A 72,089-nucleotide genomic window follows, 5' to 3' on the forward strand; every position below is an offset into this window, starting at 1 on the left:
TAATTGAAAAGGCAGTTACAGAAAAAGAAAAACAAAGAGACAAGTCAGTTTCATGAATAAAGGAAACGTAAATGCTTAAAATGGGCAGTTAAATTCAAATAAAGGAGCAGGGTACGAGATAAACATGCTTGGACTAATTTGTAAAAGACAAGTTTGTTATGGTAAGAGCCTAAAAATATCCCCAGCAGAGTCGCCATGCTGTCGCGCCCCCTTTTTCCATCCCCTTTTTGACGGGGGAAGAGGTCCGGGTTTCGACATTCACGGGGTGTAATGACTCATTTCCTTTTGGGAATTGGGTATTTGAAGAGTCGCTACCTAACGTATTATGGTGCATTAGGGCACCTAGAGCGATTAACTCTTGGGTTGGTTTGCATTACTAGAGATTAGAGCAAGGGCTCGAAGTAACCTCGAGGGGAAGGTGTTAGGAACCCCTCTTGGTCCACAACTGTGGGTCCCAACCGAACTTATATTCACAAATTAGTCCATATAAACAGTTGAATCAAATAAGTTGTAAGTAAAGCACATTGGACAACTCAAGTAGTAAGATAAAGGTTCAAACAAGTTGTAAAACAAAGGTTTAAAGGGAGTTTTGGTAAAGAGGGGTCCTAGGTTGGTTATCCTATAGGATCACCCCACGCAATGTCCGATAAACACTCCTCAATGAGGGGTTACACGTGACATTAACGCGTAGCAATCATATCCCATGTCTACCCTTCCCATCCCCTTATTGGTCATGCAAAGCGAATGTTTGGTCAATGATTCCTATTGCATGCTGCTACCCGTCCCTTCTTAATGGTCCTAGAGGGAGTTAGGAACCCTAAGGTTTAGAAAGTCAAAAATTCTAAGGCGATAGTCAAAACATTTAGGACTCTCACACATAATAGGAGCAATTAAGAGGCTCAGAGTTTCCTCCTCAAACAAACACACAAGCAGCACAACTCAAACACAGTTAAGGCGTTTTATTAATCGATGTCTTAAAGCAGGATATCTAAATGAATATGCAAAAACAAACAAAACTTTTTAGACTCAGAAGTTACACCCTAGTAGTTGCCTAGGGACTCTTTTTAAAAGCCTGTTAGGATCAGAAACGTTAAGCGACAGAGATAGTTTCAGAGAAATGCAATTTTTGAAAACGCCCTAAAGGCTTGCCTATATGCAAAATACTGGTGTCTGTATTAATGCAGAAACAAACAGATTTTGAAATAGACTCCTTTAATACCTATAGGCATGATATCTAATGAGATTGCGGCTGTTTGAAAGAACTTGTTTCAGAAAATGCTTAATGCTTAATAAGACTAGCTCAGAAATGAACTAGGCATGATTAAACTGATTATTAGACTAAATTAGATAGAATTACGAGTAAAGATCCTTATAGGCATGATATCTAGGCGTATTACTGATGGTTAACGATTTGCAGGCATAAAAAACATATATAAATATTCGTTATAACTGAAATTTGAATTAAGTCCTATAAGCATGGTGTCTATTATTAAACTGATTTAAGACCTAATTGTTTGGAACCTATATGCATGGTTTCTACACATGACAGAATGTAAAACCTTATAGACATGGTTTTTACTTGATGAGCAAAAGAATTTAAAAGTGAAATCCTATTGGCATGATTTCTATTAGGTAAAACAACCAGATTCAAAAGAGTAAAGTCCTATGAACATGTTTTCTATTGAGTAGAGCAGATAGACTTAAAAGTAAGGTCCTAAGAACATGATTTCTACCCGTATTACCCCATAAAGTATGCATCTACCCTCCCCCCCCCCTTTTACTAAATACTCCAAATATCTGTTTACAAATTATTACATGCCAATGAGTGAATTACATAAGTGAAATAGAAAATCAAGAAGCTATTCTATAGGGAGCCTTCAATTAGGTCCAGGTTTCCCAAAGCCTCCAATGGCTTCATATGCCTCAGTTCCATAGACAAAATCAGAGTCTAGGTGCATCAAAGTTCCCTAAGGATCTCAAGGATCCCGGGCAGTGCTTACACCTAGACTTAGCAACTAAGAGTTGAACAAGTGCAGTGTGGAAAGGCTAGCCTCAGTATGCCAGAGTTCATAGGGTTCTCAAAAGGATCCCAAGGCATACACATACTAGAGGGGGTAGAACTTATTAACTAAAAGTAGAGTAAGAAATGAAGGACACAAGTTGAAAAGGTTTTAGTAAGACTGTACTTAACAAAAGTCCCTTTTGAAAGTAATTCAGTAAAGCAACAAAGATTGTTTGAAAAGAGATTAGAGTAGTTAACAAAGTTCAAACACTTTAGGATAGGATCATACACAACTAGTTCACAGAACCAAGTGAATTCAGTAGTTACACATAGGGGTCAAGGGTTTGGGACACACAGAACATTTGGTTGCAAACGCATAACCCAGCAAAGGTCTTAGGACTGGTTTAGACATGCTCAGAAACAGCTGACACTGGCATAGTCACAGAACCAGTCATGAAGAATACAAACACATAGAGGGGTGATAGGGATTTGGGGATCCATGGGATATAGGATGATAAGTACACAATAAGTAAGAGACAATTGGTAAGGCATGCTCAGAATCACACATAATGGGAATGTGCTAATCTAAAGGAAGGGGAAGACATAATAACATGCTGATAATGTAACTCTTAACTACAAATTTCACAACAGAACCACAAATAGAAGCAAACCAGAAACAAGAGAAACTGAAAAAGTAGGAGAAGCATGTTGTTGTTGGAACTTTAAATTTAAACTAGGACATACCAGTAAAGAGGAGAATAAGCAGAATGCAGCCGACTAACTTAGACAGTAGCAAATAGCACAAGAGAGAGTAGAGATATTTTAGTAAGAAAGATAGTTTTTGAAATAAAGTGTTAGTCTATGTTAATGAAAGACTGGAGTATTTATAGTTTGAAAACAGGTAGTAAAATAAGGTAAGAATCATAGTAGCATGGTAATTAAGGGACTCAGAATCAGTCAGTCAGAAATCTAGGCAAGTACTCCTTAAGTTAAGGGAATCAAATCAAACGGTAAGAACCAGTATCATATAAGTCAAGAAAAATCAGTACAAGACTAATAAGGAAAGAATCAAGATTCAATATGCATAGGGTAGCCAATTAGTACTAAGTTCAGCAAATTCCAATTAAGGAAAGGATTCAGTCAGAATAAAATACCACAACAAATAAGGTAGGGAATCAGTCAATTTAAACAGATGAGGTAGAATTTTAGGATTTTAAAAGAAAATCTTTTAATCAAACCATCAATTAAGGAAATCAGAATCAAATCAAGAGAGGGTTATGATTCTATACTTCAACATATAAATAGAGAAGGACCAACAGACGTAGCAAGCAGGCAAGAGATGAACAAATCAAGATGAATACAATCACACAGAGGTGATACAAGTAGGCTAAAAACTCAATAAAAACCCATTTGAGGCATGGTAACCACAGAAACTTAACAAAGTCGAGTAGTCATGCTAACACACAGAACCAAAGCAAAGAAGATCTAAAAAAAATTAGGGCTTTTAACATAGGCGAGTTGAAAAAGCAGTAAGAACATAGAATCAGTCAAGATATGCAAGGAAAGAGGTTTAAACATAAAGAAAAATTGGTTTAAACAAGTGTAGAAGAAACTCCGATAAACCCTAACTTTAAAGAAAGTAAAAACGGCTTAAAGTTGACGATTTTTCAAAAAAAGTTGGAGAATAGTGTAAAACATAGAAAGAAACATACTTAAATCGTTAAAAAGAGCACAGATCTGAGAGATACAAACGAAAGTTAGGGTTTCAAAGAAACCCAAATAGAAACGGAAGAACCTGCTATAAACTTCAAAGATCATAACAAATGGAGCGTCATTTTGCTCAAAATCATACCGGAGAAGCCATGAACAACCAAAACAGAAACCCTAGATACAAATTGGCATGGTCCAGGGCCCTTGAAGGCCTCAGAGATGATGAGCAAGGTGATGGAGGACCCTCCCAAAAGCGCCTTTTAATCGATGAGTAGGCTTGGAAGAGGAGATTAAAAGGCATTTTTGGGAGAGGTTGGACGACATCGTTCGTAGTATTCCGCCTTCTGAGAGGTTATTCATAGGAGGAGATTTTAATGGTCATATTGGGTCGTCTGCAGGTGGTTATACTGAGGTACATAGAGGCTTTGGTTTCGGGGAGCGAAATGGAGGGGGCACTTTGCTGTTGGACTTTGCCAAGGCATTCGATCTAGCAATTGCGAACTCAAGTTTTCCAAAGCGGGAGGAGCATTTGGTTACTTACCAAAGCTCGGTAGCGAAGACTCAGATTGACTATCTCCTCCTTAGAAGAGGCGATAGAAGGTGGTGCGTGGATTGCAAAGTTATCCCGGGTGAGACCCTTGCAACACAACATAGGCTTTTGGTGATGGACTTTGGCATTATGATAAGGAGGAAGAAGAGGTCAATACGAGGTCGCCCGAGGATTAGGTGGGGTGCCTTGACTAAGGATAAAGCTCAGGAGTTGGAAGGAAAGTTATCAGAAATGGGAGCCTGGAGAAGTAGTGGGGACGCAAACACTATATGGTCAACGACGGTAGACTGTATAAGGAAGGCGGCGAGAGATGTATTGGGGTTAGCTTCTGGCCGCGCCGGTGGCCATAAAGGAGACTGGTGGTGGAATGCAATTGTCCAAGGTAAAGTGGAAGCGAATAAGGTAGCTTACCTGCGGTTAGTAGGGAGCACTGGCGAGGAGGAGAAGAGAGCGAATAGGGAGAGATATAAGATAGCTAGGAAGGAGGCGAAGATGGCAGTAACGGAGGCTAAGACGGTAGCGTTTGCTCGTCTGTATGAGGAACTAGGAAACAAAGGCGGGGAGAAGAAGTTATTCCGACTCGCTAAGCTGAGAGAGAGGGCGGCACGGGATCTGGACCAGGTGAGGTGCATAAAAGATGAGGACGGAAAAGTTTTGATGAGGGATGACTAGATTAAGAGGAGATGGGAGACCTACTTTCATAAACTTCTAAATGAAGAAGGGGATCAGGATATTGTACTAGGAGGATTGAGGAACGCCAACATCCACCATGAATTAAGCTACTGCAGGGACATTGAGGTCGATGAGGTCATCGAGGCAATGCGTAAGATGAGGGGGGCAGAGCTACCGGGCCAAACAAAATTCCGGTTGAAATTTGGAGGTGTGTGGGTAGAGCAGGATTAGAATGGCTTACTGGGTTGTATAATGTGATACTCAAGACTAATAGGATGCCTGAAGAGTGGAGGTGGAGTACAATGGTTCTGTTGTATAAGAACAAAGGCGATATCTAGAGCTGTAACAACTATAGAGGTATCAAATTACTGAGTCATACCATGAAAGTCTGGGAGAGAGTGGTAGAGATGAGAGTGCGAAGGACGGTGTCTATCTCAGACAACCAGTTCGGGTTTATGCCGAGGCGATCTACCACAGAAGCTATCCATCTTATTAGGAGGATGGCAGAACAGTATAGGGATAAGAAGAAGGATCTCCACACGGTGTTTATTGATCTAGAGAAAGCATACGACAGGGTTCCTAGGGAGGTCTTATGGAGCTGCTTAGAGGCTAAAGGGGTTTCGGTAGCCTACATTAGGGTGATTAGAGACATGTATGAAGGAGCTAAGACTCGGGTTAGGACAGTAGGAGGCGATTCTGAGCATTTTCCAGTTGTTACGGGGTTGCACCAAGGGTCTGCACTCAGCCCTTTCCTATTTGCCCTGGTGATGGATGCCATAACGCATCATATCCAAGGGGAGGTGCCATGGTGCATGCTATTTGCTGATGATATAGTCCTAATTGATGAGACACGTCGCGGCGTCAATGAAAGGCTAGAGGTTTGGAGACATGCCCTTGAGTCTAAAGGTTTCAGGTTGAGCAGGACGAAGACGGAATACCTCGAGTGCAAATTTGGGGCTGAGCCGACGGAAGCGGGTGTGGAAGTGAGGCTTGACTCTCAAATCATCCCTAAGAGGAGTAGTTTCAAGTACCTTGGGTCAGTTATTCAGGGGATCGGGGAGATCGATGAGGATGTCACACACCGTATAGGGGTGGGTTGGATGAAGTGGAGGTTAGCGACGGGGGTCCTGTGTGACAAGAAATTTCCACCGTTACTAAAAGGTAAGTTTTATAAAGCAGTGGTTCGGCTTGCAATGTTGTATGGGACCGAGTGTTGGCCGGTTAAGAACTCACACACCCAGAAGATGAAAGTAGCAGAGATGAGGATGTTGAGGTGGATGTGCGGGCATACAAGGATGAATAAGATTAGGAATGAAGATATTCGAGAGAAGGTGGGTGTGGACCCCATAGAGGACAAGATGCGGGAAGCAAGACTCAGATGGTTCGGGCACATTTAGAGGAGGAGCACTGATGCACCGGTGAGAAGGTGTGAGCGACTGGCTGTGGTGGGCATGAGGAGAGGTAGAGGGAGACCTAAGAAGTATTGGGAGAGGTGATAAGGCAGGACTTAGCACATCTTAGGATTACTGAGGTTAGGGGGAAGCTGTGGATGTTTCTACAACGCACTAGAGTGTGACTAGCTAGTTATGAGGTAATTTTAGAATGTTACTGATCAGCTACCGATACAGGGAGTTATTTGTTGGATATTAGTATACCTTTCATCTATTTCGTATTTCCTATATTTCTTATATTACTGCTATTTTGTTATTTTATGTTATGTTGTGCACTGTATGTTATTTTTAGTATGAGTCTATTGATAGTACTAACTTATCGTCTCTTGTTGATGTCTTGAGCCGAGGGTCTCTTGGAAACAGCCTCTCTGCTCCCCGAGGTACGGGTAAGGTCTCCCGTACATATTACCCTCCCCAGACCCCACTTGTGGGATTATACTGGGTTGTTGTTGTTGTTGTTGTAAATTATAATTATACATTAAAAGGGGCTAACATTGCAATTATATGCAATTTAGCTTAATAATACTAAATGTAATTATAAAAATGAATAAAAACTATATAGCCATATTTTGGCATAAGTTATAGAAATTAAATGAATAATCATCATAACAATAATTTTGGAAAAAATTATTGGGGATTTTATGACTAAAAGGGGGATAAAATAAATCAATTTAAACCCTTAAAATTATGGAAACAATTATAAAAACCTTGTGTATGCTTATATATGCATATATATGCTATTTTGAAGTATTTATGCATATTTAAAATATATAGGAAAAAATTGGTTATCAACAGGATACATTCAGATTAAGGAAAGGAACACTTAACAAACAGATCTCACATGAGAATGGTGGCACATAAGAATCACATTAGGGTACATGGATAGGGATAAAGGAAACATATACTCACAAACTGCATACAACACTTTGGATCTTGGGGACTTTAACAGGTTAGTCATGCTAGACAAAGAAATAAGCAGGAAAGAGTGCATACATTGAACAGGCAGAAATTTAGACATGCTAGGCAAGGAAGTAAGCAAGAAAGAGTGCAGAATGTAAAGAATACATTGAACAGGCAGATTTTAGACATGCTGAGCAAAGAAATAGGCAGGAAATTGAACTCACAGCTGATGAACTATTGCCAGAATGAAGACACATAGGGTTGGAATCTCAAAACTTAATTAGAGACATACCAGTTGAAGAAAGGTGCAAAATATGAAGAAAATAAAGTTTCAATATCTAACCTTGGCTTTCAGCATCAGCAAGTATCACAAATAGCAGAAGAGAAAGAGAACTTTTAACGTGTAAGTGTGCTTTGTGTGAACTCAATGTTCTGTCTAATGAGAGTAGAAAAAAGCATATAAATAGTAGTTTGAAAGCTAGATAAATAAGGTAAGAATTAAATTGTTCAGTAATTGAAGAATCTCGAAATTAATTAAAGTAAAATCAGTCCAAGTCTTTCCTTAATTAAGGGAGTCATTTCAAACGGTAAAGAACATGTGCCAAATAAGGAAAGGGTTCAAAGACCCAGGTACAAAATAGGCAATTAGGGGTAGATACATAAAGTTCTAATTAAGGAAATAACAGTAAGAATCAAGTAATAATGTAGACAAGGTAAGGGAAAATTAATCAATGCAAGCAAATCAATCAAATCGAGTAGAAAGGTAAGAATCAAAAGTTTAAGGGAAAGTGTTCAAATCAACCCAAGAAATAAGGAATTCAGAATATTCAATGCTTCAATCAAAGAGAGTCATGAAAAGAGTCAGCATGTTTAGCATATAAATAAGGTAAAACATGGATAGTCAGAAATCGACATATAACTTTAACAAAACAAAAGTTAAACAATACTGATTCAATAAGAAAGATATATATATTGATGTGAATAGTCAAGATGAACACAAGCATATAGAATTAGTGGAAGATCAAACTAACAAGCTTAGTAGAAGCATATTAAGGCAAGAAATTTACGAGAAATTACAAGAACTCAAAGCAAGAACCAGTCAGATATACTAATACTCAGAAACCAAACGAAGAACCCTAAAAATTAGGGCTTTCAGCACAGGCGAGTTAAGGTTGTAGTAGACTCATATAATCAGTCAAAATATGTGAGAAGCAGAAGTTTAAACACAAAAAATCATCAAACAAATTTTTAAAAGAAATTCCAGAAACCCTAGTTTTAGGAAAAGATGAAATCACTTGAAATCATATGATTCTTGTAAAGAATCTCAAGGCTATTGTAAAACACACAAGAAACAAATTCAAATCATCTTAGATCTGTACAGATCTAGGAGGTTTATAAAAGAAATTAGGGTTTCGAAGAGGACCATACATAGATGAAGAAACATACTGAAAAACCCTTAGATCGTAGCTACTACAGGACGATCTCACTCGAAATCACACTGGAATGGCCGGAACAAGCGAGAGATGAACCCTAGATGTAATTCGACATAGCCCTGGTCCCTTGAGGGCCTTAGAAATGGCAAGAATGACATATAGAGGCCATTGGAGGCTTGAGAGATGGTGAGAGGTCACCGGAGATAGCCATAGATGGCTGACAGTGAGATTGGAGATTAGGGTTTAGGTTGAGAGCAGAGAGGATTTCACGGCGGCGGAGTAGGTTGTGAAATGAATTAGGTTTGGGGGGGGGGTATATGTTAGTTTAATTAGGAAAGGGAAAACCTGGACCGTTGATCAAAATAATCAACAACCAAGATTTGGTCGGTATTTGGGTTAGGTAGATGGGTATTGGGCTTGGGTAGATTTAGATTTAAAAATTGGGTTGATTTTGGGGTTGGGTTTGGGCTAAAATTGAAATAAAATTAGGCTAGATTTTAAATAGCCACTTTCAGTACTATATAATTTATAAAAATAATAAAATGATTTCCAAAAAAATATTTCGTGTACTAAAATGATTAAAACAGTTGTTTAACATTTTAAAATATAAAAGACTATTTTATGTATTAATAACGTAATTATGCACTAATAGGGCTAGTATTGCAAATATATGCAATATTAACTAAAAAAATATAAATGCAATTATAAAAAATGTACTAAAAATATTTAAGCAGTATTTTGGCATAAATATAGAATTTAGATGGCTAAATTACCACAAAATAATTTGAAGGATAATTATTGGAAATTTTATGATTAAAAGTGGAAGAAATAAATCAATTTAAAGCCTTTAAAATTATAAAAATGCTTATGCATGCTTATATATACATATATGCTATTTTGAAAGTATATATATGTATTAAAAATATATAGGGAAATTTGGGTATCAACATGAGTCACAAGCTACAAAAGTAGATAGTGTTTCTAAACTCCAGAAACTGTCAACGAAAAAAAATATAGGAAGTCATTAACTTAAGGGAGAGTAGAGAGGGACTTTTAGGCTTATGGACGCGACAGATATAACTCGAAGTTTCTAAGTTCTCCTCGCCTTAGTGGAAATATGGCTGGGAAGAGGAACCCAGATCTGCACATGAAAAACATGTGTAGAAAAGGGCATGAGTACACCACAACGATACCTTGTAAGTGCAAGCCTAACCTTGGTCGAGTAGTGACGAGGTCAGGTCAGGTCCCTACTGGTTTATATATATAATAAGATAAAAACAATATGAAATATTGCAGTGGAATAAATGCCGACAGTCAACAAAAATGAAATCACAGAAAAATAACAACTTGGTACACAGAGATAGCAACAGGGGATCTCCCAGGATACTGTCCCGTAGTCCCAAACATAAATGTATAGAGGATCTCCTGGGATACCGTCCCGTAGTCCCAAATGTAAATGTGCAGGGGAATCTCTCGGAATACTGTTCCGTAGTCCCAAAGTAAATATCCAGTACAGGGGGATCTCCTAGGATACCGTCTCGTAGTACCAAACATAAACGTGCAGGGGGATCCCCCAGAATACTATCCCGTAGTCCCAAAGTAAATACACAGCTCATTCAATATGATAACAACTCAGTAAGGAAAATCCAAAGTTCTAATTAAGTTTGTATCAAAGAAGATAGGAAATTCTTACTCTAAATATGTTGCACAGAGTCTAGGTAGGCAGTTAAGACAGTTAAGAAAGTTATGGCATGTAAGCATGCTTTCCTAGATAAACAGGTGTCACGATCTAGATTTTTCACCGTCGGGATCGTGATAACGCCTAACCTACGATTGCTAGGCAAACCAACATATAAAAATTAAATATGCTACCTCTTAAAGAAATTCGCTACATGACAATCATTTAAAACATATCAATTTAATGAAATGCGGAAGTTTATAATTACCGAATATCTCAACACCAATACCCAAAATCGGGTGTCACAATTCACGAACTTCTAAGAGTCACTACAAACACTGACTGAAAGAAAAATACAACTGTCTTTGAATTAAAGTAAAAAATAGTGAGCTGGAATAACTGGAAGGAGACTCCAGGGTCTGTGTATGCGGGCAGATCTACCTTAGGTCTCTTGTAGGACTAAAAGCAGCACCTCAACTCGGATCAACACGGTCCAGTACCGAAATCTGCACAGAAAGTGCATAGTGCAGTATCAGTACAATTGAACCCATGTACTGGTAAGTGCCAAACTTAACCTCGGCGAAGTAGTGACGAGGCTAGTACACGACAATAACATGAACCTATGCAGTTAAATCATATACGAAAAAATAACAACAAATGGAAATTAAGCAGATAATAACGGGAAGGGGGAAAACATGCTGAGGGAATATCAAATCCTGAAAATAGTACAGTAAAGAAATGCAGTAAATAACATGCTTTGCACCAACGAAAGTAATAACATAGCAAACAAGTGCACGGCATCACCCTTCATGCTTTTACTATCGTCCTCACCATAAAAAATAATAGAAATGGCGCGGCATCACCCTTCGTGCATTAACTCTCTCATAACATGGCACGGCATCACCCTTTGTGCATTAACTCTCTCATAATATGGCACAGCATCACCCTTCATGGATTATCACTCACAGAATATGGCATGGCATCACCCTTCGTGCATTATCACTCACTCATAAAACATTGCACGGCATAACCCTTCGTGCTTTAACACTCTCCCTCACCAAGACAATGAACAATAACAATAGGGATATAGAATTATTAAGAACCAGTCTTACTTCAACATTTAATTCCACAATACCAGTCTCCACTTTGAGTTAATACTCAATAGGTACCAAATTTCGTAGAACATGATAAGAGTTTCTCAACACATGGAATAACAAGTCTAAACATGAAATATATGATCAAAGAGTACGACAATTACAAGAATATGACTAACTCGCATGCTATGACTCAACATCAACGCATAGATACTCGTCACCTTACCTATACGTTGTACTCAATATCAAAACACGTAGCAAATAGGCAAGTAATACCCAATCCCTCAAGCCAGGTTTAGACCCAATACTTACCTCGCTACCACGGCCAAACTCAAAGCTCAATCACAGATTTTCCCTTTACACAAGCCTCTGGACCAATGGAATCTAGCAAATTATCAACCAAATAATTCAATTTAAGCCTTAGGAACTACCCACGATTGCAAGGAATTCAATTTAGGTCATCATTTAAAAAGTCAACACCTATGCCCACTTGGTCCTAACCCAAAATTTGGACCAAAACCCAATTACCAATTCACCCCCGAGCCCGGATATACGATTAGTTTTGGAATCAGACCTGAATTTGAGGTTTAAGTTCCCAAATTTTAAAAATCCTAAGTTCTACCCAAATTTCCCCAATTCCATCATGAAAACCTTAGATTCTAGGATGAAATCTTGTAAAAAAAGTAAAAGAGTTAAATAAATGAGTTGAGAATCATTTACTTATGATTTGGGAAAGAAGAAGGGTTTGGAAAATCGCCTCTTATGTTTTAAGGTTCGAAAAATTGAAGAATGAATGAAAAATAGCGTTTATATAACATCCTCTGATTCTCACTATGCGGTCCACAAAATCTCCAGCGCGGCTGCAAAATCTCCACCGCGGTCCGCGAAGATCCCACTGTGGCCACGGTCCGCGAATTTCCCACCGCGGCCGCACTTCCAAGATCCGAGATCTGCAACTATCCAATACCAGATTTTCTAAGTCTAAACATCCCGTAGCTTATTGGAAACTCACTCGAGCACTCGGGGATCCAAACCAAACATGCACACAGGTCTTAATACATCATATGAACTTGCTCGGGCAATCTAATCGCCAAAATAACATCTAGAACTACGAATTTAACACCAAATTGCATGAAATCTTTTAGAGAGTTTTAAAACTACTAACTTTTCAACTAAAGGTATGAATTACGTCAAATCAGTCCCGTTTTTCACCATATTTCACAAATAAGGTATAAATATCATAACGGACCTATACCGGGCTCCGAAACCAAAATACGGTCCCGATACCAACAAGATCAAATTCTTTAAATTATTATATTTTTAGCTTTTTCAATTTTCTTCAAAAATTTATTTCTCGGGCTAGGGACCTCGAAATTCGATTCCGGGCAAATGCCCTGGTTCCATATTTTTCTATGGACCCACTGGGACTGTCAAAACACAGGTCCGAGTCCGTTTACACAAAACATTGAACGAAGTCAACTAAAATCAACTTTTTAAGCCAAATATTATTATATTTCTCAATTTCCGCATAAAGGCTTTCCGGAAACGTGCCCGTACTACGTACGCAAATCGAGGAGAAATACAATAAGGTTCTAAAGGCCTTGAAACACCGAATTGGGTTCTAAAACACAATATGACCTTTCGGGTCATCATATTCTCCACCTCTAAAATAACCGTTTGTCCTCGAACGAACATAGAAAAGTACCTGAGCCGGAAAAAAATGGGGATATCTACTCTACATATCGGACTTAGAATCCTAGGTACCTACCTCAACATGCTGACCTCTCCACTGCACACGAATCGAAGGATAACTCTTCAATCTCAACTGACGAATCTGCCGGTCTAAAATGGCTACTGGCTCTTCCTTGTAGGTCAAATCCTTGTCCAACTGGATAGTGCTAAAGTCTAACTTGTGGGATGGATCGCCGTGATACTTCCGAAGCATGGACACATGAAGCATAAGATGTACCGCTGATAATCCTGGTGGCAACGCAAGTCTTTAAGCCACCTCTCCCACTCGATCAAGAATCTCAAAAGGCCCGATGAACCTAGGGCTTAACTTGCCCTTCTTCCCAAATCGCATCATACCCTTCATTGGTAACACCCGAAGCAACACTCTCTCTCCGACCATGAATGCCACATCACAAACCTTACGGTCGGCATAACTCTTTTGCCTGGACTAAGTTGTACGAATGTCTATCCTGAATGATATTAACCTTATCCAAGGCATCCTGCACTAAATCTGTACCTAATAACCGAGCCTCCCCCGGCTCAAACCACCCAATCGGCGATCGACACTGTCTACCATACAACGCCTCATATGGAGCCATCTGGAAGCTCAACTGATAACTATTGTTGTAGGCAAACTCCGCTAACGGCAAGAACTAATACCAAGAACCTCCAAAGTCAATAACACATGCGTAGAGCATATCCTCAAAAATCTGAATAGTACGCTCAGACTGTCCGTTTATCTAAGGATGAAATGTTGTGCTCAACTTGACCCGCGTATCGAACTCACGTTGTACTGCCCTCGAGAAATGTGAGGTAAACTTCATGCCCCAATTGGAAATGATAGACACGGGAACACCATGAAGACGAACGATCTCACGGATATAAATCTCTGCCAACCGCTCCAAAGAATGGGAAACTGCCATAGGAATGAAATGCGCTGACTTAGTCAGCCTATCCACAATAACCCATACTGCGTCAAACTTCCTCTGAGTCCGTGGGAGTCCAACAACGAAATCCATAGTGATACACTCCTACTTCTACTCAGGAATTTCAATCTTCTGAAGCAAACCACCAAGTCTCTAATGCTCGTACTTTACTTGCTGACAATTTAAACACCGAGCTACATACGCAACAATATCCTTCTTCATCCTCCTCCACCAATAATGTTTCCGCATGTCCTGATACATCTTAGTGGCGCCCGGATGAATAGAACACTGGGAATTATAAGCCTCCTCTAGGATCAACTCAGGAAGCCCATCTACATTAGGCACGGAAGCACGACCTTGCATCCTCAAACCTCCATCATCTCCAACCGTAACATGCTTGGCATATCCGTGGTGCACAATATCCCTAAGGATAAGAAAATGAGGATCATCATATTGCCACTCCCTGATATGCTCAAACAAGGAAGACCGAGTGACTGTATAAGTTAGAACACATCTAGGCTCAGAAACATCCAACCTCATAAACTGATTGGCCAAAGCCTGAACATCTAATGCAAGCGGCCTCTCACCGACTAGAATATACGCAAGGCTGCCCATACTAGCTGACTTCCTACTCAAAGCATCGGTCACCACATTTGCCTTGCCAGGATGATGCAAGATGGTGATATCATAGTCTTTCAATTGCTCCAACCACATTCTCTGCCTCAAATTAAGCTCCTTTTGTTTGAACAAATACTGCAAACTCTTATGATCCGTGAACACCTCACACAACACGCCATATAAATAATACCTCCAAATCTTTGGCGCATAAACAATGGCTGCCAACTCTAAGTCATGAACTGGATAATTCTTCTCGTGAATCTTCAGCTACCACGAAGCATATGCAATAACTTTGCCACCCTGCATCAATACCGCACCAAGTCCAATACGAGATGTATCACAATATACTGTATAGGGTCCTGAGCCTGTGGGCAACACGAACGCTGGCGCCATAGTCAAAGTAGCCTTGAGCTTCTGGAAGCTCGCCTCACATTCATTCGACCATCTGAACGGGGCACCCATTGGGTCAACCTGGTCATCGGGGCTGCTATAGATGAAAACCCCTTCACAAAACGATGGTAATAGCCCGCCAATCCCAAGAAACTCCGGATCTCAGTAGCTGATGTGGGTCTGGGCCAGTCCTTGACTGCCTCAATCTTCTTTGGATCTACTTGGATACCCTCTACCGATACAACATGACCCAATAAATCAAATGAACTCAACCAAAACTCACATTTTGAAAACTTAGCATATAACTAGTTGTCTCTCAAAGTCTGAAGAACGGTCTGAAGATGCTACTCATGTTCCTCTCGGCTACGGGAGTATATCAAGATATCATAAATGAAGACAATCACAAAGGAATCCAAATAGGCTATGAACACTCGGTTCATCAAATCCATGAATGTTGCTGGGGCATTTGTTAGCCCAAATGACATCACTAAAAACTCATAATGCTCATACTGAGTCTGAAAAACCATCTTAGGGACATCGGATGCCCTAATCCTCAACTGATGGTAACCAGATCTCAAATAAATCTTCGAAAACACTTTGGCATCCTGAAGCTGATCAAATAAATCATCAATCATCGACGATGGATACTTGTTCTTGATGGTGACTTTGTTCAACTACCGATAATATATGCACATCCTCATCGATCCATCCTTCTTCTTTAAAAATAACATCAGCGCACCCCAGGGCGAGACACTAGGTCTAATGAAGCCCTTATCAAGCAAACCTTGAAACTACTCCCTCAATTTTTTCAACTCTAGTGGGCCATACATTATGGCAGAATAGAAACCGGCTGAATGCCCGCAGCCAAATCAATGCAAAAGTCAATATCTCTGTCGAGTGGCATCCCCAGCAGGTCTGCAGGAAATACCCCTAGGAACTCCCGAACAACTGGTACAAAATCCATGGAAGGAACCTCCACACTAGAATGACAAACATAAGCCAAGTAAGCCAAACACCCCTTCTCGACTATTTGCTGAGCCTTCATATAAGAAACGACCCTGCTGGTACAATGGCCAGGAGTCCCTTTCCACTCTAGTCGAGGCAACCCCGACAAGGCTAAGGTCATTGTCTTGGTGTGACAGTCCAATATAGCATGATAAGGTGACAGCTAATCCATCCCTAAAATGACATCAAAATCAACCATATCGAGAAGTAGAAGATCTACGTGAGTCTTAAGACCCCCTATGACAACCACACACGAATGATAGACACGATATACAACGATAAAATCTCCCACAGGCATGGATACATACACGTGATCACTCAAAGAATCACGAGGCACAACCAAATATGAAGCAAAGTAAGATGACACATACGAATAAGTAGATCCCAGGTCAAATAATACTGAGGCATCCCTACTGCAAACTAAAACCGTACCTATGATAACAGCGTCGGATGACTCAGCCTCATGCCTAGCTGGAAAAGCATAACATCGGGGCTGGGCTCCACCACTCTGAACTACATCTCGAGGATGGGCCCTATCTGGCTGGCCTCCTCCTCTAGCGGCCTGACCTCCACCTCTAATGCCTCGACCTCCACCTCTAATAGTCTGACCCCTACCTCTACCTGGCTGAGCGGGCGATGGAACACCAGGTGCCAAGACAATGGCACGAGAACCCTGATGCTGAGAATTGCTCGATGCTCGAGGGTAATACCTAGCAATGTACCTCGAATCGCCACAAGTATAATAAGACCTTGACTGCTGAGACCGCTGACCCTGAAACTGACCCTGTCAGCCTGGGTAACCACCCTAAAAACTCTGGAGAGGAGGTGCACTGATAGGAGCTGGTAGTGCACTATAGGCTAGCTGATCGGAATACTACATATGAGAGCCACGACCACGTGAAGCATCGCGAGAAGCCTGAAGTGCTGAATTCAACGGCCTGGGAGGATTCCCTCTACCAAAAGAACCCCTGCCTCCAGTTGAGGCACCACTGAACCCACCATAATAGAGAGGCTTCTTGTCAGACCCCTGACCACTCCCCTGAGATAAAACCATATCAACTCGCCAGGCCACATTAGCTGCATCTTGGAAAGAAATCTCGCTCCCTATCTCCTTAGCCATCTGCAACTTGATAGGTTGAGCTAGTCCCTCAATGAACCTCTTCACTCTCTCTCTCTCTCTCTCTCTCTCTAGGAAGTATAAGAAGAGCATGATGGGCCAAATCAACAAACCTAATCTCGTACTAAGTGACAGTCATAGAACCCTGCTAAAGATGCTCGAACCGCCTGTGATAGTCCTCTCTCTGAGTAATAGGAAGGAACTTCTCGAGAAATAGCTGAGAGAATCAGTCCCCAAGTCAAGGCAGGCAACCCAACTGGCCTAGTTAACACAAAATCATTCCACCATCTCTTGGCGGACCCTATCATCTAGAATACAGCAAAGTCGACCCCATTTGTCTCTACTATCCCCATGTTCTGCAACACCTCATGGTAGTGGTCAAGATAATCCTGTGGGTCCTTAGAAGTTTCCCCACTGTAATGAATCGGGAAAAGCTTGGTGAACTTGTGCAACTTTAACAAACCCTTAGAAGATATAATCGATCCACTAGCGGTCTATGCCGTAATAATTGTCTAAGCTACTCCCACTGGCTAATCTACTGGAGTCTGAAACTAAGGAGCCATCTGCTCCGGAGTGTGGGTAGCAGGAGTTTGGGCTCCTACCCTAGCCCGAGAAACAGTTGGTGCTACAGGAAATGTGCCAACCTGAGTTACACTCACCATAAGGCCCACTAGATGGACCAAAGCATCCTGAAGCACTGGGGTGGCTATGAACCCCTCTAGGACCTGAGCTGGCCCTACTGATCAGAGCCAACCCTGCACTACTACAAAGTAGCAAGAGCGGTCAAAGCAGCTTTTACCCAAGATGGTCGGGATCGAATCCTTAGGGATCTAGAAGTGGAATTGGATTCCTATCTAAACTAGAGATGCGTATTGCTCTTAATTACTCTTCCAATCATCTTTTGGTTGGTTTTTACTTCTAATATTTATGCTAATAGTATGCGAAATTAAACTACGAATGATTGCTTGTAGGGTGTTCTAAATAGTTAAAGAGGCGCTAGGGAAGTGACTTTCTCCTACGTGAATACTTGACGGGTTCTAGAATCTAAGGCAAGGTTGTCATGTTGGGGATTACGATATAACCAATGCACTAAACTTCTCACTCTATACCTCTCGATAGTTTGAGTGATTTTGCCCTAATTGACTTTTTAAAGACTAATTGGGTATGATAATTTGTGCAAATAATTTAGGTTCAAGTCGGGTATTACTATCTCTAGGTTTAACCCTTTAATTGGGGTTATCAATCTCTTGAATACGCCCTAATTCCTTGTTGGACTAATTTTCCTCGATTCAAACTCTCTTTCTCAAGAAGAGCCCAAGTAAAAAGGCACAAATTAGTGTTTGTAACCACTAATTCAACATGAAAAACACAAATTATTCCAAATATCAAACACCCATAGACATTAAAGCCTTAAAACTCAAGATCCATCAAATACCCACACTAGGGTTGAGCCACAACCCTACCTAATTGGTCTAGCTACTCATAATAATGAAAGAAAACAAATAAATAGATGAAGAGCAACCTATAAGATTTAATTACAAACTAAGATAAAGAAACTTCAGTGTTAAAGTAGCTATAAATTACTCAAATTGGTCAAAAACCACCGTTTATGAGCGCAGTTCAAAGTTAGATTACAAGTGATGACCTAAAAATGGGAAAAGAAAGTATTTATACTAGGCCGAATTTTCTGGAAAAAAATACCCCTACGGGGGTAGCGCGGTCCTCACAAAATTGAGTGCGACCGCGGTGAGTCTTCTTGGCTTTAGATTTCTGCTCTTTGAACTTGGCCACCGCGGGCCGAATAAAATGCATCGCGTCCGCAGTGGCTTCTTCTGTGGTCCGCACAAAAAGGATCGTGGACCACATTAGCTATGTCCTCAAAACTCCCAACTCTCTAAACCTCATCTTTGCGGACTGCACAAACTCGATTGCGGCCGCAATGAGACCATTGCGGTCCACACAAAATGCTTTGCGGCCGCAATGCTTGAGTTTCCAAAATATGCACCTCTCTGAATCTCCTCACTGCGGACCACACTAAATGGAATGCGGCCGCAGTGGATCTGTTGCACTGTGCTTGGACTTGTTCTTGGTACGTGTGCATGTTTCACTCCTTTTTGAGCTGGTTTTGACTAATTGTCTCCTTTTTGACCAAACCCTGCAAACAAGTACAATATGTAAGCCTTTGGGGCTATTTTGTATACATTTTTAATCAAAACTCAAGTAAGAAAGAGTGTAAAATGAACCATAATCCCTAGTTATCACCTGCTGGAATGGTCTGGGCTAGGAACTCATCATCAAATTCCACCTGAGGCTCTACTACTGGTGTTGCAGCTCGAGATCTAGGCTGAGCCCTACCCTTGCCTCGGCCTCTAGCACGGCCTCGGCCTCTGCCCCTCGTAGGAACTGCTGCTGGGGGCTCGGGCTACTACTTGGCTGAAGATGTTGTACGTGTCCTCACCATCTGTGAGAAAACAAGAGTAGGAGTGTTTAATTAGCAATGAGAGAACAACATCGCACGACAAAGAAGAATAGAAGTGAATTTGTTCCTAAACTCTGTAGCCTCTGGGGATAAGCACATACATCTCTGTACCGTTCCCTGAGACACTACCTTGCTTGTTCGTAAATTGTGAGACCTAGGCAACCTAGTGCTCTGATACAAACTCTTCATGACCGGGATTTCCCACCATTGGGATTGTGATGGCGCCTAACCTACGATTGCTAGGCAAGCTAACATATAAAAATTAAATACACTACCTCTTAAAGAAATTCGCTAAACCAAAATCATTTAAAACATATCATTTTAATGAAATGCGGAAGTTTATAATTACCTAATATCTCAACACCACTACCCAAAATCTGGTGTTGTAATTCATGAACTTCTAAGAGTCACTACAAACACTTACTAAAAGAAAAATACAACTGTCTTTAAATTAAAATAAAAATAGTGAGCTGGAATAACTGGAAGGAGACTTCAGGGTCTTCGAACGCCGGTAGATATACCTTAGGTCTCCTGTAGGACTGAAGGCAGCACCTCAACTCGAATCAATATGGTCTAGTATCGAAATCTGCACAGAAAGTGCAGAGTGCAGTATCAGTACAACCGACCCCATGTACTAGTAAGTGCTGAGCCTAACCTCGACGAAGTAGTGACTATGCTAGTACACAACAATAACATGAACTTGTGCAGTTAAATTATATACAAGAAAATAACAACAACTAGAAATTAACCTAATAATAACGGGAAGGGGGAAACATGCTGAGGGGAATATCAAATCCTGAAAATAGTATAGTAAAGAAACGCAGTAAATAACATGCTTTGCACCAACGGAAGTAATGACATAGCAAACAAGTGCAATACATCAACCTTCGTGCTTTTACTCTTTTCCTCACTATGAGAAATAATAGAAACGGCACGGCATCACCCTTCGTGATTTAACTCTATCGTAACATGGCACGACATCACCCTTTGTGCATTAACTCTCTCATAACATGACATGGCATCACCCTTCGTGCATTAATTCTCTCATAACATGGCATGGCATCACCCTTCGTGCATTATCACTTATAGAATATGGCAGTGCATCACCCTTCGTGCATTATCACTCACTCATAAAACATTGCACGGCATCACCCTACGTGCTTTAGCACTCTCCCTCACCAAGACAATGAACAATAACAATAGGGAGATAGAAATATAAAGAACCAGTCTTACTTCAACATAATTCCACATTACCAGCCTCCACTCTGAGTTAATACTCAATCAGTACCAAATTTCGTAAAACATGATAAGAGTTACACATGGAATAACAAGTCTAAACATGAAATATATGATCAAAGAGTACGACAGTTACAAGAATAATACTAACTCGCATGCTATGACTCGACATCAATGCATAGGTACTCCTCACCTTACCTATACGTTGTACTCAATATCAAAACACGTAGCAAATAGGTAAGCAATACCTAATCCCTCAAGTAAGGGTTAAACCAACACTTACCTCGCTACCACGGCCAAACTCAAAGCTCAATCACAACTTTTCCCTTCACACAAGCCTCCGGACCAATGGAATCGAGCAAATTATCAACCAAACGATTCAATTTAAGCCTTAGGAACTAACCACGATTGCAAGGAATTCAATTTAGGTCATTATTGAAAAAGTCAACAAAAGTCAACACCCGGGGCCGCTTGGTCCAAAGCCAAAATTTGGAGAAAAACCCGATTACTCATTCACCCCTGAGCTTGGATATATGATTGGTCTTGGAATCCGACCTCAATTTGAGTTCTAAATCCCTAAATTTCGAAATTCCTAAGTTCTACCCAAAATCCCCAATTCCATCATGAAAACCTTAGATTCTAGGATGAAATCTTGTAAAAAGAAGTAAAAGAGTGAAAGAAATGAGTTAAGAATCACTTACATATGAGTTGGGGAAGAAGAAGGGTTTGGAAAATCGCCTCTTATGTTTTAGGGATTGAAAAATTGAAGAATGAATGAGAAATCCCATTAATATAGCACTCTCTGATCCTTACAACGCGGTTCGCGAAATCCCCAGCACGGCCGAGAAATCTCCACCATGGTCCGCGAAGTTCCCACCGTGGCCGCATGATAACTAGGGATTATGATGCATTTTACTCTCCTTCTTACTTGAGTTTTGATTAGAAATATGTACAAAATAGTCTAAAAGGCTTACATGTTGTACTTGATTGCAAGGTTTGGTCAACAAGGTGACAATTCGTCAAAACCAGCTCAAAAAGGAGTGAAACATGCACAAGTACTAAGAACAAGTCCAAGCACAGTGTAACAGGACCAATGCGGCCGCACTCCATTCTGTGCGGTCCGCAAAGAGGAAGTTCAGAGAGGTGCTATTTCAGAGACTCAAGCATTGCGGCCGTAAAGAAATTTGTGTGGACAGCAATGGACTCAATGCGGCCGTACTCGATATTGTGCGGTCTGCAAAGACAGAGTTCAGAGAGTTCCCAATTCGGGGAATCACTGCTAATGCGGTCCGCGGTCCTTTTTGTGCGGACCGCAATAGAAGCCACCGTGGCCGCGGTGAATTTTGTGTGGCCCGTTGTTACAACCTATATCCAGACATGTTAGTTCATTCCATATATTAGTTAACATTAGTCTAAGAAGGAATTACCTTTGAGATGATAAGAAGTTAATCCTATTGGTCTTAAGTGATACAAGGGTGATTAAAAAGTATTAGAAGTTAAACGAATCAAGGATGTTGTAACTCGTATTTTCAGGTAAACCTATAAGTTCTTAATACACTCAAGAGGTCATATATTAAGGTTTTTGAATCATATAATATCCGTATAATAAGTCTTGAAGTCAAACGAGTTATGAAACAAAAGTCGACAAACGTTGTCGCAACTTAGGTTCATAATTTTACTTAAGCATTAGGTCAAATGTTTCTAAGCTTTTTTCCTAATTTACAAGGAACTACGGGGTGATCTACCCACCCAATTAAATATCTATGTGTGTAGTTTCCAACGCATTAAATCGTTTGTCAATACAATCTCGGAGTATAGAGATATTCATATTTTCGCAAGCCTGCGCAGATTGGTAGATGACAAGTAGGTGCATCACCTACTTGCCAAAATGATAGGACAAAATTAAAAGACCTAAGTCGGCCTAGAGAGGAATTTTAAGGGGTTATGAACTCAGTTATTTCATCCATATTTCAGACCCTCAAAACCAAAGTTAATCCCTGCAACCCCTCCCCAAAAATCCCACACAAACCCTAATCGATTTTTCCTCTCTTTCAAGTTCTATTTGAAGGTAAAACCTAGAGTTTGAAGAACCAAGGGAAGGGCTGAGTTATCCAACAAGTAAGGTAAGTTACTGCCATATTTCATACATTTTTCTCTGCTGTTAATTCATGGTAATTCGTTCTATACATGTAAGAACTCACGGGACGGTTATCGGAAGCCGTGAGTTCGAGTTATTCACTTGTAGCGGACTGTTTTGTGGACTGTTTTGTGTTGTTGTTGAGCTGCGTGTTTTACTACTATTTTGTGGAGTTTTGGAGGTGGAAGGGTGTGGATAAACACCATATATATTAAGTGTTGTGGGCTGATAGTTATTCGTAACATTTCTGGGTCGTTTGACACGACTACGGTGGCCGGGTACGTTTTTTTACCGAGCCTATTACGGCTGGGTACGATATGATGATGATGATGCCCATAGAGGCGTATGTTTTAAAAGTTTATGTGTACATACATATGTATCATGCATTTCATGTCAGTAGCTCTTAGAGGTACTCAGATGTTCTAGGTTGTATATTCTCTATCCCTGCTTACATTACTGTTCGTATTTATGGTTCCCTGCCTTACATACTCAGTACTTTATTCGTACTGACGTCCTTTTGTTTGTGGACGCTGCATGTCGTGCTGCAGGCCCTGATAGACAAGCTGGTGCAGCTCCCCCACCACAGTAGGTTGTCCAGTTCAGCAGTGATTGGCGAGATCCCTTCTCCAGACTTGTCGTGGTCTTGGTATGCATTTTGTTATAGACATTATGGGTATGTCGGGGCCCTGTTCCGGCTATGTTGCAGCACTTATGTTCATTTAGAGGCTCATAGACAGGTGTTGACTCATGTATAGTTTGGTATGTCTTGTTGGCTGGTTTTTGTTTTATAGTCTTTCATGGTAGCATGGTAGCTCGTACCATATATGTAGTTTCTTGATAGTCTGGTCATCCCATGTTATGTATGTTCATGCTATCATATTTTATTGTTAGTTGTCCATAATCCATGTCTACCATTTATATTGATCTCGTCAACCCTAAAAGATAATAAAAAAAAGGTTAGATAAAATGTACGTTGGTGCTCGGCAAGTATGGTCGGGTCCCAGTCATGGCCCTCCAGTTTGGATCGTGACACCCGCGGTGGCCAAGTTCAGAGAGCAAAAGTTTAAAGAAAAAAGCCTCAGTGCGGCCGCACTCGATTTTGTGCGGACCGCACTACCCCTGTAGGGGTATTTTTATCCAAAAAATTCGGCCTAGTATAAATAGTTTATTTTCCCATTTTTAGGTCATCAGTTGTATTTTAACTTCTAGTTGCGCTCGTGAACAGTGTTCCTTATCTATTTTGAGTAATTTTAGAGTAGTTTTATCATTGAATCTTCAAGTATTAGCTTGTAGTTAAATATTATGGGATTTTCTTCATCTATTTATTAGTTTTCTTCTATATTCATGAGTAGCTAGACCCATTAGCTAGGGTTGTGGCTCAACCCTAGTGTGGGTATTTGATGGGTCTAGTGTTTTAAGGTTTGAATGTCTATGGGTGTTTGATATTTGGACTAATTTATGGTTTTAATGTTGAATTAGTGGTTGCAAACAGTAATTTGTGCCTATTTGACTTGGGTTCTTCTTGAGAAAGAGAACTTGAGTCTAGGAAAATTAGTCCAACAAGGAATTGGGGCGTATTCAAGAGATTGATAGCCTCAATTAAAGGGTTAAACCTAGATATAGTAATACCCGACTTGAACCTAAATTGCTTGCACAAATTATCATACCCAATTGGTCTTGAGAAAGTCAATTAGGGCAAAATCACTCAAACTACCGAGAGGTATAGAGTGAGAAGTATCGTGCAATAGTTATATCGTAATCCCCAAATATGACAACCTAGCCTTAGACTCGAGAACCCGTCAAGTATCCACCTAGGAGAAAGTCACTTCCCTAGTACCTTTTTAACTATTTAGACAACCCTTCAAGTATCTTACTCTTAGCTTAACTTAGCTTAATTTAGCATCTTATTAGTATAAATTTAGAGGTATATCAAAACCAACTATGATTAGAAGTGCAATTAGGAGCAATCACGCATCTCTAATTTAGATAGAAACTCAATTCCCATTTCTATCTCCCTGTGGAAATCTATCCCGACCTTTTCGGGTAAAAGATGCTTCGACCACTCCTGTTACTTTGTAGTAGTGCAGGGTTAGCCTCGAACACTTTTTGGCGCCGTTGCCGGGGAAGCTTAAGTCAAAATGAAGTGGACCTTTTGAAGTGGTGTTTGTTACTCCATTTGGTGCACATGACTTGAAGAACAAAAATGGGGAGGTATTCAGAGTTAATGGGCACAGGGTCAAGCACTACCTTGGCAAGATTGATGATAACCATGTGTCTTTCTTTGATTCTCTTTGTAGTGTAGGATATATTTTTGGATTGGCTTGTTGTGAGATGTTGTAGGATTATTTTGATGCAATGCAAGACCAAGTTGAAAAATGATCACTCTCTGAAGTTTGCAATGCGGGTTGCACTTCATTTTGTGCGGCCGCAAAGGCCTTTGTGCGGGGGCAAGAAATCAATGCGGACCGCAGAGTGATTTGTCAAAAGTGAGGAGTCTCTGAAGTTTTCCACCGTGGCCGCATTGCATTTTGTGAGGTCCGCGGTGGACAACCGTGGCCGCACTGGATTTCTTGTGGACCGCAGTGGCCAACCTCCCAGTGCTTCATGTTTCTGAGCACCGCGTATCGCGGTGCCATTTTGTGCGGTCCGCAGTGAGTAGGTGAGATGGGCCCCAGGTCCTTTTTCTATTAATAGGACCCGAGGCCCTCAATTTGAAATTTTCGACCTTTTTACTCTCAGAGCTTAAAAAATTACTGTTCATCACTCTAATTGCACGAATTCAACTGTGTGCATCTCATTTCTGTTAACTTTAATCCCTCCTTTGTAGTTTAATTTTGCTATTTTCTTTTGACTTTCATTTTGTCTTAGTTTTTCTTCTTTTCTTCCCATTTTTCTTTTAATTCTGTAGCATAGTTTAGTTTAATCCTGTTTTAATTAGAAATAATTAGTTACAACATTGATGCAACACCTAGGGTATCATTAATAGGTAACAATTTGGACTAAAAATGTGAAAAACTTGAACCCTAGGTTGGTATTACTATTGGGCACTCACCGCGGATCGCGGTGGATTTTGTGTGGTCCGTAGAGCTCCTGTGTGGTCCGCAAAGCTATTTTGTGTGGACCGCTGTGGAAAAAGTTTAGAAAGCTGACAGTTGAGGACCACGGCCGCAATGGATTTTGTGCGGTCCGCGGTGCCTCAATGCGGACAACAATGCATTTTGTGCAGTCCGCGGTGCCTTTAATCAGAGAGTGGGTAGTCTAAACTCCAACTCAGTGCGTTCCATAGTGGATTTTGTGCGGTCTGCGGTAGCCTCTTTGCGGCCGCACTTCATTTTTTGCGCTCCGCATTCTGCAATATTCACTGTTTGCAATAATTTTCCTGCAACTCTGAATTTCACTGATTCTGCTAATACTAACAAGGCTCAACTGAATGTTGCTTGCAGATAATGGTTCAATCATGAGGCGGTGGTAGAAAGAACAGGGCAAAGGCGAATCCTCCCGGGGTAGAGGAAAGGGTATGATCAAATTGACCCCGCAAGCCCGACAAAACATCAAAAACACTAGAAAGCTCATAAAGGCTGCTGACAAAGCCATTGACCAATTGGGGAGTGAGTATAAGCCTTCCCGGGAGACATCATTAGACTCCGTGCCAGAGTTTTTCCTGACTGGCCGGAGAGAAACAAGTTGAGGAATACACCTTCAGTCTCTCCCACTGCCCAAGCATCCGTGTGCATATCTTCTGAGTCGTCTGAGGGCTCAGCTACAGGCAATGACTATTCCACCTCTCCTACAGCTTCACTATCCAGGGAGGGGCCCGTAGAAGAAGAAGGGGGTGAGCCCCAAGTAGGAAGGGTAGAGAGAACCAGAAATCTGGAGGCATGGCAGGACAGATTTGTGAGCAAGGTTGCCTACCACAAGTTCAGAGAATGGTGGCCCGAGAGGAAATTGATACCTGAGCGTAAATTCATCACCCGTGACCTTTTGCCTCATAACCCCAATGTGTTGAGGCAGTTTAGAGAGAGAGATAGATGGGATTATTTCATAGGCCATGTGGAGGATTCTAATGAGCACCTAGTCAAGGAGTTCTACACCAATGTTGCCAACATCAAAAAGGGCACTACACTGACTAAGGTACGGAACATAAAGGTGAAATTTGATGGCAAAACAATAAATGATTATTTGGGCTTCCCGGAGGTGGATGAGTCATTGTATTTGGAGAAGGTGGCATTGGGTGAGGCTACTCGTCCTTGGTTGGTAGAGTACTTGGCAATCCCAGGTACCACCCAGATTGGTTGACGGTGGGAGTGATGATTCTGAGGAGAACACTGAACTTTGAAGCTAAAGGGTGGGAAACATTTGTGTGTAGCAAGCTAGACCCCACCACCCACGACAACTCACTTCCTATCCACCGAGCTATATTGGTGGCATCGATCATGGCAGGGTACACGATTAACATCGGGAATGTGATGTCCCGGGTAATTACCCGGGTGGTGAACGAAAGTGACAGATCCTATCCCCTCCCCAACTTCCTGACTATGTACTTGGAGGACTTAGATGTGGAGAAGCGGAGATTCGATGTCAAAGTGAAAATGAAGGCACCATTTTCCTGGTACAGCCTACAGAGTGATGACAACCCTAAAGTCAAGAACTACAAGGGCAAATCCACTGCTTCTACTGGCCAGTCTAAAGAGCCAGTAGTAGTAGTGGCTCCTACTCAGCCTCCTTCCACCACAGCAGACATGGCCCCAGGACCCTCTACCTCTTCAGCTCCAGAGATTCCATCATCCACTAAATACCCCTTGACTGCCCACCGCTTGAGCCAGATCCTCGCCAGCATCAACAACTGGATGCAGACAACTACTTCTAAGCTGTCTGTATTATCTACTACGGTGGCAGCCCAGTCAGCACCTCCTCCACCGCAGGTCCCACAGTCCGTTGAGGACACTCTAAAGGAGATTCTAGACAACCAAAAAAAGCTCATAGATGCTATTGAATCTCATGGAAAGGCGTTGATGGATCTTGCTAGGGAGGCGAAGAAAATGAGAAAGACTCGGGCTTCAAAACAGTCAGTGAAGGAGCTAAGGGTAGAGTTAGAGAGGTTGTAGGCGGATCACTTGCCTTTGGATCTGTTATTGCATGACCCGGCGCCAACAGCCCAGCCCCAGCTAGAGCAGGAGTCAGAGAGGCCACCCAAGAGGAAGAGTGTGATTCCCTGTACTGACGATGCAGTCATAGAGTTGGAGGACCCGCATGGAGGTTCTTTCAGCTAGCCCCAGATTCCAGTACAGGCCCAGGACTCAGTCCAGGTCCAAGCCCAGGTCCTAGTGGAGCTACAGATCACAGGGAGCCATTCACAGGTTCCCAAGCAGACAGAGGACCCAGGGACCCAAACTCAGGATTCTATGCAGACGGAGGGCCCATAGGGAGTTTCTTTTTCCTCTCTTCTTTATTTTGTTCTTATTTTGGTTAGTTGGCATTGACCTCAATGCCAACTTTCATTTGAAGGGGTAACCCTATTTGGTTGACTGTATATATGACAGTATTTTTTCTTTATGCTTTCTTTTTTATCTTTGGTATGTATATAACTTTATCATTTCATTGCACTTTTCGTAATTTTTACCTTTGGGTCTAAAGTTACGTTCTTATGTGTATATTCATTCTCCCTGTTGTATATTCAACTAATTCCCCTCTTGTATATATTCATTTTTACTTTTCATGTTTTTCCTTTCATAACTTCTTATTTTATTTTAGTAGCTTCTTGTTTTGCATTTTTGCGTGCAATAAGCCGTTGGTTTTCTTAATGCCACGGTTCTTTCCAAAGGTGGAGTTTGTGTGAACTGGGTGGCTCTTCCCGATGATGGATGGCATGACAACCTTCTTAAGGGTTTGAGTCTGTTTTCTTTCTGCTTTTCAGTAGTTAGTTGGTAAGGGTGCCTCAAGCAAAGCTTCACTTGGGCCTAACACATTTGCCTTTGATCCTATGGTCAAAAACAAATCGTTGTGTATAGGATGGTGAAAGATGTGACCTTGAGACTCTTGTGTTGACCGATAATCATCAAGTGGTTTTTCGGGACTATTGTGTTGCTCAAATCTTAGCTAAGGTTATTGTGGGCCCCCGACTCTATTTCTTTAGCAATACCATAACTTGTGTGGTGAGAATTTGAATTGCAAGTCCAAGTCCCGAGCCATTGGTCTAGAACTTGTCATAAATGTTTGTCTAGGCGAAATCCTAAGTGTAAATTGACTTGAGATGTGATTATAGGCTCTCCTTGATCCAAATGATATCTTGAACACTTTCCTAAGCCTACCAATGATAATATCCCTAGTCAACCTTTTTGAGCCATAGACCTTTTTCTTTCAAGAACCACGATACAAGCCTTTACCCGTTCTAAGAATACCATATCTTGGCACCCGATGTTTCCTTAGAACATGGCAAAAGCATAAGTTTGGGGGGGGGAGAGACGAGAAATGCAACAAAGTGGTAAAAGGTACAAAATAAAGAAAAGGAAAGGCAATGAAAAAGAAAGAAAATCAAAAAGACAAAAAGAATGATCAATGTAGAAAAGAATGAAGGGATTCAATAAAAGTAAAAAGATGAAAGGTGTGAAAAGTTGAGAAAGGAGAAAAAGTTTGAAATGAACAAGAAAGAGTGACAGTGTGTCTCTCTAACCCCTTAGAAAGAAGTTAAAGGACTTAAAAAGTCGAGAGAATATGTGCCAAAATGAAGCAAAAGAAGTGCTAAAGGGAATATGGAACCTACTTAGACCAAACATTTCCTACCCTGAACCAAAAGCCTTCACTATGTCTCACCAAAGCCCTATATGATCTTGAGTTGAATGAAGCTTACATTAGTGGTGACTCGCATAAGGGACAAGCATATGGTACTTAGAGCCGGACTTGTGACTTTGCTTTGAGAGAGATGGGTGTATTTCCATTAACCTCGTTCTGAGTGCTACAATCCTAAAGGTGAGGTTTGCTTAGGGAGAGTTAAGGATATGTGAGTTTGGGTTCCACAATGACCAAAGTAATAGAAAGAGTTTCTTTGATGTGTTGAGTCAACTCTTGATGCTCTTGTGTCGCACTGGATCCATGGTGCTTAAAAGAGTGAATGTTGTTAATGATTCATTTGAATTGAGGGAAATTGTTAGTCCCAATTGATTCTAGATGAGGTCACTTTAGGTCAGCTGAATTTTCTTGGATTTACTCTTAAGGGGTGAGTCTTATTTTGTTTGCTTGAAGACAAGCACAAGCTTAATTTTGGGAGAGTTGATAACTAGGGATTATGATGCATTTTACACTCCTTCTTACTTGAGTTTTGATTAGAAATGTGTACAAAATAGTCCCAAAGGCTTACATGTTGTGCTTGATTGAAGGGTTTGGTAAACAAGGTGACAATTCGTCAAAACCAGCTCAAAAAGGAGTGAAACATGCACAAGTACCAAGAACACGTGCAAGCACAGTGTAACAGGACCAATGCGGCCGCACTCCATTCTGTACGGTCCGCAAAGAGGAAGTTCAGGGAGGTGCTATTTCGGAGACTCAAGCATTATGGCCGCAAAGCAATTTGTACGGACCGCAATGGACTCAATGCGGTCGCACTCGATATTGTGCGGTTCACAAAGACAGAGTTCAGAGAGTTGCCAATTTGGGGAATCACTGCCAATGCGATCCGCGGTTCTTTTTATGCGGACCGCAATAGAAGCCACCGCGGCCGCGATGCATTTGTACGGCCCGCGATGGCCATGTTCAGAGAGCAGAAGTTTAAAGCCAAAAGCCTCAATGCGGCCGCACTCGATTTTGTGCGGACTGCACTACCCCCGCAGGGGTATTTTTGTCTAGAAAATTCGGCCTAGTATAAATAGTTTCTTTTCCCATTTTTAGGTCATCAGTTGTATTTTAACTTCCAGCTGCACTCGTGAACAGTGTTCCTTATCTATTTTGAGTAATTTTATAGTAGTTTTATCATTGAATCTTCAAGTATTAGCTTGTAATTAAATATTATGGGATTTTCTTCATCTATTTATCAGTTTTCTTTTATATTCATGAGTAGCTAGACCCATTAGTTAGGGTTGTGGCTCAATCCTAGTATGAGTATTTGATGGGTCTTGTGTTTTAAGGTTTGAATGTCTATGGGTATTTGATATTTGGACTAATTTATGGTTTTAATGTTGAATTAGTGGTTGCGAACAGTAATTTGTGCCTATTTGACTTGGGTTCTTCTTGAGAAAGAGAACTTGAGTCTAGGAAAATTAGTCCAACAAGGAATTGGGGCATAGTCAAGAGATTGACAGCCCCAATTAAAGGGTTAAACCTAGAGATAGTAATACTCGACTTGAACCTAAATTGCTTGCACAAATTATCATACCCAAATGGCCTTGAGAAAGTCAATTAGTGCAAAATCACTCAAACTACCGAGAGGTATAGAGTGAGAAGTATCGTGCAATAGTTATATCGTAATCCCCAAATATGACAACTTAGCCTTAGACTCTAGAACCCGTCAAGTATCCACCTAGGAGAAAGTCACTTCCCTAGTGCCTTTTTAACTATTTAGACAACCCTTCAAGTATCTTACTCTTAGCTTAACTTAGCTTAATTTAGCATCTTATTAGTATAAATTTTGAAGTAATATCAAAACCTAGTATGATTAGAAGTGCAAATAGGACCAATCACGCATCTCTAATTTAGATAGAAACTCAATTCCCATTTCTAGCTCCCTGTGAAAATCGATTCCGACCTTCTCGGGTAAAAGATGCTTCGACCACTCTCGCTACTTTGTAGTAGTGCAGGGTTGGCCTCGATCACCGCACTTCCAAGATCCGAGACATGCATCCAATACCAAATTTTCTAAGTCTAAACATCTCGTAGCCTATCCAAAACTCACCCGAGCCCTCGGAGCTCCAAACCAAACATGCACACAGGTCTTAAAACATCATATGAACTTGCTCGGGCGATCAAATTGCCAAAATAACACCTAGAACAACAAATTTAACACCAAATTGCATGAAAACTTCAAGAGAGTTTTAAAATTTCTAAAATTTCAACCAAAGGTCCGAATCATGTCAAATGAGTCCCGTTTTTCACCATATTTCACATATAAGGTATAAATGTCATAACGAACCTATATCGGGCTCCGAAACCAAAATACGGGCCCGATACCAACAAGATCAAATTCTTTAAATTATTACATTTTCATCCTTTTCAATTTTCTTCAAAAATTTATTTCTCGGGCTAGGGACCTCAGAATTCGATCCAGGTCCCATATTTTTCTACGAACCTACCCGAACCGTCAAAATGTGGATCTGGGTCCGTTTACCCAAAACGTTGACCGAAGTCAACAAAAATCAACTTTTTAAGTCAAAAATTATTATTATTCTCAATTTTAACATAAAGGCTTTCCGAAAATGCGCCCGGACTACACACGCAAATCGTGGAGAAATACAATAAAGTTTTGAAGGCCTCGGAACACCCAATTAGGTTCTAAAATGTAAGATGACCTTTCGGGTCATCACAACAAGATGGCTACATATACTAGAATTTCTCAATCTAAGGAAAACATAGATATTTACTCAATGAAAATGGGGGTTTTCATCAATTAGACCGTGTACGCACTCATCATCTAAAACCGATGCCTAATTCCCATTCAAACCTCAGATTTTTGATTGGGAAACTTTTCCCTCATTTTCCAAACTTCCACCCTCAAACTCCTTAATTAGATGAAGAATACAACAATAGATTGACATAATATGATCAAAATCGAGTTAGGATTAGTTACCTAATAGCTCTCCTTCAACATCCCTCACAAAATCGCTTTCCACCGAGCTCCAAATTGAATTTTATGTTATGAAATTTCAAACCCACGAAATCCCCTTTTCTACCCAGCGATTCCTGCTTCTGCGACTGTACCTGTGGTCTTGCTTCTGTGGCTAGAGCTCTGCACCTACAAAAATTCATTAACTCCTCAAACACTGCACCTGTGCTCAAGCCACCGCAGATGCGGCTCCGCTTCTGTGGCTCTTGCGTCGCTTCTGTGACCATTGGCGCTCATTCCTCAAACTGCAACTGCGACCCCTTCCTAGCTTCTACGGGGCCGCACCTGCGGGCTTCCTATTGCAGGTGCGAAAACACCATAATCAACTAACTTCAGATTTTGCTCAAGTCCAAATTTTCATCCGTCAAGCACTTGAAACTCACCTAAGGTCCTCAGGACCTCAACCAATCCTAAAACATCATACGAACTTAGTCGAGCCCTCAAATCACATCAAACAATGCTAAAACCATGAATCACCCTCCAATCCAAACTTAATGAACTTAAAATTTCTAAATTTCTACAACCGACACCGAAACTAACCAAATCACGTCTAATTGACCCCAAATTTTGCACATAAGTCATATTCAACACTACATACCTACTCCAACTTTAGGAATCGGATTCGGACCCCAACATAAAAAATTCCACTGTCAGCCCGAAACTCCAAAAATTCAAATTTCGCCATTTCAAGCCTAAATGAGCTACCGACCTCAAAAACACAATCCGAACATGCCCCTAAACCCAAAATCACCCAACAGAGCTAACGGAATCGATGGAATTCTATTCCGGAGCCGTCATCACACAGTTCTGACTACGGTCCAAATTCTAAGACTTAAAACTCTCATTTAGGGACTAAGTGTCCCAGAACACTCTAGAACTCAAAATGAATCATCCTGGCAAATCACAATAGCAGAAAAAGACACAGGAGAAGTTATTAATAGGGTATCGGGGCGTTAATTCTCAAAATGACCGGCCAGGTCGTCACATAACAGAAGAAGATATTGATTAACACGTAGCAATTAAGCATGGAAAGAATTTAGGGCATATAAAAATTAAGATAGGAGGGAAAACAATTAAGGAAAAGCGATAAATCATGGAAAACAAGAAAATTCAGCGGCGTATAAGCACTCATCACCTTGCATATATGCCGCTCACCTGGAATTCACATAACACAATGTCTGAGGGTTCCTAATTCCCTCAAGTCAAGGTTAGACACAACACTTACCTCGCTCCAAAGGCCATTCAAAGCTCAATCACAGCTTTGCCTTTCAAACACGCCTCCAAACCAACAATATCTAGCAAATTACCAACCAAACGTTTCAAAATAAGCCTTAGGAATCACCCACGATCGATAAGAATTCAATTTAGGCCATTATTGAAAAAGTCAACACACAGGCGTACTTGGTCCAAACCCGAAATTTGGACCAAAACTCAATTACCCATTCACCCCCGAGCCCGGATATGTAATTAGTTTTAGAATCCGACCTCAATTTGAGGTCTAAATCCCCAATTTATCAAATCCCTAGTTTCTACCCAAAAATCCTCAATTCCACCCTAAAAACCTTAGATTCTAGGTAGAAATCTTGTAAAATAAAGTGAAAGATTGAAAGAAACTAGTTTAGAATCACTTACCTATGGTTTGGGGAAGAAAAAGTCTTTGGGAAATCGCATATTATGTTTTAGGTTTTGAAAATTTGAAGAATGAATGAAAAATCTCGTCTAAGTCCTTTTTCATCAGCTGCAGATGTCGCATTTTCGACCTGAGCTTTGCAATTGCGAAGCTCGCAAATGCGAGGAAGGTATCGCAAATGAGAACCTGTCTCATTTCTGCTTCTGCCGCAACTGTGAACATATTGTTCACAAATATGGAATTGGGATCACAATTGTGACCCCCTTCTTCATAAATGAGAAGAACGTCTTCCCCAGACCATCTTCGCAAATGCGAATATTTTCTCGCAAATGCGTGGATTGTCTGGCCCAGCTACTCTTCGCATTTGTGATGAATAGCTCGCAAATGCGAAGCTGTCATGCTTGCAAATGTGAACTCTAATCTCTCAATTGCGAGATGAGAGGCCAATTCCCAGAAATTGCAGATATTAGCAATGCTTAAGTCCAATATCACTCTGTAGCCTATCCGAAACTCACCCGAGCCCTCGAGGCTCCAAACTAAACATGCACACAAATTTAAAAACACCATATGAACTTGCTCATGCGATCAAATAACCAAAATAACATTTAAAACCACGAATTTAGCACCAAATCAAATGAAATTCTCAAGAACACTTTGAAAGCCTATTTTCACAACCGGACGTCCGAATCACGTCAAACCAACTCAGTTTCTCACCAAATTTCACATACATGTCTTAAATATTATATTGAACCTGTACCGAGCTCTGGAACCAAAATACGAACCTGATACCAACAAGATCAAACATCAATAATTTTCTTAAAAACCAATAATTTTTCAGATTTCAATTTTTAACAAAAATTCATAACTCGGGTTAGGGACCTCCAAATCCGATATTTCGATACAGACCCATCGGGACTGTCAAAGAATGAATCCGTCTCCGTTTACTAATAATATTGACCGAAGTCAACTCAAATGAAACTTTTAATCAAAAATCCTTATTTTTATCAACTTTCAACAAAAAAGCTTTCCGAAAACACGCCCAGACTACGCATGCAAATCGAGGAGGGATAAAATAAGGTTTTAAAGGCCTTGGAACACACGATTTAGTTTTAAATCATAAGATGACCTATCGGGTCATCACATTCTCCACCTTTAAAACAATCGTTCATCCTTGAATGGACATAGAAAAGTACCTGAGCTGGGAAAAAGGTGGGCATATCTACTTCGCATGTCCGACTCGAACTCCCAAGTAGCTGCCTTGACGGGTTGGCCTCTCTGCTGCACTTGAACTAGAATAGCTACCGGTTCCTCCTCATAGGTCAAATCCTTGTCCAATTGGATAGTGCTGAAGTCTAACACGTGGAATGGATTGTCGTGATACTTCCGAAGCATGGACACATGGAACACTAGATGGACTGCTGATGAACTAGGTGGCAATGCAATTCTGTAAGCCACCTCTCTCACTCGCTCAAGAATCTCAAAAGTTCTGATGTACCTAGGGCTCAACTTCCCTTCTTCCCAAACCTCTTTACACCCTTCATGGGTGACATACAGAGCAACACTATCTCTCCGACCATGAATGCAACATCACAGACCTTACGGTTGGCTTAACTCTTATGCCTGGACTAAGCTGCGCGAAGTCTATCCTGAATGATCTTAACCTTATCCAAGGCATCCTGTACTAAATCTGTACCCAATAATCGAGCCTTCCCCGACTCAAACTATCCGACCGGTGATTGATATCGTCTACCATATAAAGCCTTATAGGGAGCCATTTGGATGCTCGACTGATAACTATTGTTGTAGGCAAACTTCACAAGTGGCAAGATCTAATCCCAAGAGCCTTCGAAGTCAATAACAGCCGCGCAAAGCATATCCTCCAATATCTGAATAGTGCGCTCAAACTGTCCACACGTCTAAGGATGAAACGTTGTGCTCAGCTCAACCTGCGTGCCCAACTCACATTGCACTACCCTCTAGAAATGTGAGGAAAACTGCATACCTCGATCATCAATGATAGACACGGGCACACCGTGAAAGTGAACGATCTCACGGATATAAATCTCTACCAACCGCTCTGAAGAATAGGTAACTGGCATAAGAATGAAATACACTGACTTGGTCAGGCTATCTACAATGACCCAAACTGCATCGAACTTCCTCTGAGGATGCGGGAGTTCAACAACGTAATCCCTAGTGATACGCTTCCACTTCCACTTAAGAATATCTATATTCTGAAGCAACCTACCAGGTCTCTGAGCGTACTTTACTTGCTGACAATTTAGACACCGAGCCACATATGCCACTATATCTTTCTTCATTCTCCTCCACCAATAATATTGTCATAAGTCCTGATACATCTTGGCAGCACCCGGATAAATAAAATATCGGGAACTGTGAGCCTCCTCTAGAATCAGCTCACGAATTTCATCCATATTAGGCGTACAAACACGACCATGCATCCTCAAAATCCCATCATCTCTAATAGTAACCTTTTGGCATCTCTGTGTCGCACTGTGCCCCTAAGGACAAGTAGATGAGGTTCATCATACTGCCGCTCCCTAATGCGCTTAAACAATGAAGACCGAGCGACCGTACAAGCTAGAACACGACTGGGCTCAAAAACATCCAACCTTATGAATTGGTTGGCCAATGCCTGAATATCTAATGCAAGCAGTCTTTTACTGGCTGGAATGTACACAAGGCTGCACATACTAGCTGACTTCCTACTCAAAGCATTGGCCACCACATTGGCCTTTCCGGGATGATACAAGATGGTGATATCATAGTATTTCAATAGCTCTAACCACCTCCTCTACCTCAAATTGAGCTCCTTTTGCTTGAACAAATACTGCAAACTCTGATGATCCATGTACATCTCACACGACATGCCATAAAGATGGTGCCTCCAAATCTTTAGCGCATGAACAATGGCTAGCAACTCTAAGTCATGAATAGGGCAATTCTTCTCGTGAACCTTCAGCTACTGCGAAGCATATGCAATAACTCTGCCACCCTGCATCAATACCGCACCAAGACCAATACGAGATTCATCGCAACATACTGTATAAGGCCCTGATCTTATGGGCAACACCAACACTGGCGCTATAGTCAAAGCAGACTTGAGCTTCTGAAAGCCTGCCTCACACTCGTTCGACCATCTAAATAGGGCACCCTTCTAGGTTAACCTGGTCAACGGGGCTACTATAGATGAGAACCCCTCCACAAACCGATGGTAATAGCCCACCAATCCCAAGAAACTGCAGATCTCCATAGTTGATGTGGGTCTAGGCCAGTTCTTGACTGCCTTAATCTTCTTAGGATCCATCTGAATACCCTCTGCTGATACAACGCGACCCAAGAAAGCAACTAAACTTAACCAAAACTTTCATTTTGAAAACTTAGCATATAACTGGCTATCTCTCAGAGTTTGAAGGAAGATCCGAAGATGTTGCTCATGCTCCTCTCGACTGTGGGAGTAGATCAAGATATCATCAATAAAAACAATAACAAAGGAATCCAGATAAGGCTTGAACACCTTGTTCATCAAATCCATGAGTGCTGCTGGGATATCTATCAGCCCTCAAATCGATCTTTGAAAACACTTTGGCGCCCTTAAGCTGATCAAATAAGTCGTCAATCCTCAGTAATGGATACTTGTTCTTGATGGTGACTTTGTTCAACTGCCGATAATCTTTGCACATCCTCATCGATCCATCCTTCTTCTTCACAAACAAAACAGGTTCACCCCAAGGCGCAACACTAGGTTTAATAAAGCCCTTATCAAGAAAATCTTGCAACTGCTCCTTCAATTCTTTCAACTCTAGCGGGGCCATACGATATGGCAGAACAGAAATGGGCTCAATGCCCGGAGCGAAATCAATACAGAAGTCAATATCTCTATTTTGTGGCACCCCCGGTAGGTCTGCAGGAAACACCTCTGGAAACTCACGAACAACGGGCATAGAATCCATAGGAGAAACATCCGTACTAGAATCACGGACATAAGCCAAATAAGCTAGATATCCCTTCTCGACCATGTTTCAAGCCTTCTTATAAGAGATAATCCTGCTGGTAGAATGGTCAGAGGTCCCTCTCTACTCTAATAGAGACAACCCTAGAAAGGCTAAGGTCACCGTCTTGGAGTGACAATCCAATATAGCATGATAAGGTGACAACCAATCATACCCCAAATGACATCAAAATCAACCATATCGCGAAGCAAAAGATCAACGCTAGTCTCAAGACCTCTAATAGTAACCACACACGAATGATAGACACGATCTAAAATAATAGAATGTCCTATAGGGGTGGACACATACACAAGATAACTCAAAGAATCACGATACATAACCAAATATGAAACAAAATAGGACGACACGTATGAATATGTAGAACCCGGATCAAATAGAACTGAGATGACACCAGATTCATTGACATGGCTCGTCATGCTCTTATCATACTTCCCACAAAGAGAGAGAGGGTGAGGAGGTTCATTGAGGGACTTATTCAGCTAATTCGTCTTCAGATGGCTAGGGAGATAGGGTGTGAGATTTCCTTCTAGGAGGCGGCAAATGTGGCCTGAAGAGTTGAGATGGTTCTATCGCATGGAGGTGGTCAGGGGTCTGACAAGAGGCCTCGTTATTCAGGCCGATTCAGTGGTACCTCATTTGGAGGTAGGGATTCGTATGGTAGAGGCCATCCTCCTAGGCCTTTTCAGTAAGCAATTCAGGTTTCTCACAGTGCTTTAGGTAGTTGTGGTCCTCAGATGCAGTATTCTTATCAGCAGTCCTACAGTGCACCACCAGCTCCTATTAGTGCACTACCGCTTCAGAGTTTTTAGGGTGGTCATTCAGGTCGTCAGGGCCAGCAGTCTCAGCAGCTGAGGGCTTGCTACACTTGTGGTGATGTGGGTCACATTGCTAGGTTTTGCCCTCGAGAACCGAGTAGCTCTCAGCATCAGGGTTCTCGTGCTATGGTTCAAGCACCATGTGTTCCACAGCCCACCCAGCCAGCTAAAGGTGGGGGTAGAGGTGCTAGAGGTGGAGGTAGAGGTACTAGAGGTGGAGCTCAGGCCGCTAGAGGTGGAAGCCAACCAGCAGCAGGCCATCCCAGAGATGTAGTTCAGGGTAGAGGGGTCCAGCCCTGATGTTATGCTCTTCCAGCCAGGCCCGAGGCTGAGGCTTCCAATGCAATTATTATAGGTACGGTTCTGGTTTGTGATAGATATGCTTCACTGTTATTTGATCCAGGGTCTATATACTCGTATGTGTCATCTTATTTTGCACTGTATCTGGTCATGCCTAGTGATTCTTTGAGTGATCCTGTTTATGTGTCTACACTGGTGGGTGATTATATTGTGGTAGATCGAGTTCATCGTTCATGTATAGTTGTGATTGGGGGTCTTGAGACTCGTGTAGATTTGCTTTTTTGGACATGGTCAATTTTGATGTCATATTAGGGATGGACTGGTTATCACCTTACCATGTTATCTTGGACTGTCATGCCAAGATTGTGACCTTAGCCTTACCAGGTTTACCTCGTTTAGAGTGGATAGGGACTCCTAGTCATTCTACCCGTAGTGTTATCTCTTATGTGAAAGCTCGGCGTATGGTCGAAAAGGGATGTTTGGCCTATTTGGCATATGTTTGTGATTCTAGTACTGAGGTTCCTTCTATTGATTTTGTGCCCGTTGTTCGTAAGTTTCTTGAGGTTTTTCCTTCAGACCTACTGGGTATGCCACCTGATAGGGATATTGACTTTTGCATTGATTTGGCTCCGGGCACACAGCCCATTTTTATCCTGCCGTATCGTATGGCCCCGCCTGAGTTGAAAGAGTTGAAGGAGCAGTTGCAAGACTTGCTTGAAAAAGGTTTCATTAGGCCTAGTGTTTTGCCTTGGGGTGCGCCGGTGTTGTTTGTTAAAAACAACGATGGATCGATGAGGATGTGTATTGATTACCGTCAGTTGAACAAGGTTACAATCAAGAATAAGTATCCATTGCCGAGGATTGATGATTTGTTTGATCAGCTTCAGGGTGCCAATGTATTTTCGAAGATTGACTTGAGATCTGGCTACCATCAGTTGAGGATTAGGGCATTCGATGTCCCTAAGACAGCTTTCTGCACTCGGTACGAGCATTATGAGTTCTTGGTGATGTCATTTGGGTTGACGAATGCCCTAGCAACTTTTATGGATTTGATGAACCGAGTGTTCAGGCCTTACTTGGATTCGTTCGTGATAGTCTTCATTGATGATATTTTGATATATTCCCGCATCTAGGAGGAGCACGAGCAGCATCTTAGAGTGGTTCTTCAAACCTTGAGGGATAGTCAGTTATATGTTAAGTTCTCGAAGTGTGAATTCTGGTTGAGTTCAGTCACATTCCTAGGTCATGTTGTATCAGTAGAGGGTATTTAGGTTGATCCGAAGAAGATAGAGGCAGTCAAGAACTGGCCTAGACCAGCATCAGCTACAGAGATTCGGAGTTCCTTGAGATTGGCAAGCTAATATCGTCTGTTCGTGGAGGGGTTTTCATCTATCGCAGCCCCGATGACTAGGTTGACCCAGAAGGGTGCCCCGTTCAGATGGTTAGATGAGTGTGAGGAGAGCTTTCAAAAGCTCAAGACAGCTCTGACTACGGCACCGGTGTTGGTTTTGCCCACAGGTTCAGGGCCTTATATAGTTTATTATGATGCATCTCATATTGGACTTGGTGCGGTGTTGATGCAGGATGGCAAGGTCATTGCTTATGCTTCGCGGCAGTTGAAGATTCATGAGAATAATTATCGGGTTCATGATTTGGAGTTGGCAGCCATTGTTTACGCGTTGAAGATTTGGAGGCACTATCTGTATGGTGTGGCATGTGAGGTGTTCACGGATCACAAGAGTCTTCAGTATTTGTTCAAGTAAAAGGAGTTAAATTTGAGGTAGAGGAGGTGGTTGGAGTTGTTAAAGGACTACGATATCACCATCTTATATCATCCAGGAAAGGCCAATGTGGTGGCCGATGCTTTGAGTAGGATGTCAGTCAGTATTGGCAGTCTTGCTTATATTCTGGTCGGTGAGAGACCGCTTGCTTTGATGTTCAGGCTTTGGCCAATCAGTTCGTGAGGTTGGATGTTTCTGATCCCAGTTGTGTGTTGGCTTGCACGGTCACTCATTCTTCTTTATTGGAGCGTATCCGTGATCGGAAGTATGATGATCTTAATTTGTGTGTCCTTAGAGACACGGTGCAGCACGGAGGTTCCAAGAAGGTTACCTTAGGTGATGATGGAGTTTTGAGAATGTAGGGTCGAGTTTGTGTGCCTAATGTAGATGGGCTTCGAGAGTTGATTTTGGAAGAGGCCCACATCTCCCGGTACTCTATTCATCCGAGTGCCGTGAAGATGTATCAGGATTTGCGGCAGCATTATTGGTGGCGGAGAATGAAGAAGGATATCGTTGCATATGTGGCTCGGTGTTTGAATTGTTAGCAGGTGAAGTACGAGCATCAGAGGCCCGATAGTTCATTTTAGAGTATTGAGCTTCCCGAGTGGAACTGGGAGCGAATCACTATAGATTTCGTTGTTGGACTCCCACATACTCGGAGGAAGTTCGATGTCGTGTGGGTTATTGTTGATAGGCTGACCAAGTCAATGCACTTCATTCCTGTGGCAGTCTCCTACTCTTCTGAGAGGTTGGCTGAGATCTATATCCGGGAGATTGTTCGCCTTTATGGTGTGCCTGCATCTATCATTTCGGACCGAGGTACGCAGTTTACCTCATGCTTCTAGAGGGCAGTTCAGCGAGAGTTGGGCACGCGGGTTGAGTTGAGCACAGCGTTTCATCCTCAGACAGACGGGCAGTCCGAGCGGACTATTCAGATTTTAGAGGATATGCTCTCAGCTTGTGTCATTGACTTTGGAGGCTCATGGAATCAGTTTTTGCCTTTGGCACAGTTTGCCTACAACAACAGCTACCAGTCGAGTATTCAGATGGCTCCTTATAAAGAGTTATATGGTAGGCGGTATCGGTCTCCGGTTGGATGGTTTGAGCAGGGAGAGGCTCGATTGTTGGGTTCATATCTGGTTCAGGATGCCTTGGACAAGGTCAGGATTATTCAGGATAGGCTTTGTACAGCTCCGTCCAGGCAAAAGAGTTATGCCGGTCGCAAGATTCGTGATTTGGAATTCATGGTCGGTGAGCGGGTATTGCTTCGAGTGTCGCCTATGAAGGGCGTGATGAGATTTGGGAAGAAGGGCAAGCTTAGCCCTAGGTTCATTGGCCTCTTTGAGATTCTTGATCGAGTAGGAGAGGTGGCTTATAGACTTGCATTGCCGCCGAGCTTATCAGCTGTGCATCCAGTGTTTCATGTGTCCATGCTTCGGAAGTATCACGGCGATCCATCCCACGTGTTAGATTTCAGCACTGTCTAGTTGGACAAGAACTTGTCTTATGAGGAAGAGCCGATAACTATTCTAGACCGGCAGGTTCATCAATTGAGATCGAAGTGTTTTCCTTCTGTTCGTGTTCATCTGACTCAGATACTTTCTTCTTATGTCTGTTCGAGGACGAACGGTTGTTTTAGAGGTGGAGAATGTGATGACCTCAAGAGAATTCAGTGTTCTGAGGCCTAAAAACCTCCCTTTTACCTCACCTTGATTTGCGTGCAAGGTCCGGACCTATATCCGGAAAGCTTGCTATGTGAAAATATGAGAAATAGAAATTTCTAGAGTTAAAAATTTGATCGAAGTAAAATATGTGACTTAGGCGTATGTCCGAGAATGAATTCCAAGGTCCCAAGCCTTAGAAATCAATTTTTGAAAGAAATTATTTTACTGAATTATCTAAGAAATAAAGAAAATAATTAATATTTGAAACCATTGTTATCGGGCCCGTATTTTGGTTCCGGAGCCTGGTACAAACTTGTTATAGTATTTGAAAGATAACTTTGAAACTTGGTGAAAACGGAGTTTATTTGATGTGAGTTGGACTTCGGATTGAAGAGTTATGAACTTTGAAAGTTCTTGATGCAAATGTTGGGTTTTGAGGTTTAATTCATGATTTTACATGTTATTTTGATGATGTAATCGCACGAGTAGGTCCATATGATATTTTAATAGTTTTTGGTTTGGAGTCTCGAGGGCTTGGGTGAGTTTCGAGTAGGTTCCGGGGTGTCTTAGGCTTAAAACATGGCTATTGGAGGTTCAGAGAAGTGCAAATCTCTGAACCTGCTAGTGCTGTCCGCACTGGTTTTTGTGTTGCCCGCACTGGTGACTGTGCGGCTGCAGTTGATTTTGTGCGGTTCGCACAGGTTCACTGGTGACTGTGCGGCCGCAGTTGATTTTGTGCGGTCCGCACAAGGCATCTGAGAGTAAAATATTAAGACGGGATTTTCAGTTATTTTTCATTTTTCAAAACCCCAAAAACATAAGAGGCGATTTTTCAAATAACCTTTCTTCTCCAAAACATTGGTAAGTGATTTTTAACTAATTTTATTCAATCATTAACATCTTTTAACATGATTTCAACTTCAAATCAATGATTTTCATGGGGGAAATTGGGTGTTTTTGGTAGAACCTAGGTTTTTCAAAAATTGGGGATTTGGACCTCGATTTGAGATCCGATTTCAAAACAAATTATATATTTGGGTTCGTGGGGGAATGGGTAATTAGGCTTGGGTTCGAACCTCGGGTTTTGACCATGTGGGCCCGGGTGCGATTTTTGACTTCTTGGGTAAAACTTTAGAAAATCCATTTTCATGCATTGGGGTTGATTCATTTAGTGTTTATTGATGTAATTAAGTAACTTGTACGAGCAAATTGGTGGTGGAATCAAGGGGTAAAGCTATAATTGAAATATGAATTGTGTTCGTGGCATCGAGGTAAGTGTTTGGTCTAACCTTAGCTTGAGGGATTAGGAGTTGTGTCTTATTTTCTACATGTTAATTTTAGAGTACGACGTATAGGCATGGTGACGAGTATCTATACGTTGGTGTCAAGTATGCCCGTGAGTCTTGTATTATAATCGTTATGACTCTGTTATGATTTATTGTGCTTCATATGTTATTATCACCATTGTTCCCTTGCCGGGATGTTTGTTTGATATTAATGATCCCTTGTCGGGATGTTTGTTTTGATAGCATTGTTCCCTTGTCGGGATGTTTGTTTTGATATTATTTTTCCCTTGCCAGGATGTTATTGAAATATCATTTTTCTCTTGCCGAGAAGTTGTTATATTGCTCTTGTTCCCTTGCCGGGATTCCTTATGATTATTGTTGGCTTGTAACTGGGAGCGGATGGTACGCCTACTACAAGATATAATGAAAAGGGAGCGGATGGTATGCCTACCACAAGATATAATGAAATGGGAGCGGGTGGTACGCCTACCACAAGATAAATGAAATGGGAGTGGGTGGTATGCCTACCACGAGATAAATAAAATGGGAGCGGGTGGCACGCCTGCCACGAGATCATGAAATGGGAGCGGGTGGCATGCTTGCCACGAAATACAGGAAATGGGATCGGGTTGCACGCCTGCAACAAGATGTGAAAAGAAAGTGAAATCTGCCTTTGTTTTTCCTTATTCTTGTTAGTGGTTGGATTTTGAATCCTTTTATAATTCTCTTGATATTCCGTTTTTACCTGTTATTCCCCGAAGCATGTTTCCCCCTCCCATCTTTATTTGTTTATTCCTGCTTTACTTTCCGCTGTATATTATATAATTGCACAGGTTTATTTGGTAGTCTGGTCTTAGCCTCGTCACTACTTCGAGGTTAGGCTAGGCACTTACCAGCACATGGGGTCGGTTGTGCTGATACTACACTCTGCACTATGTGCAGATCCCGTAGAAGCTCTTGGACCATAGTTAGAGGCTACCCTCAGTTCACGCGGAGATCCGAGGTAGACCTGCAGGCGTCCGTAGGCCCTGGCGTCTCCTCTATCTTTATTTCCTGTTTCATCTTTTGATTCAGAAACAGTGTGCCTTTTACTTCTAGACCTTGTATTTAGCAGTCTTAGACCGTCTGTGGTACTGTGACACCAGATTTTGGGTGATTAAGGCTCAAGCAGTTGTAATAGATACAGATTTCAGATATTTATTTGTTTTCTTCCGCCTAAATTTGAATTTCTGCTGTTATCACATTACCGCCTTATATTTGTTTAAAAAAATAACTGGTTAATGAAGTAATTAGATTAAATGTTTGGCTTGCCTAGCTCACATTAGTAGGCGCCATCACAACTCCCGAGGGTGAAAAATCCGGGTCGTGACACCACTGATTGTAGACGGGTGCTAATGTGCCTCTCATCTAAAGGAAACACCAATAATCCCAACAAAGCAAGGCTGAAAACTTCGAGTCTGCATCTCTGCCACTTTGCCTTGGTTGTGCCAAACTCATCCCAAAAGACGTCAAAACTATCTCGTAGTCCAAATCTAGCAAACAAATAATCCAAGGATATCCAGGACTGCTCGAGGCATCCTAAATGCTTATTGTCTTTCAAGCCCAAGTCGCTGAGAAATCTTGTCCTTGAGTGATCTCGAGGAAATATCATGTCTTTACCTATGTAGCTTAGGCGAGTAAGACCAGACATTTCTGCCAAGGTAGGAGTCATCTCACACTCCCCAAATCTGAAAGCCATGTTTTGTGGGTCCCAATAGGTCAACATCGCCTCCACTAAATCCAGGCGAGGTGTGATATCAAGAAGCAAAATGAGGGTGCCCAACTTATTCATTAGCTCGTGTTGTTTTAACAATGAAAATATTTTCCACCACCTGACCAACTTTCTCGGAATTTTCACTACCATCAACACTTTGGATCGAATTAGTGGGTCCATACCTGAATGAAGAAAACATAGTTAGTGACTCAAGACACTATGCGACGCCACAACACTTCCTAGTGGACAGATGCAGGACACGATTGGACTATTTTTTATAAAATGTCCTAAGTGGCCGAGGGTGGCTATTAGTGCAAACTCGACAAAGTAGACCCTCTAATGCATGAAAAATACCCCATTTATGGCTTATACAGCTTTAAAATCCCAAGAATCATGGCCTTAAAAATTACTTTGCAGAAATGACCCATTTTGCAAAAGTGGCCGATATGGCCAAATGTGGCTAGGGACGCAAACACGACAAGGACGAGCCTTAAAGGAACGGGACACTTAGTTGTATACTAAAATTCTAAGACATGGATCACTAAACCACTTTGTCATGACCCAAGAGGTCATCACTTGTTTTTAAAAGGAATTCTGCATTTCGAGGCTTTAAAAACATCTTTTAGAATCACCTCAATTTTCGTGCACAATTCGGGAGCGTAGCCAGAAAGCCTATATGTGAAAATCTGTGAAAAATGATAAATTTTGACTATAAAATGAATCAATTTGACTTCGGTCAACGTTTTGGGTAAACGGACTCGGACCCATGATTTGATGATCCCGGAGGGTCCGTAGGAAAATATGGGACTTGAGCATATGCCCGGAATCGAATTCTTGAAATTGTTTATAAAGTTTGGAAATGAATTTTTGAAAGAAATTGTTTTCTGAAATTGTTTATAAAGTTTGGAAATGAATTTTTATTAGAACATGTTGATATCGGAGTTGTATTTTGGTTCCGGCGCCTGGTACAGGTCTTATATATGATTTAAGATGATTCTGTGAAGTTTGGTAAGAAACGGAATCCGTTTAGACGTGATTCGGACCTTAAATGCAAAATTTGATGTGTAAGAAGTTTTGATAAATTTCATTGATATTAAGGTTTAAGGGGTGCATTTTGAACTTAGAAAAGTTGCAAATTTCAGATGTGCATAGCAGGACCGAAACCTCGACGACACCTCAACCGGCTCTCCACCTCGGTATACTCCATCGCTCTTCTCACTTCTGAACTATACGTGGCCTGATTCCTTTATAGCCAAGGATATGTAGGCAGCTCAAATACCAGGGTTCGGTCACATTCTCCTTTCTTTTAGTTTTTGGTCTCTCCAAATAAGTGTCGGGTCAAAAACCTGTTTCGTCGTTCTTTGTCTGAAATCTCTTCATGTTTCCAGTCAAAGAGGGGCAGTTGTAGACATGTAATTTTTTACTCTCCCTGAAATTTTATACATTTTAGTGATTCGATGTTGGTTTTAGGCCTAATATCACTATTTTAATTATTTTTAAAACTTTTTGCTTTATTTTATCTGAAAAATGAAAACTACAAAAAATATTTTCAATTATTTTAGCTAATTGGTTTTTACTATCAACTTTTAATTTTTCTTACTTTTCATAAAATTTAAAGATACAAAAATAGTTTTGGCATTTTATTTTTAAAAAGAAAAGAAGAGATAGTAAGAAAGTTTCAAATATATATATATATATAATATTTTTCTTAGTTTAATGTGATTTTTAAGTTGTAAATTTTTAGTATATATTGAGTAGTATTTAAATATCATTAACTTTGTAACTTTATGTTTCCTCTTAATATTTTTTGTTATCCTAGAAAAATTAGTAGTGTGTGTTCCACTCTGGCATGATTAACTAAAGGATTTTGGCTCATATTGTTTTCTAATAGTCTTATAACTAGTTTTGTCACTAAAGTTGGTTAAACATCTATGAATTTTCCAAGTCTATTTTAAGTGATTCCAGAAATTAAGGATTTTAATTTGGGTTTATTTGTTTGAGTGTTGAGGCTACTCTTTACATTATGCAAGTCGCACAACATTTTGGCGTAGAATTTATTTTCCGTGGTAGTCATGCATGGCCTTTGGGATTAAGAACAGATTAAATAAATTCTTGTGTGCAAATTAGTGTCATAAAATTGCTAAAATCATCTTCTCATGAGAACCTTAGTAGCAGATACTTGGTCACGTGATGACAGTGATAAGAATAGGACAATAGGGGTTTTAAATGGCTCTTATTATGTCTCGGTTCACTTTTATATTGTTTGCCTTTCTGTTTCTCTTTTATGTATTATTTAGATGCTAAATTTTTATGGCGTGCTACATTTGTCATGGATTTGTTTGAAAGATGAACGCGGTTTATGGGAAAGGTCGAGCTCATTAGTGATTAAATATTTACATGCTTTGGGAATTGAGCTCGGCCAAATTCATAAAATAAAAAAACAAAACAAAATATGAGCGTGAATTAGATCTTTCTTTTATTAGTCATCTTTTATTTTCTTTTATAGTATTCGTTAGGAGCATGTTTTAGGCCGACCACACTCGGGTAGGCAAACTTAGATCGCTTCTTTTATTTTTCCGAGGTAAGAGTTTGTTCCCTTTAGTTTATAATCCGGGGAATGCCCCGAAGAATTTGTATATATTTTATTCGGGGGTATGCCCCGAAGTATCTGTATTTGGAGTTGAAAGTAGAACTCGTAGTATTTTTATTTTTATTTTATTAGGAGGGAACGACCACGAGCCTCTTGTTTTCTTATTTTCTCTGTGTGTTTTACCTTAATTAGAATATTTTAAAAGCCGACTAGATCAAGTATGCAACCATACTAGTTACGGGACTTGGGGAGTGCCTAACACCTTCTCCCCGAGTCATATGAACCCCCTTACTCGAATTTCTGGTGCAGACTTATTTTGGAGTCCAAAGTGTTTTAAAAGAAAATTATTTTTTAAAACGGTGACCTGGCACACCGAAACTAATGTCAGGTGGCGACTCTGAGTTATTTTCTTTTGAACACAATTTTGTCACTTTTTAATTAAAAACTCTTTTGAGCTTTACAAATCTAATCTTTTTAATATTTTAAGAGGGTTAGTGAGGTTGAAAAAAAGGGGTGTGAAAATCTACTCAATAACAAAAAATATTAAGAGGAGACATAAAGCTACAAAGCTAATGAAATTTAAATACTACTCAATATATACTAAAACCTTACAACTTAAAAATCACATTAAACTAAGTAAAATGTTATATATATATATATATATATATATATATATATATATATATATATATATATATATTTCTTACTATCTCTTCTTTTCTTTTTTCTTTTTTCTTTTTGTAAAATAAAATGCCAAGACTATTTTCGTATCTTTCAATTTTATGAAAAGTAAGAAAAAGTAAAAGTTGATAGTAAAAACCAATTAGCTAAAATAATTGAAAATATTTTTTGTAGTTTTCATTTTTAAGATAAAATAAAGCAAAAAGTTTTAAAAATAATCAAAATAACGATATTAGGCCTAAAACAAACATCGAAGCACTAAAATGTATAAAATTTCGGGGAGAGTCAAAAATTACATGTCTACATCTATTTTTAATTTTTCTCTTCTTAATTTTACTTTTCTTCTTTTAGCTGTAGTCAAAAATTACATGTCTACAGCCTAATCAACAATGATAGAAATAAAATCGCACGACAAAGAAGAATAGAAGTGAAATTGTTCCTAACTCCATAGCCTCCGGAAGATACAAATGTCTCTGTATCGATCTACCAGACTCTACTAAGTTTGCTCGTGACTCATGAGGCTTATGTAACCTAGTGCTCTGATATCAACTTGTCACGACCCCGAATTTCCACCGTCAGGATCGTGATAGCACCTAACATTTTACTTGCTAGGCAAGCCAACATTAGAACAATTTACTTCTTTTAGCAGCTTAAACGATAACATTAATAATAAATTGAAATAACAGATATGTTCTAAGTATAAATGCGGAAGCTAAACAGCCAACGTCTATTATAATTCCCTGAACATGGTGTCACAAGTGCATGATCTTCTAAAGTAATACACATAAAAGTTTGAAATAAGTACAAAGTTGTCTGAATGAATTTGTACAGCTAAAAGAAAAGAGGATGGGGACCCAGGAGTTGCGGGCGTTGAACAGTCGTACCTCAAGCTCCACAAATGTCCAATCTAAGCTCATTAGTAACCACTATCACGCCTCCTTTTTACACCGGATAGGGTATATAAGGGAGTTTTTCCAATTAAAGTGACATTAATCGAAATGGGATTATTGATTTATTTACAGAGTCGCCACTTGGAATAATCATTATGGTGTCCCAAGTCACCGATTTATTTTAAAATCCCAAATCGAGGAAAATTTGACTTTATTTAAAAGTCTGTGAAACCAGAAATTCTAATTAAGGAATTCTGTTAACCCGGGAGAAGGTGTTAGGCATTCCCGGGTTCCGTGGTTCGAGTACGGTCGCTTAACTATTAATAATTAGCCTAATTATCTGATTAATTACATGTTTTAAACATATTGTGCATTTTTAACTTTATAACCACTTTTAATTATTTTAAATCGCTTTTAAGATTTATGGAATTATTTCTTGAACAAGTTACGATTGCCGTACACTTGCCGTTTTGGAACACACCGCAAACCATGCTACATGAAATGCACCCGCGATTCACGACATATTTATTTTATTATTTCTCAAAGTTGTTATGATCGGGTCACGTGAAATGCATACCCGAATTTAGATTTACGTATCGCAACTATGCCACGGGAACCGTGCTCATAGTCACAATAATTTATTTATTAATCGTGTCTAAAGCAAGCGACGATGTTCATTAGTTATTTCCCTAAGAAGGGGTTCATAGCATGAAAAAGGAACATTAGTAAATATCATCACAAACTGAGACTCAATAAAAAGAGAAAGATATGACACATCCAGTATCAGAATATAAGTTAGTGACAATATATATAACACTTCTAACAGCAAAGCAAGTTACTTTTGAAAAGTTTAAGCAAATATTTCATCCGTAAATCACCACTATGTCGGACAATATATTGGTACACTAATTTAGCAGAGCTATAGAAGAAAGGGATTAAAAGCAAAAATCAGGAGCAAAGACTCAGGATAAACAATATTTTAAGCTCAATGCCCTGTATTTTATAAGTGTTCTTCTAATTCTATGGAGGATAAACACTTATTACAAGTATGGCAGTAATTGATATGCAATAGCGTTTACACTTCCTCAATCATTTTTAGATTTTGTCCTTGGCTAATGAAACAAAATAGAGGGGACTGCAAAGAACTTGATGTTCCAAATATAGTAAGTTGCAGAAGGTCACATCTGTGATGGCAGTTCTTGTATGCGGGCTGGCCATTGAAAAATGACAATGCCAGATTTATAAGAGTAACATGTATAATAGTGATGTTTGTTAACAGTTGAGCTGTTTAAACAACCATTTTTTTATAACCATGGTTTTTCAGGCCAGCTTGCGCGTACCTCAACTAATTTCATAGGATACATGCTGGAACCAGCAATAAGACCACACCATGTGATTTCATATCCCTATGCTATATCTCCAGAATTACATTCAAATACCACTTAAAAAATCTCAAGTTCACATCCTTATAGACATTACACTTAAGTATACAAATGCAATTGTGAAACCCATTTTTTTACCATAGAAATATGCCAAGAATCCAAATTCAAAGACAAAAGTTCTTTATGTTAATGAGATAGCTTATTGTAGATCTTCATTTATCTTTTTAAAAAAAGAAACACAGTTCAATCAATTAAGGACTAACTTCCAGCATTTAAGATTTAGAAGAGCAAAGAGAAGACTACTTTATGTAACATAAACCTTTCAGTGTATAAGGAACAATTAATGCGAGTTTCATTGCCATATAACATTTAGATCTCTCATTTCTGTTCAAATCTTTTTTCTCTTTCTATCTTGTGTTTGTGTGTTTTTCGTGTGTGTTCATAAGAGAAGTGAGGGAGTGCAGATGGTAATCATGGCGACTGGGATTTTCTCAAATGGGGAGGGAGTTCGTTCTTACTATGTGAGGAAGGAACGCAGCTTTTTTTCCCTTTTTTTTGGGTAGATCTGATTGTTATTTTTTGTCTTCTGATGTTTATCTTAGGGTTAAAAGAATATGGGGGTTTTAATGAGGGGATTTGAGTCATGGGAATTGGGTCATGGGAATTGGGCCGGGGTTTAAAATTAATTTGGGCCATTTTAGTAATTGGCCCAATTTTAAAAGAAACAAGACTAAAAATATATTCTTCCTATTTTCCTTTTCTTTGTTTTTCCTTTTTCTTTTCTTTAATTAATTGAAATACTAAATTAAATTAATTAAGTCCTAAATTAATCTATTTTGTAGAAATTAAAATTCTTTACCTATTTCTAACATTAAAACAACTAATTGACTTAAAACTAAAGAAAAAATGCTAATTTTAAAGACTAAAATCTAAATATGTAAAAATGATTATTTTTTTATTTTTCTCAATGTAATTAATTCCTAAATACAAATTAAACCTAAGGTAGCATGAAATTAAAATGTGATAATTTTTTATGATTTTTCTATGATTTTAAAAATATTAAAAATGCATGAAGTGCAACTAAATGAAGAAAAGTTTCTAAAATCCGTTAAAATTATTTTTTGCCTATTTTTAGGAGTTATTTTCATGTGGGGCAAAACTTAGGTGCTCACAGCTGCCCCTCTTTGCTCGAGAACATGAAGAGTTTTTGGGCAAAGATAAAGTGAGCAATTACGAGCAATTTTTGCTCGTTTGATACTCCATTTGGAGCATTTTTTGAAAAAGTTTGACCGAACCTTGCTTCGGAGGTTGCCTACATATCCTTAGCTATAAAGGAAACATGTCTGTGTAGTTTTGGAAGTTTTAGTATCTAGGACTACCGAGAAACTGTGATTTCACTGCTGTTGCTGCTGTTTCTGCTTGTTAAGCTCCTTATTACACCAAAATGAAAAATGAAAAGCTATACTAGCTAAGCCTATCAACTATGAGTTACAAGATTCTTATCTATAAACCTTCTAAAGCTTGATATTGGGTCTTGGTTGGTTCTTCCAGCAAAATCTGATCTAAATCTTGATGCTTGTTAGCTGCAACTGCTGGTTCATTCTTCTTCAGCTTTTCGGATGAAGGTGAAACATGCAAAGCTTGTGACTTCAATCATATCTTGAACAATCTGCATCTTTTCTCCGCTTCTACACTTAGAAGTCACTTCTTTTTCTTATTTTTTTTCTTTTATTTGAATCGAGACTTCTTCTTTTGGTCGCCTCGAAACTTGTGCCTCAAGGTAAAAACATGTTCAGGCACCAAAACAAACAAACAAACAAACAAAAAATTTCTTAAGTTATTGTAAAAATCTAAACTACTTCTTTATTGAAAGCAATAAAAATCAGGATTGTGTATCCTTGAGAAAAAGAGATTAGGGAGTGGAAACCCTATATCTAAAATAAAATCAACTGGGGATTGAAGGCCCTAAGTTGGAAAGCTTACCAGGCTATGCTGGTATCAACTAAGGAGTGGGACCTTGTGCCGGAAAAGATTACCAGGTTATGCTGGCAAAGCTAGGCAATGGGACCATATACTTGGAAAAGATTACCAGGTTATGCTGGCATCAACTAGGGAGTGGGACCCTATGTTGGAAAAGATTACCAGGTTATGTTGGCATCATTTAGGGACTGGGACTTTGTGTTGGAAAAGATTACCAAGTTATGCTTGCAAAGCTAGGGAGTGGGAGTCTATGTTGGAAAAGATTACCAGGTTATGCTAGCATCAGCTAGGAAATGTGACCCTATGTTGGAAAAAATTATCAGGTTATGCTGGAACAATAATCGGGTTATGCCGGGAAAGTCATCAGGTTATGCCGGAAAGGTCCTCGGGTTATGCCGGGGAAGTCATCGGATTATGCCGGAAAGGTCCTCGGGTTATGCCGGGGATGTCATCGGGTTATGCCGGAAAGGTCCTCGGGTTATGCCGGGGAAGTCATCGGGTTATGCCGGAAAGGTCCTCGGGTTATGCCGGGAAAGTCATCAGGTTATGCCGGAAGGATCCTCGAGTTATATCAGGGAAGTCATCGGGTTATGCCGGAAAGGTCCTCGGGTTATGCCGGAAAAGTCATCGGGTTATGCCGGAAAGGTACTCGGGTTATGCCGAGATCAACTAAAGGGTAGGACCCTATGTTGGAAAGATTACCAGGTTATGCTGGCATCAACTAGGGAATGGGGCCCTATGTTGGAAAAGACGCAGCTAGGGATTGGAGATCCTATACTACCATAATTTTGAATTTTTCTTCTTTTCTTTCTCTTCATTTCATTTTAAAATCATTTTTTTATTTTTTTTATTTATTCCAGAGAATGAGTAAATATGGGAAAGAATTTTGGAAGAGACTTCCCTTTTTGGAATTGTTGCTGCAAAGCTATTTAGCTCTTGCGCCCTTTCTTTTTTATTGCACCTGCTTCTTGCAAGGTTTCTTTTGGATTGCACCTGTTTCCTTTTTTTTCGAACAAAGAACAATTTGTTAGTTTGAAGCGGTGGTTGGTTTTGTTGCCTAAGCGTTTCAGTCACTTGAACTCGGCCTGGCTTCTTTGATGAAGATTTTAACTGCAACTGCTTGTTCCCTTATGACCGATTTCATTTATGACCCTGGAGAACCTCTAGCTTTTCCAGACTTTACCATGACGGTTGGTCACGTGGAACTGAACTTTTTCAACTTTATTTTGCCTTTGTAGGCCTTTCATTTCTGGCTTCTTTCTTCCAACTTTAATTTCAGAGCATTTGGGTACCTTGGCTTTTCAAACCTTTGCCGAGACAGTTAGCCACGTGGGACTCAACCTTTTCAACGTAGTTGCCTTTAGGGGCACTTCAATTTGATTTTCTCCTTCCAAGAGTTTTGATTTCGAAGCATCAGCCGTCATGGCCGGTCGAGGTCGACTTGATGCCCCTGACGAAGCTGGGTGCCTTTTTGCATATTAGCTTGTATCAAATGAGACTATAAATCAGTCTTACCATCCTTTCTTTGTCTTAGTTTCGGAACAGAGTTATTTCGAAAGGGATTCAAAGAAAACAAATAATGGAATGGAGAATGAGTTTAAAACAAGAAGTGTTCCTTTCGGGGAAAGGAAAGAAGGACTTATCTGGAGTACATGCGGACTTCAATGAACATGATATACCTTTTGGACTGGATGCCTGATCAGTGTAAACCGTCTGACTCTCAGAAATTCATCACAACTTTTGCCTCAAAATCGAGAAACCTTGCCAGGACTCTATCGATGCTGATGGCTGTGAGGATCCTCTTTTCGATCAGGGGCGCCCTTTGTGGGTTTTCTCAAGCTGACCTTTTTCATTTCTCTTCTCACCATCACCTTATAGTGCTCTTTACAAGTTTTCACTAACAAGACTATCTCATTTTCAATTTCTCTGCTTACCATCGCCTTAAGGTGCCCGTGTGGATTTTCACCAATAAGACTCTCGCATTTTATTTCTCTCATTTTGATTGCATCGGATCCAAGTAGTCGTATTCTCCGATCATTTAACATTCTCACCGATTGATCGGAAGGACATGAAAGGATTTGGGTAAAAATGATTTGGACTGAATTACAACTTTGGAACCATTCAGGCGGTATCATCGCCGAACCATTATAACATCTGTCCCAGTTTCACTTTTGGGGAATTATGATTTTTATTTTGGTGTGACTGAACCCCAGAGAGAGGTTGCCTACGTATCCTTTCGGAATCAAGTCGAACGTAGTCCAGGGAACTTTCTTTTTGATTCTCTTTTGTTTTTCTGTTTTGTTTTGTTTTCTCTTTCTTTTTCCTTTCCTTTTTCCTCTCTTTTTTTCATTTGTTTTTCATTTTTCATTTCATTTTCTTTGTCTTTTCTTCCTTTTTTTTTTGCATCTTTCTTTTTCTTCTCTTTTTCTTCATTTTTTTTATTTTTTATTTATTTCATTTTTCTCAATAATAACTTCCAAGTTCCAAAGAGGGTAATCAATGAATGGGTGCCGGCTCATAGGGGTTTTCAAAGGGTTGCATATTTTGGATAGTGAGAAAGAAAGCCTTCTTCATCCCAACCGGAGAACATTAACGCTATATAGAGGATCTAGCATAGTACCTTTTGACTGCATTTGCATTGACAATTGTTTCTGGGACATTTCCTTCGATGTGTCCCAAGTACAATGCATTCTTTTGACAGTACTCTTGTTGCAATGTATGGACCTTTCCAATCTGGAACCAATTTTTCTTTAGCTATTCCGAGTCTTTGCTTTATTTCCTTAAACTTATTTTCATTGCATTCTGATTCTTAACTCATTATTTCGAAGTCTAACAACATTTTAGGATCTGGGCATGAAGTCCGCAAGCATGTCATGTTATTGAAATCTGCATTTAACAGAACTAAAAAGAGAATAAGAAAAGAGACATTCTTGGACAATGAAATATTAATTTCATTTGATTTTTTATTTTTTTCAATTTTTGAAGATAGAAGGGTTTACATCGGAAAGTAAGACAATAAAGTAAAACATCCGGATCACACCCTGAGATAATCCGAATGCAGAAAAGGTAGCAAGACTGGCTACTAAGACTCCCATCTGATAGGGAACTTTCATGCTTGGCGACCATTTTTTGCCTTTTCTTCTATCTCGGCAATGGTTGCAATGGCCTTCAATGCCGGATCAAATTCCTCATCTTCACAAATCATTCCGACTGTTAGCCCGATGTTGTGGGAAAGCAACAGATTGTTCATCACATCATGAGCTTCTTCATCCCGAAAAACAATTATTTCAGCTTCAATCAAATCTTCAACTGCCCTTTGAGGGTCCAACCGTCCTCTATACTGTGTCCCGCTGCTCCAGAGTGGTATTCACATCTAGCATAAGCTCGGAGCGACGCAGACTCGGGGTTCGGCCGGTTCGGGGCCACTGGCTGCAATAGATTTAGCCTGATTAGCCTTTGGAACAATCTTGAATACGATTCGCCAATAGGGGTAATGGGTTTTCAATGTCTTTACCTTATGCTTCTTATGTTTTGATGATCTAACAAACTTATCGTCAAAAACCAGATAGAGAACCTAACCCACCTGGTATACACTTCAAATGAACAATGTCCAGTCTGATCTCCAGAATGAGTAAATAATTGTTACAAAGAGGAACACAATAGGGACCTGGTCCCTTAGGGTTCTCTGACAGAAGTACAAGTCAACTATAAAGCTGGAACGCAACTGCAGAAAGTGACTGTCCGCAACTGTACACGCGACAGTACAGCAGACAATGCGTCATCCATTCTCATTGGGAAGAAGCGTGTACCAACATTTGACATCACCATTGTGATGTCTTTTGTAGTACAACAACCTGGTTGTCCCAACCCTACTTCGCCCTCCGTGAACCATCATGACGGCACCTAGTCTCTACGAATCGGTAAGCCTAAACTTGCGGAAGATAACCAAAACTTGCGGAAGTAAAACAATTTAATAACAGAAATAAGGCAATAACAGTGTTAAATGTGTCGCTCGGCATACACCATATTTATATAGATCTCAAAACCAATATCTAAATCCAAGACCCGAAAACCCACGAATCACAAGCTAAGAAAAGGAAATACTGCATAGCTCTAACTCCGGAATTTGTCTAATAAGAACAGAAAGTATAGAAGGACTAAATACTAAAAGGCATGAATGGAAAGGGACTCCTCGATCTGCGAACACAGCAGATGTACCTCGAAGTCTCTAAGTAGTCGCCTCCCTCAAGGATGGTAGTCCTAAGTAGCGGTACCTGGATTTACACATGAAAAACATGCGCAGAAGGGACATAAGTACACCACAGCGGTACTCAGTAAGTGTCAAGTCTAACCTCGGTTGGGTAGTGACGAGGAAGGTCAGGGCCCTACTGAGGTTAAACAAATATAAAGGTCAACAGTATAGGAAAGAACAGTATAAATATGTACGGTAGTAAAATAACACAGGATATACAGAACAGCAACAATTATACAGAACACGGTAAACATGGAAAGGAAATACAGCCCAGCACCAATAATAACAATCGGGGATCTCCCAGGATACTATCATGTAGTCCCATCTTTACATATCCAGTGAATCTCCCAGGATACCGTCTCGTAGTCCATCATATATATGTCCGAAGGATCTCCCGGGATCCTGTCTCGTAGTCCAACTCATAGTGCGCGGGGATCTACCAAAATCCCGTTCCATAATCCTAAATGTAAATAACTAGTACTAGGGGAATCTACCGGGTGCATTCCCATAGTTTTATATAACTGTGCAGGGGGATCTACCGGGAATCTAACCCGTAGTCCCAAAGTAAATGTGTAGGGGGATCTATCGGGAATCTAACCCGTAGTCCCAAAGTAAACAGACAAGGGGGGAGCTACCAAAATCCCACATCCGTAGTCCTAAAATAAATACACAGCAGCAGCAGCAAGAAGATAAACAGAAATAGCAAAATTCATATTAAGGCAATAAGTGATTCTAGCTTAGCATGCTGCACAGAATTCAAGTAAGGTGGTTAAATCAAATGAAGCAATTAAGTCACTTAGACATGATGTCCTAAGCTAACAACAGGCTTGATAGTGCAAGTAATAGAAACAGGAAAGGAAACATACTAGTAAGTACTTAAAGAAAACCGGATTTCCAGTAGTTAGCACAAGTACGCACTCGTCACCTCACGTACAAGGCATTTCAATTACCAAATATACTAATCCTAAGGGGATGGTCCCCCACACAAGGTTAGACAAGCCACTTACCTCGAACCTGCTAAAAGTCAACCCGAAACTACGCTCTTGCCACGAGTACTCGACTCCAAATGGCCCAAATCTATTCAATTCAATCACATAATGTAAATAACACTTCAAGTAACGGATTCTACAATTAAATTCTAAGCTAATACGCGAAATTATGTAAAATGACCAAAACACCCCTTGGACCCACATCTAAGAATCGGGTGAAATTTACATTTTCAGAGACCTCGTACTCTCACGAGTCTATACATCACAAGAACACTGAAATCGGAGTCCAAATGGCCCCTCAAATCCTCAATTAAAGGCCTCTTAAACTCAAGCCCTAATTACCCATTTTTCCCAAATTTCTCACCACTAATTAGGTCTTTAATCACATAAAAACGAGTTATGAAGTCAAGGATGTTACCTCCAAGTGATTCCCTTTTGTTTTCCTCAAAAATCTCTCTCAAAAGCTTCAAACCCGGATGAAAATGGTGAAAGAATCCCTCAAATTTGCGAAGGCAGCTATTTATATGTTTTGCCCAGCGATTTCCGCATTTGCGACCTTAGGACCGCATCTGCAGTCCCACTTCTACGGAGACTTAGTCGCATCTGCGACTTTTCATTAAATGGCCAATTTCTGCACCTGCGGTCTCCAACTCGCACGTGCGATTCCGCTTCTGCGGAAATATACCTCGCATCTGCGGAACCTGCTAACCTCCCTCAATTTCGCTTCTACGGCGCCGCATCTGTGGTCCCAAAACCGCATATGCAAAAATACCAGAAGCAACAAAAATACAGCAACTGCAACCATTTCTCAACCTTCCCGTCAACCATCCGAAATCACCCCGAGGCCCCCGGGACCTTAACCAAAAGCACCAACATAACTTAATACCTCATTCAAACTTGTATCAATCCTTAAAACACCAAAAACAACACCGAAACCTCGAATTAATCAAGGATTTGAGCCTAAGAACTCTAATTTCCTCAAAATACGCTTTCGATCAAAAGGTCTATCAAACCTCATCTGAATGACCTGAAATTTTGCACACACGACACATTCAACACTATGGAGCTACTCCAACTTCCGGAATTCCATTCTGACCCTCGGATCAAAATCTCACTATCGGACCGGAAACTTCAAAAATTCGACTTTTGGCATTTCAAGCATAAATTAGCTACGGACCTCCAAAACGAATTTCGATCATGCTCCTAACCCCGAAACCACCCAATGGAGCTAACGGAACCATCGGATTTCCATTCGAAGGCCGTTTTCACACTGTTCTGACTACGGTCAACTTTCCAACACTTAAGCTCTCATTTAAGGACTAAGTGTCCCAAAACTCTCCGAAACACAAATCCGAACATCCCAACAAAGCGAAATAGTAGAAATACACTTGGGGAAAGCAGTTAAAAAGGGATCGGGACGTTAATTCTTAAGACGACCGGCCGGGTCGTCACATCGGTGCAAGGCACAAAAATACTCACTTGCACATTTAGTTATATTCTCTCAAACATTAAAGTGCTCATCCGGAATTGAAGTCATTGGCGTGTCAAGAACAAGAAGACAACTCCACCAAAGGATCAGTTTCACAAAGAGTTTATGTGTATCCGTAGTTGAGTTGTAATCTTGTTATTTGTTCTTCATTGTAACTCCTATCCTGCTTTCTTAGAAGCTACGTTTTAGGAAACCCAAAATTCGTAAACTTTCTAAGTTTATGTTGTGACTAGGTTTAGTCATAAGTTTAAAGTCTTTGTAACTAGAGAGTCACAAAGTGGCTTGTGGTAAGAGTATCACAAGTTAGTTAGTTCAAGTCTTTGTAATAGAGTCATTACAAAGTGGCTTGTAATAGTGAGATTACAAGTTAGTGAAGTTGAAAGCCTACAAGTGTAGGTCGTGGTTTTTGTCCCTTGTGTGGGATTTTTCCACGTAAAAATCCCTTGTCTCTTTTACTTACTGCTTCTTAGGTATGCTCAGTAGAAACTCATAAGGGATCAGGCGCTCTATAGTTTGGTGGACTCATATAAGTTAACAATTGGTATCAGAGCAGGTTCTTTCTAAAAGGTTAACACCTAAAAAGGATCTCAATGGCTGCTCCACCTAACTTTGAGGAAGGACAATCAACTTACAGACCTCCTAGATTCGATGGTCAATACTACAGATGGTGGAAGACTCGCATGCATGATTTTATAATGGCTGAAGATTCAGAACTATAGGACATCATCTATGATGGTCCACATGTTCCTATGAAGAAGCTTGAAGAAACTGGACCAATGGTGCCAAAAGATAGAAAAGAGTACAGTGATATTGACAGAAAAGTCATAGAAAAGAACTATTGCGCCAAGAAAATCTTGGTATGTGGTATAGGACCCGATGAGTACAACAGAGTCTCAGCTTGTGATACTGCCAAAGAAATATGGGAAGCGTTGCAAACCGCACACGAAGGAACTACTTAGGTTAAACAGTCCAAGATTGACATGCTCGCCACAGAGTATGAGCTCTTTAGGATGAAGGATGATGAGTCAATACAGGATATGCACACCAGATTCACTTCCATTATAAATGAGCTTCATTCACTTGGAGATGTTATTCCCAGAAACAAGCTTGTAAGGAAAATCCTCAGTGTTCTACCTGGTTCTTAGGAAAGTAAGGTAAATGTCATCACTGAAGCTAAAGATCTACAAACTCTAACCATGGATAAGCTGATTGGTAATCTGAAGACATACGGGATAAAAAGAAAGAAAGAAAGAAAGATAGTTAAAGGAGAGAGCCAAAGAAGGAAAAGAACCTAGTACTCAAGGCGGAAAGCAGTGACTCAAGTGAAGAAGATAGTGATATGGCCTATCTTACTAAAACATTTCAAAAGATGGTTCGAAGAAATGGTGGTATACCAAAGAGGGGAAGTTCAAGTAAGGCAAGGAATAATGATCTCTATCACATGTGCGGAAAGCCTGGGCATTTCATCAAAGATTGTCCACTCGTAAAACAGGAGAAATACAAATAAAACCCTGACAAAGCAGCAAAAAGGAACCTGGTTCCAGACAAACGATTCAATCGAAAAAGTGCAGCTGATAATATTGTGAAGCAGGATTTTGCTACTTGGGGAGACTCCTCTAGTGAATCAGAAAGGGAACCAGATGGAGAAAACAGCTCCATGATGGCAATGGAAACTGAAGCAACGATGTATGACTCACTATTCATGCCGATGGCTCAGTCTGATGATGATGAAGAAGATGAAGATGATGAGGTAAATTTCAGCGATGTTCAGAGAAATCTGAAATCCTACTCTTCTAAGAAGCTAAGTTCATTAGCAAATGTTCTAATTGATGCTTATTATAGCCTTGATATTGATAAGGAGATCCTGACTATAGAACTAGGAGAAGCTAAAAAATCTAGAGATGATCTGGTGGTCTGTGTAATGAACCTAAATGAGACCATAGCTAAACTTGAAAAAGAAAAGGAAGCTCTGAAGGAAAAAATAACTAGTGTATAAAATGAGAGAGATGACTTGATTGTAGTGGTTGTTGACTTGAAAGAAACAATAGAAGGTCTTAGCAATGAGAAACACACTCTAGAAGAAAAAATTGCTGCTACTGAGAGAGAGATGATTTTCTAGTGATAATCATTGACCTAGAGGAAACCATTGAGGGACTCAATAGAGAACATAGGACTGTGAGTTTTAGGAAAGGGAAGGAAGTAGCTAGTGAGACACACATCAAGCTTGAACAGGAATTAAATGATGTGAAAACTAGTCTATGTGGTGAACTTGAGAAAAATCGGCAACTCCAAGCTGAATTGGAGAAACTAAAAATTGATCTTGAGAAATCTCTAAAGTGGACCTGGTCCTCATATGTTGTCACTAATATATATTTGAACAATAGTGGAAACAAGTAGGGAATCGGGTTCCAAAGGGAGAAAACTCCTTACAACCCTCACAGCAAGTACGTCATTATTCCTGATAATTGGTTGTGTACCCACTGTAGGAACAATAGGTACTTCAAAGAAAATTGTCATGCCAGGGTTCAATCTGTTTAGAAAAACAAAGTATTTACTGACAAAGTGACTACTAACAAGGGACCAGGTACCGCTCACAAGAAACAAATATTGCCTGCATGGACTAGAAAAGCCCTTATCCATCCCTTTTATCATAATAAGGGACCCAAACTAGTTTGGGTTCCTAAATCTAACCCATAATTTGCATGTGCAGGGAATAGTGAGAGGAAGTGGACTGCAATGAACCATGGACAGTAGATGCTCAAAGCACGTGATTAGAAGCACCATGGATTTCTTCTCACTTAAAGCCCTGCATGAAGGGAATGTATCCCTTGAAAAAGGAGGGGGTACATTCTCAGTGTTTGAAAAGTTGGAAAATCCCTTTGACACTCAATTGAGAATGTGTACTACGTGGATGGCCTGAAGTACAGTCTCCTGAGTGTCTCTCAAATCCGTGATAAAGGGAACAAAGTAGAGTTCTTGTCAAAAGTATGCACAGTTACTAATCTGGTAACTGGGAAAGTGGTCTTAGTGGCCAAAAGAAACAAGAACATCTATGTTGCTGACTTTGAATCTCTACAAGCTGGTGATATGAGATGCTTGAAATCAGTTGATGATGATGCAGAACTTTGGGATGGAAGATTGGGGCATGCAAGCTTCTCACTTCTGAATAAATTAATTTAGAAGGACCTGGTTCGTGGTTTGACAAATTCAAGATTCACCTGGACATTGGTTCTTAGAACAAAGGATGAGACTTACGAGGTGTTTATGGCCTTCGTCAAGAAGATCCAAGTGAAGATAAAATTGAAAGCAGTATACATCAGAACTGACCACGGGACAGAATGTAACCACGCTAAATTTGATGAGCTTGTAACAAAAATGGAATCACACACAACTTCTCAGCACCAAGGACTCAATAGCAAAATGGTGTTGCTGAAAGAAAAAACAGAACTCTGGAAGACATGGCATGGACAATGCTCATCTACAGTGGAATCGCCAAAAAAATCTGGGGAAAAGCAACAAATACTGCTTGCTACCTGGTGAATAGGTGTATGATTAGGTCCCTCCTGAACCAAAACCCACTATGAGCTGCCAAATGGAAGAAAACCAAAGACAACTCATCTGAGAACCTTTTTGAATGAAAATGCCATGTTCTCGACAACGGGAAGGACCAGTTTGGGAAGCTTAATGCAAAAGGCGATGAAGGAATCCTTCTGGGATACTCCCCACAAAGCAAAGGCCACAAAGTCTACAACAAAAAGGCACATTAGGTGGAAGGAAGTGTTCATGTGCTATTCAACGAGACACCTTCTTCTAACAAAGGAGGAAACAGTGATGATCAATATAATGAACCATCTCTGGCCCATGAGAAATATCTGAGGTTTCAAATGGGAAGGCTGATATGATGAGTAAGATGAAGGAGATAGGTGAAAGACAATGCAACATCCTCTTCCACTTCTCATAAGGAACCTGGTACTTCAATTACTACCACTGAAGTTGAAGAAAGAGTGGAGATGCAGTGCAAGGCACTCCACAAGTAACAGAACAAAGACTGCAGGGAAATCCAATTAACCTACCAAGTGCCTCTACCAATCAAACCTCAGAACCAAACTGGAAACACAAAATCTCCCATCTACCTGATAACATAATCACTCCCCTTCATTTTGGTTTTAGACAAGAATTAAAATTTCAAAAAAAAAATCTTGTTTAGTCCCTTCCGTATTTCCACTCCAGAATAGAATCCAAAGTCAAGTCCCAAGGAATCCTACTTGAAGGCTGTCAAAAGAAGTTTGAGAAACCTTAAGGGAACTCAGGACCTGGTCCTGTATTACCCCTCAGTTGACAGTTTTGATCTTATTGGTTATGCTGATGTTAACTATGCAGGTTAGCTTGTGGACAGGAAAAGTACTTTTAGAATGGTTCACTTGCCATGATCATGTCTCATCTCTTGGGGCACAAGGAAGCAAAACTCAATGGCTTCATCAACAACTAAAGTAGAATGTGTAGCGGCAGCATCCTGGTGTGCTCAAACCCTATGAATTAAGCAGCAACTAGAAGATTTTGGGGTATTTTCTGATTGTATACCCTCTCTATCCAGTTCAAAACAAGAGGACCAAGCACATTGAGGTGTAGCATTATCTTCTGAGGGTCAATATGGAGAAAGGGTTTATCTATGGAATGTCCTGCAGCATAGAAGACAAAAGTCCAGATAGGGAACATTTTTGAAGAAACAAGGTGAAGCTGCGGTTATGGAAATCTAATGGAGAACCTGATTCTCCATCAATTGGCTATGAAAAACACCTTCAGGTAAAATTAGCTAAAGTGTTTTCTAGAAAAGCCTAACTCACATCGATACCATTGCAGGTAAACATGAATGACAATCATAGAAGCTAAAGGTACAGTTATGAACTGCGAAAGAAGAGCTGCTAAAACCTTTTTCAAAAAATTGTTCGGGCAACAAGTTCTTGTACCACAGGTTAGTAGTAATGTGCTTGTTCTGCATGTCTTCTCGAAAATGTTGACAAAATTAACTCAACGCCCACATCATCCGACTTTTCAAAGTCTACAAGTCATGTCTTGTCTTTCAAATACCTTCATCCCCTCTATACGAAGCTTTCCCACAAACCTACCACCATTTTCAGAACTATTCAAAACCCATTTCTCTCTCTTCTCATCATTAGCCCTTCTTCCAATAAAACTTTCTTTCTCCCTCACAACAAGTCATGAACCTTCATCTCTTCTGTATATCTGTGATCCTCTCTTCATCTCTCTCTCTCTCTCTCACTCTACTTGTCTACCAAATACTCCTATAATGGAAATCGAACGATTGCTTCCTTCTCCCACCATTAACACAACTCCCACTTCCCTATCATCCTTAAAATCATCCCTAGAGATTCACTATTCCACTTCTTCCAATATTACTGTATCTACACCTGGTTCCTCCTCTTTTCCTATAGTTTTTCCTTTTCTGAAAAACCATGTTTTCCTTCTATGTATTTAAAACTCTATGTCTCGTCATTCCTCTGATCTCATCAAAGAACACTCAGGAGGTTTTACCTCTCAAGTGTTAGAGGTCTCTGAGGATGATCCTGATCAGTATCTAAAATCCTCCATTTTGGACTTAGTGACTCTCATAGAGTCACCAGAAAAGGAAGTAGCGCATAAAATCATGGCTATCGCTGCTAAGAGTATGATGAATTAAGTAACATATCTCTTGTCTGAGTATCAGGAGGAAGAAACTCCATTCATAGGCCATATAAGAACCATAGTACTCCTCGAGTCTTTGGCTCATGAGACGTTCCCAGAACAACCTACTGCAGAACCTGATTCTCTTCCAGACAAACCCACTTCTACACCTCCTGATCATCCTAAGCTCTTAGAATCCTCCTCCAAGTCACCCACTATCAGGTCGCAGCAAAAAGAGGGCTTTGAGTCTACATTGCATAAAAGTAGGAGGAGTGTTAAGACAAGGAAAAAGAGGTTGATCAATCAAGGAGAATTTGTTACTAACAAGAGCGTCCTAGTAAGTGGGGCTGACAAAAATTCTCCAAAGGAACCTGGTTCCTTAGTGAAACAATCTATAAAAGCTCAAAAATCTATGGATGAAGCTTCTGATGAAACTATTGAGAAACAAAATGGTGCATCTGTGAAGGGCAGCAGAAAGTCTAAGGAGTGTCCAGTTGAGCAAGCCATGTCTGAGATGATACTGTGGGGCTAGTAAGTTGGAAAGGAAAGTCTGTTGAAGGACGAAAACGGGAAACTGTAAGGGAACTTGGTCCTCTGAGGACCATTCCCAGTGATAGTGATCTTTGGCAGGAGAGATTAAGATTTCAAAAGGTTTTGTGGGGTCGTACATTTGACCCAGCAATTTCAGAGATAGTCGGTATGAGAAAAATTTTGGAAAAAGTGGAATTTCAGCAATGGGAGCACTTGTTTCAGGGGAGCATGCCTCTGGTGTACGAAGATGCGGTACAAAATTTCTACGCATCTCTTCACTGTTGAGAGGGATCACATTTGTGCGCTAGTAAAATGGAGTAGACATTGTACTCGATGTTTCAGCATTGAGAAAGGTTCTCAAATTCCATGTGAAGGAATGTCCTTAGTCAAAGTTGTTTGTGGTATCAATTTTAGGAGAGCTATCATGAAAGGGCAAGCTATTTAGTAGGGGGAACAAGTACATAAGAAGGTATTACTTCCTGATTATCAGCTTCTTTTTAAACTGGTCAATAAGGTGCACTTACCTCATTCTGAGAGACGGTCCATTGCTACAAAATCGGATATGGTCTTAATGGAGGCGCTTGATGAGTTTGTCCCAATCAATCTGCCAGCAATCATGATAGATCAGATGCAAAAGGTGGCAAACTTTAAAGGTGGGAATCATGGGCTACCATATGGTTTTCTCCTCACTCAAGTGTTCAGATTTTACAAGGTTCCCTTGGGTAATCCCAGAGTGGGCACACGCAAGCAAACCTTCTCTAAAATCACTCTGGAAGAATGTGAGTGCATAGAAAGAGTTAGTGGAAGCATCTCGACCATTTCTCAGCTGATCAATGCTTAAAATGCTGCTTCTAAGAGATCAGAAGGTTGAGGGATCAAAATACCATACTAGAAACTCAGCTCAGTCAAGCAGTTAAAGGACCCGATTTCATTAATGAAAAAGTTGCCCGCCTGACAAAGAAAAATGATAAGCTTCATGCAAAACTGCTTGAAGAACAATTGTCTGCAAATGCCCGACTGGACCTGGTTCTCAAAACCATTGTTGCCTCCTCTTCCAAGCCTCACTTTTCTAGTGCCCCTAGGATCCTCTCAGTGGCCAACTATCTTTTGCTCTAATGCTTTGTGTCTGTTGTTTTCCTTTTGCTTGTTTTTTTTGTGATGGCATGCTAGATTACTGCTCATGTTTTGCTCAGTCCATTGTTAATATTAATGACACAACTCCTCTTTTTGCCTGTACAATGCTATTTTCCTCTGGCTTCTCTTTTCTGTCATGTTGTGTGCACATATATGGCATGAATAGGTTGTGTTAGACTTCTTTATGCCGATTCCCTACTTGTGTATCTTTTTAATGATGCCAAAGGGGGAAAAGGTTAGAGGGTCAGGGGGAACTTGGTAACTTGATGAAAATACAGGGGATCAAAAGCAAAAGGTCAGGGGGAACTTGTGTAGTTTTTGGTACCTTATCTGGTAACTTTTGATCTAAACATACCTATCAATGCCTAAGTTTGTCATCATCAAAAAGGGGAAAATTGATGGGTTTTCAATGTATTTGCCTTATGCTTCTTATGTTTTGATGATCTAACAAACTTATCGTCAAAAACTAGATAGAGAACCTGACCCACCTGGTATACACTTCAAATGAACAATGTCCAGTCTGATCTCCAGAATGAGTAAACAACTGTTACAAAGAGGAACACAATAGGGACCTGGTCCCTTAGGGTTCTCTGACAGAAACAAGTCAACTATACAGCTGGAACGTAACTGCAAAAAGTGACTGTCCGCAACTGTACATGCAACAGTACAGTAGACAGTATGGCAGTCGTTTCTTATTGGGAAGAAGCGTGTACCAAGGTTTGACATCACCATTGTGATGTCTTTTGTAGTATAATACTCACTTGTACATTTAGTAATATTCTCTCAAGCATTAAAGTGTTCATTCAGAATTGAAGTCATTGGCTTGTCAAGAACAAAAAGACAACTCCACTAAAGGATCAGTTTCATAAAGAGTTTATGTGTATCCGTAGTTGAGTTGTAATCTTGTTATTTGTTCTTCATTGTAACTATTATCCTGCTTTCTTAGAAGCAATGTTTTAGGAAACCCAAAATCCGTAAACTTTCTAAGTTTATGTTGTGACTAGATTTAGTCATAAGTTTAAAGTCTTTGTAACTAGAGAGTCGCAAAGTGGCTTGTGGTAAGAGTATTACAAGTTAGTTAGTTGAAGTCTTTGTAATTGAGTCATTACAAAGTGGCTTGTAATAGTGAGATTACAAGTTAGTGAAGTTGAAAACCTACAAGTGTAGGTCGTGGTTTTTGTCCCCTTGTGTGGGATTTTTCCACGTAAAAATCCCTTGTCTCTTTTGCTTACTACTTCTTAAGTATTCTCAGTAGAAACTCATAAGGGATCAGGTGCCTATAGTTTGCTGGACTCATATAAGTTAACAAGGGGTGAACTTATTCTTTCTGAAAGGATCTCTTGGGCGAGGATTGAACTGGAGAACATTTGGTTGGGGATTATATGGAGCTTGGTAAGGATGGACATTTATGGGAGGTGGAGCTCAGTTTTGTGTATGATGTTGTGGCCGCGGGTAAGGTGCGCGTTCATCACCGTATAGGGAGGCGGTGCCACGGCATAAGCAGTATCTTGAAGGGGATAATAGTGTTGAGGGACCTCAGGAAGCATATATGATTGGCTGAATAACTTGGGGGGGACCTCGAGCTGAAAACCATCATGGCTCATTCTTCTCTCCCGTTTTTATTTATCAAACCCTCTGAACCATTTTGAACATCTAGTGATATGGCTTTAAAAGCAGCATGACTCAAGATTCGACCCGTTTTTAGCCCACTTTCTACCATCTCCCCAATTTTGATAGCCTCAGCAAACAGTTTTCCCATAACGGACATCATGTTCTGGAAGTAGTCCGCCTCTTGGGCCTGTATAAAGACCGTGACCATTTCAATTTCATACATTGGAGGCTTTACCCTGGCAGCTTGCTCACGCCATTTGACAGCATATACGCGGAAGCTTTCCGCGATTTTCTTTTTCAAATTGGACAAAGAAATTCTGTCGGGAGCGATGTCCACATTATACTGGAACTGGCGGACAAAATCTCGGGCAATATCGTCCCACACGTGCCAATGAGTAATTCTTGATCCGTATACCACTTAGAAGCGATTCCGGTGAGGCTTTCCCCAAAATAGGCCATTAGCAGCTCCTCTTTTCCATCAGCGCCTCTCAACTGGTTACAGTATTGTTTCAGGTGAGTGACCGGGTCTCCGTGCCCGTTGTACTTTTCAAATTTTGGCATCTTGAAGCCATCTGGCAAGTGGACATGGGGAAACATACATAGGTCAGAGTATGAGACACTCTTTTGGCCACTCAGACCTTGCATGTTTTTCAGGATTTGTTCGAGGCTCTTCATCTTCTGAGCCATTTCCTCTTACTCGAGATTTTTAACAACTTTTTCTTGCTCCACCTATAGATCATATTCGGAGGTTGAGTGAAAGAGTACGGGGTCACATATGTTATTTCTGATTGAAGTTTTGGACCCCGAAAGGTGAACATTGGAGGTTCAATATACGACTGTGGTAAAGTTTGTTGTTCTCTGGTGCGGATTGGTGCTGCAGAGAACAATATTAGAGGTGCCCTGGAAACTGGCGCCTGGGGACGAACCACAGAAGGCATGCTAGGAATATTGAACGGCATTGGAGGGTGCCCGTATGGGATGAGCGGGTTGGGCACAAGGATGTTGGTAACCTCACCTGACCTGGGGATCAACTTAGGAAACCCAGGGATTGCACTTGGCGGTTCCCTACCATTAGACCAGGCGTCCCACATTTTCAATATGCGGAGACGCAACATCTTATTCTCTTTAGCAGCTACTGATTCTAGCTGCAGAATAGCCGATGTCGGGCTATTCTCAGGACCGATGATTGGTAGATTGCTTGCGGAGGCCATCTGTACCTTTGGATCTTGTGAAGGAGGGGAGGCTAGACTACCAACAAAATCAACCACCAAAACCTGGCTAATTTTCACACCCAACAACCTTGCTAGTTTTGAGACATTTAACATATAGGAAATCGCACGTTGGGATGCAATGCACCTAGCAGTTAAACGCTTCTATAATGTGTTTGAACGGTTGCATGTTTCATCCCCGCCTTAACTAAATCTTTCAATATGTACCTCTTTTTCTGCCTCTCTTTCATCACTCTTGATTTTTTTTTCTTCATTTCGTTTCTGTTGCTCTTTTATTTTTTGGCACTCTTTTTTCCTTTTGTTTTGTTTTTGTCAATCTTTTATTTTTTTGTCGCTCCCTTTTTCCTTTTTCTTTTTCTTTTTTTCACTCTTTTCTTTCTTTTACACTCAATCAATTTTTTCTCTCTTTTTTTCAAATTATTTTTCACTCAGTTTTATTTTTTATGGCTATGATTGAATCTGATGGGGATTACCTACGTATCATAACGCCACCATGAATCAGATCTTGCACAGTTCGGGAAGATCGAGAATGGAGTAAATAAGCTAACTCTTTTTTTTTACTTTTTATAAAACTCATACGATGAAAGCTTTAATATAAAAGAAAAATATTTTTTGATTTTTGATTTTTTTTATTGCTTTTGGAATTTTCGAAAAAAATGCTCTAAAAGAAGATTTTTTTTGGATTTTTTATTTTGATTTTATTTTTATTTTTGAAAGAAAGAAAATAATTCTTTTTCTGTTGATTGGAACTTTTCAAAAAGTGAAACGAAAATATTTTTGTTTGAATTTTTATTTGTTTTCTCTTTTTCTAAAGAAGAAAGAAAATATATTTTTGAATTTTGGATGTTGCCTCTTAATTTTCGAGAGATGGGCTTTTAAGAAAAATATTTTGGATTTCTGAGTTTTTTTTTTGTTATTAAATTTACAAAGTACTTCTAAAGAAAAACGAAAATATTTTTTGGACTTCAATTTTTCAATTTTTTTATGTTATTTGCGAAAGAAAGACTTTTAAAGAAAGAAAAGAATTTGTTTTTTTTGGTTTCTTTTTTTTCTGATTTTTGAATTTATTGGCAAAATACTTCAAAATAAAGGAAACTCATATTTTTAATTTTGATTTTTGATTGATTTTTCTTTTATTTCTTTTTTCCATATGAAAGACTTCAGCAACAAGGATACTATTTTTTTTTAGTTTAAAAATCTTTTTTTGAATTTTCTAAGGATATGCTTCTAATAAAGGAATTAAAGGAAAATATTTTTTTGGATATTTTTTTAAAAATTGGGCCGGAACTGATGAGGTTTGCCTGCGTATCTCACATCTGGTGAGAATCAGACCCGCGTAGTTCGGTCAGTTTTGACGAAACATGAAAAACATGGCACTTGAGATTTTGGGCTCATTTTGAAATGACTTTTCTCTTTCTCTTTTTTTTCAGAATTTCGGCAGAGTTTCGA

General features: G+C 40.3%; 2 protein-coding genes across 2 annotated transcripts; one reads left to right on the forward strand and one right to left on the reverse strand.

Annotated features, from left to right (window-relative positions):
* The first annotated feature begins 3,825 nt into the window (after positions 1–3,825).
* LOC138890171 (uncharacterized) lies at positions 3,826–4,934 on the forward strand. The gene is made up of 2 exons (XM_070173534.1): positions 3,826–3,943; positions 3,988–4,934. Exons 1-2 carry the CDS (start codon positions 3,826–3,828, stop codon positions 4,932–4,934), a joined length of 1,065 nt encoding a protein of 354 aa, XP_070029635.1.
* A 23,457-nt stretch (positions 4,935–28,391) lies between these two features.
* LOC138890172 (uncharacterized) lies at positions 28,392–36,888 on the reverse strand. The gene is made up of 3 exons (XM_070173535.1): positions 36,570–36,888; positions 35,761–36,102; positions 28,392–28,459 (listed from the first exon to the last, which is right to left on the reverse strand). The coding sequence occupies exons 1-3, from the start codon at positions 36,886–36,888 to the stop codon at positions 28,392–28,394; spliced, it is 729 nt and encodes a 242-aa protein (XP_070029636.1).
* Between the last annotated feature and the right edge of the window lie 35,201 nt (positions 36,889–72,089).

The sequence above is a fragment of the Nicotiana sylvestris genome, chromosome 4 (genome assembly GCF_000393655.2).
Source record: "Nicotiana sylvestris chromosome 4, ASM39365v2, whole genome shotgun sequence".
Lineage (NCBI taxonomy): Eukaryota > Viridiplantae > Streptophyta > Magnoliopsida > Solanales > Solanaceae > Nicotiana > Nicotiana sylvestris.

Bases quoted from the DNA above. Each gene is read 5' to 3' on its own strand.
- LOC138890171 (XM_070173534.1), top strand. From the start codon at position 3,826: ATGGAGCGTCATTTTGCTCAAAATCATACCGGAGAAGCCATGAACAAC. The intron at 3,944-3,987 runs GTGATGGAGGAC...ATCGATGAGTAG, and splicing joins CCTCAGAGATGATGAGCAAG to GCTTGGAAGAGGAGATTAAA.
- LOC138890172 (XM_070173535.1), bottom strand. From the start codon at position 36,888: ATGAAGAAAGATATAGTGGCATATGTGGCTCGGTGTCTAAATTGTCAG. The intron at 36,103-36,569 runs GTATGCAGTTTT...TCACCCATGAAG, and splicing joins GTCTATCATTGATGATCGAG to GGTGTAAAGAGGTTTGGGAA. The intron at 28,460-35,760 runs GTACTTTTCTAT...TGTGATCTGTAG, and splicing joins CCACCTTTTTCCCAGCTCAG to CTCCACTAGGACCTGGGCTT.